This window comes from Bos indicus, chromosome 10 (genome assembly GCF_029378745.1).
Source record: "Bos indicus isolate NIAB-ARS_2022 breed Sahiwal x Tharparkar chromosome 10, NIAB-ARS_B.indTharparkar_mat_pri_1.0, whole genome shotgun sequence".
Lineage (NCBI taxonomy): Eukaryota > Metazoa > Chordata > Mammalia > Artiodactyla > Bovidae > Bos > Bos indicus.
Genome location: NC_091769.1, coordinates 16,933,053 through 17,002,648, shown reverse-complemented (window position 1 = coordinate 17,002,648; position 69,596 = coordinate 16,933,053). Strand labels below are relative to the sequence as shown.

The window sequence follows — 69,596 nt, the reverse complement described above, 5'->3', positions numbered from 1 at the left end:
AAAAAAAAAAAACAAATCTAAAAACTAAAGAGGAGGTTGCTCCGAGAAGACTTCACTAAGATCTGGGCTGAGTCCTGAAAGATAACAGGTGACAGAAAGCCAGTGCCTTTCCATGGCTCCCAGCTGCCTTATGTCTTAATTTTCACTAAAGTATAATAATTGATTGACTGTGGAACCCAGACTGCAAGCAAGATGTGTAAATAGAAGGGCAGAGGGTATCTGAGGGCAGTGTGGAGGCCCTGGAAGCAGAAAGGAAGAATGATGTAGAGAAGGAGAAGGTTTAGAAAGGCCGAGGGGCCTTGCAGAGGTTAGGATGTGAGTTGTAACTTTTAAGGGCTTTGCTAAAACCAGAAAGGCAGGCTTGGGGGCTCTGGGAGAAGCTCTCATTGGTGAGAAGGAAGCCCTCTGAGCCCTTCCAGAGACAGCCGGCAGTTCGAGGCTATCAAGGGAGAAAAATGGAAATGATCTGTCCCTGGGAAGCTGGGTTCAGGAAGAAGACACCATTCCTAAGGAGAGCGGGGTTGTGGGGAGGCGGAGGGGGTGCAGGCTATAATGCAGGTCCTTCCCTTCTCACAGTTGTCCTGACTTGGCTGGTCCCGTGCGCCCCTCCACATCCTTCAAATGTCCCTGCTATGCACCCCACACTCTAGTCGGGAAGCAGAGAGGGCCTCTTCTGGGGAGTCCCATTTGCACTGAGACCTGAGGTATGAAAGGGGAGGGGAGCTTGTTTCTGGCAAAAGGAGCAGTACGTGTAGTATGTGCTAGAAATTTAATTATTGGCTAATAATAGTAATAGTAATAATAATAACTGGAGGGGGCTGTTGACTGGCGGTGTTTGCTGATTTTCATGATGTACACGTTCTTCTCACAGCAAGACGTGGATGATCACAAGCCAGGGGGAGCTAGCTGCAGCCCCTGACTGGTGTGTGTGGTCTCAGGCAGGTGGGCAGGTACTTGGTTGGTTGAAAGAAGGGGCGCCCAACTGGGGAACCCAAGCAGGTTGCTGGCCTCGGAGGGGGTGTGGGTGTTGGCCAGCAAGTAGTTTGTATACACTGTGACTGCAGGTCTCTGCATCATATTCCTGTCCCCCTCGGAGCTGTGCCTGGGCCTGGAGTTCCTGGAGTTAAGTAGCAAAAAGAGAGGTAATTCATTAGCTCCTCACAGGACCTCTTCATCAGGTAAGAGGAGCCAGCACTCTTTTAGCCATGGGTGGGATGCCCCTGGAAGTACCTGTCCCCTCCCGTCGCTGACAAGACCCAAATGGTGGGTTCAACATCCCTTCTGCCTGAGGAGGTCCAGCCAGACAGCTACGCTTGAAGGTGGGCGGCACACCAGGTGGAGAGGTGAGATGCCATTTGTGCCTCTCCAAAGGCCTAGTCCCAGGAGCTCTGAGATTACGGAGCATCTCTCCATTCCCATTTTATTTTTTCCCAAAGAATAATTATTTATTTATTTGGCTGTGCCACATTTTAGTTATGCTGTGCAAACTCTTACTTGCAGCATGTGGGATCTAGTTCCCTAACTAGGGATCAAACCTGGGCCCCCTGCATTGACAGCACCAAGTCTTAGCCACTGGACCCCCTAGGAAGTCCTTCCACTCCCTTTTTAAAGGCTAGAGCAGAGCAGAGAAGGACCAAGTGACAATGGTAGGTAGAGAGCTGCCCAGGCTTCAGGCACCCAGGGGAATCAACCACTCATAGGAAGGAGGAGGGGGAGGCTTGAAAAGGGCAGGACTAGGTGACGGGGCCTTGAGGTCGGGGGACCTTCACTTCCCACCCAACCCATCACCCCGGACAAGGCGCCTGCACCTAAACCGTCTAATTTTCCCAGTTCAAACCTGCCCTAAAAATCATCGGTACTCCACCTAGTCAAACCGCCTCGTCCTTGGCAATCACTGAGCTTGCCACTGTCTCCTTTTTCGCCTTTTCCTAGAACGTCATATAGTTGGAAACATATAGTATGTAGCCTCTTCAGATTGGCCTCTGTTGCTCAGTGATCAGCTGTAAGTTTCCTCTATGTCTTTTCTTGGCTTGATAGCTCATTTCTTTTTAGTGCCGAAAAATATCTCATTGTCTGAACGTATGGGAGTTTCTTTATCCTCTCACTTACTGAAGGCCATCTTGGCTGCTTCCAAGTTTCGGCAATTGTGAATAAGACTGCTACAAACATCCACATGAAGGTGTTCGTATGGGCATACATTTTCATCTCGTTCGAGTAAACAACGTGGAGTGCAACTGCTGGGTTGTATGGTAAGAATATGTTTGGTTTTCCAAACTAAAGTGTTTTCTATAGTGGCTATGTCATTTTACATTCCCACCAGCAATGAATGAGAATTCGTGTTCCTCCTTATTCTCGCCAGCATTTGGTGTCATCAGCATTTACAATTTGGCCATTCTTAATAGGTAGACAGTGTTCTTATTGTTGTTTTAATTTGCATTTCCCTATGATGTGGAGTCGGAGAAGGCAATGGCACCCCACTCCAGTACTCTTGCCTGGAAAATCCCATGGACGGAGGAACCTGGTGGGCTGCAGTCCATGGGGTCACTAGGAGTCGGACACGACTGAGCGATTCACTTTCACTTTTCACTTTCATGCATTGGAGAAGGAAATGGCAACCCACTCCAGTGTTCTTGCCTGGAGAATCTCAGGGACGGGGGAGCCTGGCGGGCTGCCGTCTATGGGGTCGCACAGAGTCGGACACGACTGAAGCAACTTAGCAGCAGCAGCAGCAGCATGATGTGGAGTATCTTTTTATATGCTTACTTGCAATTTGAACATCTTCTTTAGTGAACTGTCTGTTCAAACCCCTTGTCCATTTTTTAATTTGGCTGTTAATTGTCTTATTGTTGACTTTTAAGAATTCTTTGTATATTTTGGATACCATTCGTTTATCAGATTGTCTTTAGCAAATATGTTCTCCCACTCTGTGGCTTGTCTTCTTGTTTTGTTGATGAGTTAATTTTTTCATTATTAAAATAATTACTGTATATGCAGCAAATTGATAATGAAAATCAAGAGAAAAAATATTCTTCATTCCACTCCTCTAAGGATATTATTAATAATGATGATATTGATAAGTGTTCTCATCTTTGGAACACTCCCAGTGTTCCAGGTGCTGACAATCATCTCACGTGATCCCACCCCAGACCTTGCAGAGCCGATATTATTATGCCCATTTTACAGATGCTAAAGAGGAGACTCAGAGAAATGCAGTGGCTAGATCCACATTGCACACTACTAAGAAGTGGAACCAGTATTCAAACCTAGCACTGTCTGTGTCAAAGAGTCCTTGTTCCAAACTGGGCAATTATAGATGGTACTGTTTTCATCTTGAACCTCCCTTAGAGGCTTAAGTACAGTTCATGTCTCTCCTACCCCAGATCCTCTTAATTTTTATCACTTATTTTTAACGTTAGGATCTCCCTGAGAGATAGACATCCTTACCGAAGAACACATTGAAACTGAGAGGTTAAGTGGCTTGCTCCAAGTCACACAGCCAGCCAGTGTGTGAACTTGGACAAGCCACTTTCCAAGGATTCACACCGTGTGCTGTCAGACTCCATAGTCCAACTCTTCCCTCTTCTTGGAGTGACCCCAGAAAAATCACCCTGGGGCCAGCTTGCTGCTATAACTGTTAGCTTGCTTTCCCCTTCCCCCCAGCCATCCTTCTGTGACTTCTAGAGGGATCATCCTGCTTTCTGCCTCTGCAGCCTCACCCATGACCTTCACACCTGACCTCCCCTGAGCCAGATCACCTGCATCTACTCCTTCTCGAGCCTCCAGGACTTGGTCCACACTACTCTTCTGCCTGGGGCACCTTCCCTCCTCTACCACCAACTCCACCTGAGCCTGGAAGAGGCAGAGATGACAGTGGAGGGTGTCCTTGGCAGGTGGCACCATCATGATTCCCCAAGGGAGCTGTTCACGGGAAAGATTTGGGGGTAGAAGCCCTTTCCCCAGGCCCTGTCTTCAGGGGCAGCTGAGCAAGCAGCCCACAGGAGGTGGGAGATTCCAGGTCTGCCTCTTTCCCAGGTAGGCTGGTGATGCTGGGGCCTCCCCATTAGTGGAAAGCACCCTCATGTCCCCCTCCCCTGGCCTGTATGGGCCCCAGTCCCAGTTCCTCTTGTTGTTACCGTCGGTGGCACATTGATGGTAGCTTCCTACTGCACGCCCGGAGGCTGACCTCCGGATCACCCAGCCCCAGCATTCCAGTTAAAGAGGAAGGGGGCAGAACGGGAAGTGGGACTTCTGCCCTAGCAACCCCACAGTCTACTGGGAGCCGGCAGGCGTGGGGGTGGGGAGAGACAGCAGAGGAAGGTGTTTCTCTCAGCGTTATTGAAAGCCATTAGACATCTCCAAATGACTCCCTCCTTGATATTTTTGTAAAATCTCTGCCTTGCTGCATTTCATTCAGCATTTAATGAGCTCCTACTATGTGCCTACCCATGGAATAGGTGTCATTAGCATCTAAGATCATAAGTCCAGCCTTTAACGGAAATGGCACTGGCATGCGACCAAGATGATCTGGGTAGCTGACTTCTGTTCCGTAATTAGCCAGCAGTCACAGGCACACCAGGAAACCTTCCAGGCCCCTACTGCATCATCTTTAGAATGGGGACTGTGATATCTAACCAAGGGAGCTGCAAGGGAGCAGGAATGTGAAAATGACCTTATATACTGGACATCACTGTACAAAGGTCAGGTGATGCTCACAGCCCAGGAGGGATAGAGACCCACACGCTCAGCTAACCGCAAGGCAGGGCATCCTGAGTTTCGGACATAAGACACGACCTAAGGATGCTTTGGAGCCCCAGAGGAGTGATTCATTCTGACCAAGGGGGAGGAGGCCTTAAAGAATGATGGAATTCCATGAGCTCAAACACAGAAGAAAGGGCATTTAGGCAGAGGGAACACATGGGCAGAGGCTAGAGGTGTGATCTACACCAGTGGTCCCCAACCCTTTTGGCACCAGGGGCCGGTTTCATGGAAGATAATTTTTCCACGGATGGAAGTGAGGGGATGGTTTCGGGATGATTCAAGCGCATTACATTTATTGTGTACTTTATTTCTATTATTATTACATCAGCTCCAACTCAGATCAGCAGGTCTTAGATCCCAGAGGTTGGGGACCCCTGATCTACACTGCCTATGGTTATGGGGAGCCATGCGAGGGTTTTGAGCAGGGGAAGGACAGACCAGATTTGTCTTTTAATTTTTATTGGAGGATAATTAAATATTGTGATTTTTTTTTTTTTGGCCATATATCAGTATGAATCAGCCATAGGCATACTTATGTCCCCTCCATCCAGATACCTCCCCCACCTCCCTCCCCACCCCACCCCTCCAGGTTGTCACAGAGCGCCAGCTTCTGTGCTCTGCATCATATATCAAACTCGCACTGGCTATCTGTCTTAGAGGTCACACCAGCTCCTAGAGAGGGACAGAGTGAAGTCACTGTGGTTCAGTTGAGCGAGTCAGAGGCTTGAGCCAGCCACAATCTCCAGAGGAGAGGGGAAGCCGCCGAGGCTCCCCCGCCAGATGGAAGCGGGAAGCCTGGGCCGGGCGGAGCCAGCTGCCTGGCCTCAGCCCCTCCCCCAAGTCCGCCCCCACCCCCTGGGAGCCTAGAGACCTGTTTGTTTTCCTTGTAAAAAGGGGAGCCCTGCCCTTTGTGAGATTTCTGCTTAGGAAGGAGCAAGCTGTCTACTTGCGCTGCTGCCTGGATTTCCAGCTATTGACACAGACTCTGACAATGAAAGCAAAGGCCAAGAGAGGCAGAGACCAGGGTGGCTGATTAAAATGTTCTTCCCGGGTTGTTCAGCTCTGCCCTGGGAAGGCTCGCTGGAAAACCCGGGGAGGAACCATCTCCTCCAGAGCTGCGGGCCCAGTGAGTGGTGGGGCTTCAAAAATGACCCAGGAGTTTCTGCCCCGCCACCCCAACCCACTCCAGTGGCTCCAGCTCCCAAGCCTACTGCTTATGTGGTTTCACCCTCAGGTAATAACTGGGGTCACATATGTGACTGTAATTCTTTTCAGGCTCAGTTTTGTTTCTAAATTGGGGCAATGAGAGTACCGCTTCACAGGCTTTGTTACAGGTCAGATTCACCCAAGGACGGACTCAGGTGGAGCAGGTTGTCAAATAAATACAGGATGCTCAGTAAAATTTGATTTTTGGATAAATGAAGGATTTTGTTTAGTATAAGTATATGCTGTGCAACACTGTGGATATACTTAGACTAAAAAGAAATTATTTGTTTAGCCAAAATTCAAATTTCAGTGAGTATCCTGTGTTTTTACTCATGACCTCCCACAGCTGTAAAGTGGAGAATGTTCGAGGGGTTTACTGAAGGGTGATACCTAAGCAAGGGGAGGAAGAAGGGGCAGAGAGAGAAGCCTTAGCGCTGGGACAACATCACACAGCGGTCTCAGTCGACCTGCAGGGACGCTTGGGAGCTGGAGCTGCGTGGCCTTCAGAGTTGTCCAAGCTGAGACTAGGGCACTGGGTTTTATACTCCTATAGCCCACCCGCATTGGATTCTGGCTTTCCCTGGCAGGGTGGGGCCTGATGGGGTGTGAGCTTGGGCAAGGGGGTTGTCCTCTGCTGAAGGCAGTTCTGGGAGCTCCCCAAACTCCCCACAGCTAAGGCATGGGGCTTTGGTCCCAGGGGAGTCTGGGCCCGGCCCACCCTGCAACCATGACCCAGTGGTTACACAGTTTGACGAGATGATTATGAAAACAGCTTAGCACAGACCTGACACCTAGTAGTCAATGATTTTAGCATCTCCCAAATAAAGGCCAGGTCACGTGGCCTGGCCGTCAAGGCTATCAATTATCCAGTTGCAAGTTACATGCTCTTCCAGTTCCCCTCAGCTCCTTTCTGAGAACCCTTTCCAAAGTCAGTCCTGTTGATTGAGGGAGAGGGAGACTCTGTTCACAGTGTCCCCTCTGTGTTGATAACCAGATCCGCTCTAACCTTCGATTCTGGAGATCTCAACCAATAGCGTAACATTGGTCTCAAGAGTCTGTCTCCTGCCTAGTCTCCTGGTCATAGTCATGGGGGCTTCGGTCTTCCTCCGTTTGGCTCTAGCCGCATTCTCATCTTGGTTAGGAGGAGTTATGATGTATGTGCTCAGTTGCTCAGTTATGTCCGATTCTCTGTGGCCCTCTGGAACGTAGCCTGCCAGGCTCCTCTGTCTACGGGGATTCTCCAGGCAACTCCAGGCAAGAATCCTGGAGTGGGTTGCCAGGCTCTCCTCCAAGGGATCTTCCTGACCCAGGGATTGAACCCACTTCTCTTTCATCTCTTGCATCGGCAGGCAGGTTCTTTACCACTAGCACCACCTGGAAAGCCCTAGGAGTTATGAGCCTGCCGTTAATTGGCCTGGGATGGTAATACTCCTCATTGGCTAAAGGGGATCCCTGAATTGTAATTGTGGGGAACACTTGGCTCTAGTTCCTGGATTTGGTCTTTGTAGGGTAGGAGGCTGCAGGCAGGAGGGCAGGGACTGCATCCATGTCTGGCTCTTGCTAGCTCTGGGTGAGCAAGTCCCCAACCCCATCTCACCTACCCACTCGCACACATCCATTACCCACCAAAAACCCACCACCATTGCATTTTCCCTTTGCAAGGACTCCCAGGGCCCTCTGATTAAGACTGCCCTCTAGCATCTGGGCTTCTGAGCCCCCAGCTTCCCCTCTTTCCAGGTCTCCCACTAATGTGAGATATATTTAGGTTCTGGGAGCGGAGAATCTAGCTCTAGTAGAAAAGCATCTAAGTTTGGATTTAGATAAAGAGGCTAAGGGGTCTGAACATATTGAGACAAAGCAGTTGACATGCCCTCATTCATTCAGAATCACTAACAGTCACCGAAAGCTTGCTGCCAGCCAACGTTATCCCACTTAATTCTCACAGCCCCCTGTCAGGAAGGCACCATTACTATCCCTGTTCTACAGATGAGGAAACTGAGGCTTAGCAAAACAAGTGTCTTGCCCAAGGTTCCACAGCAAAAAAAGAAAAGCAGCAGCAGAAGAGTCAGAATTCCAACCCACACCTGTCTGCCAATAGCACCTGGGCTCTGAATAGGAGAACGTACCCTCTGATAGGTTGCACAGATTCATCTGTTTCTGTTCAGGCTCAGTGGCCCTGAGTCATTGTTATTTTCAATATCATTATTCTTGTGAACAGGTAAACAGCAAAAAAAGATGAAACAGCCCCAAAGCCCAGGTCAGGCTGTGACTGGCACGTCAGGAGGCTGGCAGAAAGAAGCAGTAGGGTACCCGCCAGCAGTCAGGTGCAGGGAATAGAAGCCCCTACAGCACCCAGTGGGAGGAGCTGGTATCTGACACACCACTGAAGGGCTAGAGCGGAGGGCTGGGACTGGCCCTCTGGGAAGCGCACCTCCAGCTCCACAGAACGTGTCTGCCAGGCGGCTATCTCTTTCAGCTGTCGTAAAAACCACATGAGATTTACCATCTTAATCATTTTTAAGTGTGCAGTTTGAGAGTGTTAACTAAATGCACATGGTTGTGCAACAGATCTCTAGAATTATTTTCGTCTTGCAAAACTGAAACTCAGTACCCGCTCCCCTCCCCCCACCTCCTGGCAACCACCATTCTACTTTCTGTTTCTATGAAATTGACTAGTTTACATACGTCAGTTTAGTGGGATCATACAATATGTGTCTTTACGTGACTGGCTTACTCTGCTTGGCATTAATGTCAAGTTTTATCCATATTGTAGCACGTGACAGGATTTCCTTCTTTCTTATAAGTGAGTAATATTCCATTGTGCATATATATCACATTCTGTTTATCCATTCATCCGTAGACAGTCGGGTTGCTTCCACCTCTTGGCTATTGTGAATAATGCTGCAATAAACATAGGTGTGCAAATGTCTTTTCAAGATACTGCTTTCAATGGTTTTTAGATATATACCCAGAAGTGGAATTAAACTCCAGTACTTTGGCCACCTCATGTGAAGAGTTGACTCATTGGAAAAGACTCTGATGCTGGGAGGGATTGGGGGCAAGAGGAGAAGGGGACGACAGAGGATGAGATGGCTGGATGGCATCACTGACTCGATGGACGTGAGTCTGAGTGGACTCCGGGAGTTGGTGATGGACAGGGAGGCCTGGCGTGCTGCGATTCAGGGGGTCGCAAAGAGTCAGACACGACTGAGCGACTGATCTGATCTGATCTGATGGCAATTCTATTTTTAATTTTTTGAAGAGCCTCCACACTATTTCCAATAGTGGCTATACCATTTAACACTCCCAATAGTGTACAAGTGTTCAACTTTTACCACATCATCACTAACATTTGTTGTTGTCGTTGTTTTTTAACACAATGGTCATCTTAATGAGGTTGAGATATACTGTTGTGGTTTCGGTTTGCATTTCTCTAAAGACTAATGATGTCGAATATCTTTTCCTGTGCTTGTTGGCCTTCTGTATATCTTCTTTGGAGAAATGCCTATTATGTTCTTTGCCCATTTTTAAATTCAGTTATTTGTTTTGTTGTTGTTGTTTAGTTGTGCAAGTTCCTGGAAAATCTTAATATTATCCCCTCTTCAGATAAATGATTTGCAGATATTTTCTGTCACTCCATAGGCTGCCTTTTCACTGTGTTGGTTGTTTCCTTTGACACACAGAAGTTTTAAGTTTTATATAGTTCCATTTGTCTATTTTTGTGTTTATTGCCTGTTCTTTTGGTGTCATCTCCAATAAATCATTGCTAAATCCAATGTTATGAAGGTTTTTCCCCCATGATTTCCTCTAGGAGTCTCGTGGGGAGAGCTGCTTGGCACAGTCAGGAAGATGGGGAAATAGACATCCACCTCTAGTATCTTTGACTTGGTGAATACCTGCTGTTACCAAGAGTCAGAGCTCAGAAATCTGTACCCCCACCCGCACCCCACCAACTTACTCTTGACATTTATGAAGCTAGTGATTAGACACTGGAACATGAGTGCAGAAAAAACCACCATCTCCACAAACACATCCCCAGTCAGAGATGACTGGGGTAGCCAGCGATGGGACTCTGCCTTACTGCTGCTTTCCAGTCTTGCTCAAGAGCATCTAATTGTGAAACTGTATTTTTGTTCACGGCCCTTGCAGTGAAGGAGTCTAGAAGTGTGATGTTTAGCTGTCAGTCTCTGCAGTATAGAAAGGTGGCCAGTAAGTAAGTTGGAATGAATGATGAGCACTGGGCAGGGTGGAGTGGGGGTGGGGGGACCAAGGTAATACAGTAGATGATATATTAGTTCCAGACCCCAGCTTAGCCAACAGTGGAGCATTAGTTCACTGTGACTTTCCAAGAACAGAAGAATGGTGGGTTGATGAAGCAGGGTGGTCCTGGGTGGAGGAGTTCAGTGCTCATGGATGCTAACTCTGCAGCTGGACAGGGCTGGTGTGCAACCCCAGGTCTTCCATGACTGAGCTGAGTGACTTAAGCAGATCACGGGTCTCTCTGGGTTTCCCTTCCATTCTTTGTAAAAGGGCAGATGTGGGTGGTGGGGAAGGAGGTGGCCCAGAATTTCAGCCTCAGAATTTGAGCCATTCAATCTGCTCTGAGGGTGTGAGTGTGGCCCTTAGCCTCCCAGAGTCTCCATGTCCTCTTAGGCCATTTTCCAAGAGCAAATGGGAGACCAAATTAGCACTAAGGGCTCCCTAGGTGCCTTCTGCTGTGAGGCATTGGCAATGCCCCTCCCAGGCTTCCAGAGCCCTTCCCACTGAGCTGGAAAAAATTCTGTAGTCACAGCTGAGAATGTCTGGAAAGATATCATGTAGTTTAGCGATTCTAAAACTTATTTTTTAGCCCCAGAACCTCTTCTTTATTTCCTCAAAGTATTTTGTAGAACCTAATGTATTAAACAGATAAAAATTGGAGCTCTTCCAATGGAAGTGGGGAAGGGGATCCCTGTCACCACCCTCTCCACTTCCCCATCTTCTTCCCACCCTGGGACTTACACATATCCCAGGACCACCCTAGAGCACAGTTGAAAACCCTGACTGGTTTATTCCAATGCCAGAAGGCCTAATTCTGAGCAAACTCACATTTATCAACTTGTATGGTAGCGGGCAAGCCACTTTCTCTCTTTGATCCTCAGTTTTCTCATCTGCCAAATGGGGCTATTTCCCTGCTCTACAAGTTGTATCTCGCCTACAGGTCCATATATATGACAGTACTGTAAGCTGAAAACACAGCTTGGGTTTTGTTTGTACCTTACCTCTTCCTACAGATGTTTTGTAGGGGTTCAGGAGTCAAACAGTGTTGGTCCTTCAGACTTTCAAAATGAGTTTTTTTACAGTTCTACTCCAACCTCAAAATCTGAAATGGTCTTTCTGCCTTATTTCCTTCTTTCTTACCTCAGGAGCCCCCTCCCTTTTCTCCTGCCCCCATCTCCATGTTTCCAGAATTCTGGGTCTACCAGCAGTCTGGACCGTCAGAGTCTCCAGCTCTCTTTCCTCTATACCCTTAGTTTTGCCCCAGCCCACCCTTTTTAAGTTGCTCCAGGCTCCCTCCTGCAGGACCTTCATTCCGGGAAGGGAACCTCCAAAGCCAAAGAATACATACATACATCATTACTGGCCCACCCCTCCCTCGTTGAACTCCACACAATCTCATCCTATTTAGCCTTTCACTTGGATTTCTTTCAGAGCTGAGCCAACATCTACTTTCCTGACTACTTCCCAGTGTAACACAGTTGGCCAGAGGGGCCAGGCTTAATGTCCCCACTTGGAGGAGCTACCAGGAAATCCCAGGACCTTGTTGAGAGCCAGCCCTTCATAGAGAGACTTTATTAGAACTACTACATGATTACTGATTTGTAGGGCAACCTTTAAAATGGCTTAAACTCTACACAAGGGAGGATGCCAGAGCTAGTTGGTTCTAATTACTTTCTGGTAGAGACAGCACTAAGAATAGAGAAAAGAGTAGAAAGGGGGTCTAAAGACCTTGATCCAGTGTTTGAAGATAGAGGGTCTGAGTTCAACAACTGCTTCTTCATGTCCTACACACGTGATACCTTTGTGTATCTCTGTTTGCTCATCTGCCAAAGAGGAGCAGAGAGCGCTCCTTTGCTCGTTAAAGTTAGATCAGACAGGTTTGCAGGGCTCCTCGACCTCAGTGTGATGGGCATCTGGGACTCAGTCATTCTTTGCTGTGGGGGCTGCTCTGTGCACTGCAGGATGTTTAGAGTCATCCTTGGCCTGTACTCAGTAGATGTCAGTAGCATGACTACCCTCAATTTTGACGACCAAAAGTGTCCCCAGATATTGCCAACATCCTCTTAGGAGCAAAATCCCTCCTGGTTGAGGACCACTGATATACATGAATACACTGTATAAACAAACTCTTCACTGTTATGGCCTGTATGTGACAAGCCCACTTTTATCAATTCATTTACTAAAAGGATAGAAAGCTGAGACCAGATTTGGAAGTGAACATCAAAGCTCTGAGGCAAATACAGACCTCCTCACATCTGCACCCACCATCACAGACCAGGTGGCGACAGTCCCCTCTCTCAACCCTTCAGCCTGACCCAGAGCACTCCCCACTGCTGGCTCTGCTGGCCCGTATAATTCTTGCGGCATGAGCCTCACCCTTGTGAAGTTGGATGCATAATACCAGCAAAATATTTCTTAATCTCCTAAGCCTCCACTTTGAATCCTTAAAAAGGAAAGAAAGAAATGGCACAAATCTCTTAATTAGGACGCCCAATCACTTCGATAAATATTTACCCAGTTCCGGCATGAGGCACAGAAACCCTGCCCCCTTAGTCAATGGAGGTCAGCAAAGTGCGCCTTGGGAACAGCAGGATGCGGGGGAATTCGGCTTTGGATGGAATGCTGGGAGAATGTTTCCAGTCTTACACTTCTCCTAAAGAGAGGTAAACAAACACATTCCATGCCTCCTCTGTACAGAGTCCCAGGTGGACACCAGGGGCTCATTAAATTATTGCCTGGCTTCCTTAGATTTCTGGAGAGATGTGGTGGCCTCCTCTGCCAGTTGCACCATCAAGCAAAGCAAACCATTCCCAGCATTCTCTAGAATGTCTTGGCTGACCACCTTTGTCCCTGTCTGGAACTCTTCCCCTTCCTCTGCACTTAGCCACACTAAGCACCACCCTCTACACGCAGCTTCCCTGATTTTACTTCTATCTATCCCTTCTACCCAAAACTGCTCCCCTGCATAGACCCTATTTAGTTCTTAGGGCCCACATACAGCCTGGAATTAGAGGCTGTCTGTGCTTGTGTATGTTCCAAAGGTTTCCCTTAGACTTTGGTACCTCCAAAAAGGTCTTAGAGTAGACTTTCTGTAAACTCCTGCCAGGTAAGCAATTAAGGGTCACTATTCCCATTCTACAGATCTGGAAACTGAGACCCTAGGAGTTTCCGGGTCTTCCCCAGAATCTGGCAGCTCCTCAGGCCTCTTGATTCAGGCTGGGGCTGCCAGGCAGTACTGAGTGGATTCCTCTCTTCTGACCTTAGGAGACTTTAGAGACATTTCACTGGAGCCCGAACTACAAGTGGGGATGATGGCAGGGGCCTTAGGGAAGGGAGCCAAAGGCCTCTTTCAGGTGGCAAAACACAGAAAGGATTCAGGGAAGCAGAAAGCACCCAGGCGCAGGCTAAAGGGGACGGGTCCCTGTCAGCAGCATTTGCTCATCCTGGTCCCCTTTACCCACTGGAACTTCTGTCCATCCTTCTGGGCTAAGCTCAAGCTCCACTCTCCCAGGCAGCCCTCCCAGGAGCCCCTTTCACAACTCCTGTTCTCCCTCAGAGCCGGACTACTTTATCCTCACATACTTCATTGTTGTGGCTGGCCTTCTCAGAAATGCTACGGACTCCACTGCTGTTTATCAAATTTCTCTGCCTCCAGAATTCCCCACCCACCAACCCCCCAAAGCTTAGCTTTGAATTGCCTTTGGCCCTCCCCCTCCCACACATATCTCAAGGGTCCTTGGGCAGTAGGGATATCCAAGGACATCATAGGACCATGATAAAGAACGGGAATTCCAGAGAGTGAGGGGAAGGCCTGATGACCTCTGTGGGGGATGAGGCGTGGGGCCAGGGTGGGGTGGGGGGCGGGTGAGCTTCAGTGAGCTCAATGTTCCCACGTGGGCTTGGCTACTGCCTGAATTATTCCCCTCAAGGGTTGGGGCATTAGACCTCCCTCATCTCTGCAGGCACTCAGGAAATGTGTAAGGAGTTGAAGAATGTGTAAGGATGGTTCTGCATCATCATCATGGCCAACATGGCTATTATTGATCACTTAATGAGCCAGGCTCTGCACTAAGTACATTGCATGCATTATCTCCATCCATCCTTGGAACAACTCTCTGAGGTGGACAGGACTGTTATCTCCACTTTACAGATGAGGAAATGGAGGCTTAGCAAGATCAAGTACATCCCTCCAGGTCACATAGCTGGGACCAGCCAGAGAATTGGAAGTGGGGATAAGGAGACCCTGGGAAGTTCCCCGCCCTCCTAGAGCTCAGTTCCTGTCCCTGAAATAAGGTGGTTGCAGAATGAGCTCTACAGGGGCTCTGTCTGGGACTTCCTAGGGGCCTTCCTGTTTCCTGTGGTCTGTCCTGTGGCCCTAATCTGCATTCCCAGGAAAGTCAAGCTTTTGGAGACAGTGGAGTGTGGGGGTGAAGACTCTGGAGCCATACTGCCTGGGTTCAAGTCCATCAGCCACTGAAGTGACTTTGGGCAAGTCATTGTACATAGCATGTCAATTGCCCCCCACCCCCAACCCCCTGTATAACAGGGGTGATACTGATAGTACCCACTTCATTCACTGTGAGAGGATTAAGTGTGTTAATATTTGTCAAGTGCTTAGAACAGTGTCTGGGACAGAGTTAAGCACTATGTAAGAGTTTGTTAGATAAATAAAAATTCCCTTTCCTTTTACTTTGTGGTGAGGTGCTCACTTGTGGAGGAAGGCTGGGGATGACTGGTGGATAGGGGTGGTGATGGTGAGGGGACAGAACTGCCCTAGCAATGGAGTCAAGGGCCAACCATCAGAGGAGACTTACAGAATCAACCAAATGGGAGAGGACAGAGAAAGATTTCTCTTCCCTTTGTGCAGTCCCAATGACAGACCTTGAGAAAATCAAAGCCAGTGGAGGCTGTGGGGGAAGGGATAACACGGAGTGATCTGAAACCCACCCAAGGTACTGAAAGTACAAGTGTAGTCACTCAGTGGTGTCTGACTCTTTGCGACCCCACGGACTGTAGCCCGCCAGGCTCCTCTGTCCATACGATTTCCCAGCGAGAATACTGGAGTGGGTTACCATTTCCTTCTCCAGGGGATCTTCCTGACTCAGGGATGGATCCCTAGTCTCCTGAATTGCAGGCAGATTCTTTACCATCTAAGCTGCAAGGTACTGAGTTCTTCCTCAAATTGGAGGCCACAGCCCTGTGGCTGACCTGAGTCAAGCCCTTTGATTCCTGGGAAAAGGAGAAACCATTTATTAACACTCTATCTAACGTGCTTGACAGTTAATTTTTAAAAGCCAGAAAAGCAGCTCTTGGAGCTGGTGAACAACTGCCCACCAACCACCTCTCACCCCCCAATGAAGGGCTGGGGAACCTCCACTCTGCAAATCCAGGCCAGGCTTTCTGTCTCACCGGGTGACTTTTGTATGTGTGTGTGTGTGTGTGTGTGTGTGTATGTGTGTGTGCCAGGTATTCCTCTCCCACGTGGGGTGGACTCCGAGGTACTCAATTAAGCAGCCAATGAAAAGTCAGCTCTCCAGTAGCAAATGACCCTGACACTTCTTGTAACATAAACAGTTGAAACGTTTCCAATTAGAACTGGAGACAGAGACGTTTGAACTCTCTCTCCACTCCCCTCCTTCTTGAAAAATAATTGTCAAGCACTTTGGGCGGGGTGTCCTATACATGTTTTTTTCTTTTCTACCTCGAGCATAAAGAATTATTTTTCTCCCTGTTTTTCCTAATTTGTGGTGTGGCAAGGTGGGGGGTAAAGCAGTGGCCATCTGAAAGGAGAGCTGGGCTAGTTGCTTTTACCTCTCTGCTCCTCTACATGCTGGAGGCCAGACACCCAGCAGACCTGGGAATGATGCTCTGTGAGGAGCCAGTGGAAGCCCAGCGCTGGGGAGCTGGGCCTGTGACCTCATCGCCAGACCCTCAGTATGAATGAATGAATGAAGATGAATGAGTGAATGCCTTTCCTTTAGCACATATTCGCAGGGGTCCAGCTCCTGCTATCAAAGAGGACGCTGAAGTTGGCTGTTGAACCGGTTGCCCTGGACTCGAATCCTGACACCTATGCCCAGCTTGGGGTAAATTACTGGACTTTCTAGGTCTTCTCTTTTACTCTATAAAACAAGGCTACCAGTCAGGCCGCTTCCTTCGGGAGTGCCTGGGTAGCAGTGTCCTGCCTTGTACACAGAAAGGGCTTTGGCGCCGCTATTATTTCAGACTAGGTGGTGGGGTCCTCCAGTGGAATCCTGCCGAGAAGGCGACTCTCTGCACGAGGGCTCCAAGGTTCCAGGGCTGGCGCTGAGGCTCACAGGTGAACTCGACGTGAGTCTACCAGGCAGGAGGGCACTGGCTCAACGACCCGGAGAGTGGTCGTCCGGCTAGGAGCGACACCAAACCCCAGACCGCTCTTCTGGCCCCGATCCAAGTGGACCCGACCTAGGGGCTAGGTTTGTTGGCCAACTGCGGGCGGACGCCAATGGAGCCAGTCTTAAGTGAGAACGGAGAGAGGGAAGGCCGGACCAGGCGCCGCATCCCGGGCATCTTGAAGGCATTGTGTTTAATAAATCCCGGCGAGACGCACACCCACTCTCTCCCCCGACCCCTCACTCCCTCTCAGCTCCCAAATCGAGACCTGCTGCGGGATCCCGAGTTTATGGGGTTTTAAAACCCCCCTCCACTTTGATTAGCAGCTTCAAAGAGCTCCCTTTAAAGTTTGCCCCCTTCCTCGCCCCCACCTCCCCTTTTACGGGCCACCCCTCCCCCATCACTCCTCCTAGACCTCTGGACGACAACAGAACACACAATGCAAGTTTGAAAGAGGTGAGGATGGGTGTACTCTTTAGGCTTCCTCCTGAACGTGGGCCGTAGAAATTACCTGTTTAAGGCTTGCACAGGAGTCGGAGAACCGTAGAGTTTGGTTTTTTCCCCTTCTTTCTTTCTGCCCAGCCCCCCCTTCTTTTTTTCTTTTTTTGGTTTGTGTGTGTGTTTTTACCTTTTATTATTTAAATTGATACGTTTCATTACTAGGGAGAAAAATAAAATATTCCTTTGATACACAAAATCAAATTGATATTTAGCCTCTGCTTACTTTTTTATGCATGGCTCCTTTATACCACATGGTAGTGACAGATTGTTTGAGCTGGAAGGAAAAGCCATTCAAAGCTAATTAAGCAGCCATTCCAAGCACTATTTGCAAGCGGGAGGCTCAGAAGCCTCGGCATTTGTCAGCGCTCCCCCACCCCGCGTGGTTTTGACTGACAGCCTTGGTCGCCGACTGACAGGGCTCGGCAATTTAACCAATCAGTAACTGAGACTCTCATCAACCGTCTCTGATTGGTCTTCTGAGCCTCGCTAGGGGGCGGGGTCTGCGGCCCCCACGTGGGGGCAGGGGCGAGAAAGGGGCGGGGCGGGTGGGAAGCGGGTGCGCCCACCCGTGACGTAAGGGGGAGGGCAGAGAAGGGGGAGGGGGGAAGGAAGCTCCAAAGAGGAGCCATTTTGTGTCTAATGAATGCTGCGGCCAGATGCTCGCATCTGTCGAGCCGGGCTTCTCCCCACCCCCCTCTTCAGTGCGTGGCGCACACGATTTATGTTTTTATTTAGGAAAATAAATAAATGAAGAGAGGAGCGCGGTTCGGGACTGGCGGCCGGAGGGGACGCGGGGAGGCTCAACTCCGAGGCGGGCGCTCACGTGTAACTCCCAGCGCACCGGCCTCCGAGCGCCCGCTCGCTCTCAGCTCCTCATTAAAATGCAAAAGCGAACTCCAGCTCCTAATGAGGGGAAAATATAGATCCCGGGCCCGTCGCCGGCCCCCGGGTGCGTGCGGGTTCGCGGAGATGTTGGGGAGGGGGGCCCAAGTGGGCCCCCCGCCCGTAGGTGCCCCTGCGGCCCAGGGCGCGGCCCCCAGCCCCCCGACGCTCGAGGGCCGCGTCCCCCCGGCCCGTCTGCCCTGACGTAACCCCGAGCTCAGTAGATATAGGCTATGGGTTTGCGGGCAAACTGGCCCCCGGAGTCGAGTGGCCTGTGCGACCGCGCGGGGAGTCCCGGAGGCGCGGAGGTGGGGGTGGGAGAGGAGCGAACGGGGGCGGGTGAGCGTCTGCGCCTCCCGGGGCGTCGAGGCTGGCGGCCGAGACGCCCACAGGCTCGCACGCGCGCCCCTCTGCAGGCTTCCGCCGACGCCGTGACACTGCCGGGGGCAGGCTGAGAAAACCGGGTCGGAACTCGAAGCACCCGGGCTGGTGGGGTAAGGCCGCCACCGCATTCCCGACTCCGCTTCCCTGGCCTCGGCGCTCACTGGGTAGCTGCGGCGAAGGCGTAGCGGTCTACACCGAGAAAGAGTCCCCGAGTGGGGACAGCGCGAACTGTGCAGGGTGTCCGCGGACAGACGGGCCCTTCTATCTGCGCAGCCCGCCAAGCAAGAGTTCCTCCGACATGTCCTCGCGGGCAGCCGCCGCACATCAAAGACGCTGTTTATTTGGCTTTCCGTAAAGGACAAATGAACAAAGAAGAAAAGCTGGGGGCCGCGGGGGCGGGGGTGGGGGTGGGTGAGCAGAAGAAGGGGCAAAGAAAGGGACACTCTCAGTTCCCAGCAAAATTAAGGTGGGAGGCAACTTTGGGAGCCACCATTTTATCGGTCCTAAATCTTGTGAAGTGAAAACATTAAAGTGACAAAGTGATTCTGTTTGTTTTATAGTATCTAATTGGGCTGCTTTGCAGACCTAATGAGATTAGAGGGAGGAATCGTTCGCCGCCACTGCAGAATAAACTGATACATTGCTACCAGCCACAGGTTTTGAGGACTGTACAGCTTGTCTTTTTTTCTTTTGTTGTTATTCTGTCTTTCCTCTTTTCCCCTCCCGCCAAATGATTATTTACTAGTATATCGTGGGAAAAAAAAAAAAAAGAAGAAGAGGGGGGGAAAAAAACCCCAGCAGCCCTGGACTATAATATATATCTATTTATTATATGTCTTTCGGTTAATTCCTGATCTGAGGAGCGCTGTTTTTCACTCCCATGCGAAAGTCACCAGCGGGTAGGGCCTGATTGCTACTTTTCATGCATAGTTTTAGACACAAGAGGGCATTGTGACGTTGCGCCCGGCGGCGCCCAGTCGCAGGCCGAGTCCGGCTGCCCCACGTGGGGGCCCCGAGCTCCCATTGGCCAGCGCTGGGCGAAGCTGCCACATTATTTTGTTACTTTTCAGTCCCTATTTGGAACTGCTCTCGCGGCAGTTCAGACCTCGTGCTCGTCCCACTCGCCTGTCTGTGTGTGGTATCCGCAGGTTCGGGGTACTTTTTTGGTGTGTGTGTGTGTGTGTGTGTGTGTGTGTGTGTGTGTGTGTGTGTGTGCGTGCGCGCGCGCGTTGGGTGTGTGTTGGGGGTGGGGGGGAGTGTCGGGGCGCGGAGAGGAGAGCCGGGCCGAGGCGAAGGAAGGAAGCCGCAGAGCTCCCGGGTCTCGAGCTGCGTCTCCCCTCCAGCGCTCTTCTGCCTGCGCGCTCCGAGGCGGCGGTGGCGGCACCGAGCGCTCCTCGCTGGGGACTCGGCGCTCGAACTGGGAGCAGCGAGGACACCCTTGCGGCGGCTTCTAGTGCCTACTGGAGTTAGAATGCCAGGGCGGTTGATTCCCACCCACTGAACCCGGAGTTTCCTCCTCGGCCCTGGGAAGGGCTTGCAGTGGCGGCGGCGGCGGCGGCGGCGGCAGTAGCAGACGGAACAGCAGGCTTTCCTCTCCGAGGGGGGGCGTCGAAGCGCCAGCGCCGGGCTCCCGCCCTCACCCTCCGGCGCTCCTGCGGCCCCAAGCCGCCACCTCGGTGCCTGCCTCCTTCCTCTTCTCGCCGAGAGCCGCCCCTGGGATCGGACCCGTGCGCCCCGGATGCTGGGGCTGCCCTGGCGCGCCCCCACTCCCGGCGCGACGCGCTGAGTGAACCGGAGGGCGCCCGCGCTTGCCCCAAGAGGGGCCCCCAGAGTCGGGACCCCGCGCCGGACCCGCCGGGGAGACGACGATGTCCGCGCAGTCCCCGGCTCTGACGCGCTCCACGCAGCGGGGGGAAGGCGGCCGGCCGCAGCTCGCGGAGCCCTAGGTGCACAAAGCCCGCGCCCGCCGACGACTTTGCCGCCTGCTCCTCGGCTCTTTGTCTCCGCTTGGTGCGGGCGCCGGACTCTGGGATTTCGGTGCGAGATCGGGCTGGGGGGGCCGGGGGCGAGCTCTCGGTTTCCCGGCCGCCCCCCGCTCGGGTTTGGCTCCCCCCTCCCCCGCACCTCCCCGGCCCGGGCTCTCTGCGCTTCCACGCTCTCGGAATCACGACCCCTCCCTGCCATGTATCCGCAAGGCAGACATCCGGTGAGTAATTGCAACTCGGTTTATTTAAGCATCTATCGTGGCAGGGTAAACGAGGCAGTTTATCTGGCACCTCCATTTTGCTTGTTGCTACCTTTATGGTATGTGTGTGTGTGTGCGTGCGTGTGTGTGTGTGTGTGTGTGTGTGCGCGCGCGCGCGCGCGCTCACACAAAGGATGGGGATGGGGGGGCGCCGTAGAGAGAGGAGGTTAATTCCGCCCTAATGGCGTGAGGGGCTCCCAGTGTTCCTGGGGAACTGTTTGTTTTCATGCTGTCTCCCGCCCCCTCACCTAAGTCTCCCAACTCATTCGTTGTGTCTCCTCTGTCCCCGTCTTACTTGGGAATAGGAGCCCCTTCGTAAAAGGGATAGGAGCCCCGCGGCCGAGAGGGAGAGATTAGGGCGCCCCCCTCCCCGTCAGGGACCGGAGAAACTTGTTGGGAAGGTTCTGGGCTTTGTGGGAGGCCCCTTTGGCAGAGGTGGGGGCGGGGGGAGACCGGGGAAAGCCGCTGAGGGGCCTGGGCAGCTTGGAGCCGGGTCTGACGCCCCCGCCCCTCCCCTGTCTTGTCCTGGCCGGCTTCAGGCTCCCCATCAACCAGGGCAGCCAGGATTTAAATTCACGGTGGCTGAGTCTTGTGACAGGATCAAAGACGAATTCCAGTTCCTTCAAGCTCAATATCACAGGTAAGGCCTGTGGGGGCCGCCCCGGGGCTGGCAGGGCGGGGGCGTCCCCGCCGCGGCTCCTGCCACCACCCCTCGGGGACTGAGCGGGCTCTCGACCCCGGGGCGGCGGGGCAGCCCGGGCCTCCTCCTTTTGTTTCCCCTTTCCGAGCGCGGCGCCTTAACCCTTTGCTGCCGGCAGCCTCTCGGCTCCCCGTGCCGCTCCGGGGGTGAGGGAAGTTGAGGGATCCGGGCGCGAGCCGGCTCGCTCCGGGTTCTGGGGGTCTCGAGGGGTCGCGAGCCACCGTCAGGGTCCCGGCCCCCACCCCACCCCGAGCCCGGGATAAGTTCATTCGTTTGGCCGCGGGAAGTTTCAAGTTGTTACACTCCCCCTCCCTGTGTCGGGGACCCACGTCCCCCTCCGCCCGAGGCTGCGGGATGAGGGGAGTACCCCCGGGGGTGGGTGTCAGGAAAGTGGCCAAGTGGCTCTGAGACGCCCTAGGGGTTGGGGTCCCAGAGGAGGCTGTGCAGGCCCCAGGCCTGAGCCGGTTCCTCCTGCCCTCGTAGCCTCAAAGTGGAGTACGACAAGCTGGCGAACGAGAAGACGGAGATGCAGCGCCATTATGTGATGGTGAGAGGCGGCTGGGACTCGGCCAGGGTTGCGGGGGCCTGGGGAGCCCTGCCCAGCCTCCGCGGGGCGGCCCCCGCAGCGGGTGTAGTCCGGGTGTGCCATCCGACCCTTTTTCACCAGCCTCTGTCAGCCCGGGCCACTTGGAGGAGGGTGGGTGAGAGGAGAGGCAGAAAGAGAAACCCAACCCCTCTCCCTGTACACTACCTTTGTGCGCCTTTGATTTGTGTTCTGAAGGTTTCCCTGAGGGCTGGTTGTCCTGTCTCGGGGTTGGATAAAAGTCGTTCTTAGAGACCTCCTGGGAGTGTGTAGAAACTTCTCTGCTCTGCAGCCCTGGGATTTAGCCAGAGTGGGACATAAGACCTCTCCCCTTCCCTCTCTCTCCCCAGGGGTTCCTGAGAGTGGAGGAGCCTTTTGCCTCCACGCTCACTCAGGGATCACCCCACTGAGAATCTCATGGACCCTGGGGCAGTGTGTAGACGTGTCCTCCCTTTTCCCAGTGTCTCTTCCAGCAAGTTTTAATCTTCTGATGGTGAGGAGGGCACTGGAGGTCCATATGTGGGACTCCCTGCACTGCTGTCCACATAAGAGACCTTGGACACATTGCTAAAGAACTCTGATAGGGCAAGCGGCCCCAGTGTTCACAGGATTGATTCCCTGTTGAACCCGAACGTTGTATAAACAGGATATATGGCACAGGCAGGGCTGGTGGGAGGGAGGGCCCAACTCTTCTTACACATAGGGTATTATTGCACATAGGGTATTCTGTAAGATGAGAACAACACTCCTGAGTCCTTCATCTCTTCAGCCCCTTTGTTAGCTGGCTTTGGGGTTTGACTTAAACTTCTTTAGCAAATGTATCCTAAAAGTACCATTTGGCCAAAGCCGATTCTGGAACACAGATTTTGGTGTTGTGAGTTAACGGCAGTTCTTTTTACTTTTAGTACTACGAGATGTCCTACGGTTTGAACATTGAGATGCACAAACAGGTAAGTGCTTTAGGATATATATCTAATTACAGATCCAGCTCTTGACAGGCAGGGTCTGAGGCTTGGTTGAGTTCTCAGACATGTTGAGCTTTTAGCAATCCGAGCTTATGAAGTTTGTCCTGGTCTTGGATCTTGGTGGAGGGGTAAGGAGCAAAAGGCAAGTTGCCCGTTCAGCATCCGCTTTACAAACTCCTGTAACCCAGAGGTGGCTGGATGCTTTAATCTGTTTTAATGTAAAATTTACAAAAGGAAGGGCAGGAGGGTGTATGTGTGTGTGTGTTTGTATGTGCATGCGTGTGTGTGTGTGCGCATGTGCAAAAATGTGATGTTCTACCTTGATAAGATTAAACTTCAAGAGTCTTAAAAGCCAGGCTGAGCTGTCAAAATTTAAGGGAACAGGCTACCTACTGCTTAAAAATATAAATCCAGGATGAGTTACAGCCCCGTACCTTACGTATATGAGGCAACTTTCTCATCTCCATCGTAATGTAAAGGCTGCCTCGGTCATTCCCATTTTCCAGGGGGAAGCTGAGAGGTGAAGTAACAAGCCCAGGGGCAGCCTAGCTAGGACTTCTGAGATGGCTGGGGGTTGAGCTCAGCTTTGAAATCCTGAAGTCAAACCAGTTTAGCTGGTGTGTGATGGATATGTAAACTACTCTGTATCGTCACTCTTCTAATAACAGTATACCTCAAACTGGGCAAATACAAACACCTTTATCTCAGTGCATATCAGTAACTCTGTCCTGGGCACTGGGCAGGGCTGTGGGAGAGGCCTGTTTGTATATTTGTATTCCGAGGAGAGGCCGCCTATAGTTTGGCTTGGCCAGCGATTAGCGTTGACTTGGCATGGAGAAATGGCGCGGGCCGATGGTTCTTTTTAACAATTGGTGTTCTTGAAATCTCAGAAGGCTGTTGACTCATTCTAGCCTTTGGTGACCGTGACTTGAATGGATTTTCTGCTCTAAATGAACAGTGGTTTACAAGGTTTAAATTTTGCTCTTTAAGAGGGCAGGACCCAGGGCAGGTGAGAAGGGCAGGTGACCTCTGGAATGCTTGTAGATTCCTGCCTGCCCGCTCCAGTGGTTTCACAGAGAGCCTTTGGAATCCAGGTTCCTTCCCCTTTCTGGAGGGAACCCCAGTGTTGGGTGAAGGGCAGCCAGAAAGGGGCCTGATTTTGTTGAGGAATGTGGGGAGGCAGTCAGGGATTAGCTTTTTAGGGAGACACAGGAAAAGGCTACCAGGCTTTTACTTCTTGACCCACAAGAATCATAAACAGACACCAGTTTGTAAGTAAAGATGTTTGCTCCCGGGAGTATGGGCTAGAGACTGCCTAACTTGAAGTGGAACTGGCTGGATCCGACTGGTCCATTAAGAATGTGTGAAGTGAAACGGGGGTCCCAGGTGTTCGAGGACTTTGGGCTGTTATGCAAGATGCCACCGCCTCCCATTCTCCACCCCTCTTTTTTTGTCCTCAGTGCTTGGTATCTTGGGTGTGTTTAGAGAGGGTAATTGCACCCAGGTTTAAAATTTATAGCAGCCGTTCTTCTAAAAGCTTCGTAATTAAGGTGTAATATGTCGTTGCATGTTGAGGTCTGCATGGGTGGTGTTCCCTGTGTCTGTAAGTGGATGGTTCTTTGGCACAAAGAATCCACCTTGGCTGTTGGAGCGAAGCTGCTCCTGGAGTCCTGGGCCACTCTGAACCCAGGAAGAGTTATTCACCTTCCTAGTGCATTCAGTGGTGGGGTTTACATAAGAAGCAGCTGTGTGCATCTGGGGCTTCTGGCCCGTCCCCAGACCCTGGGTTCTTAGGAGGAGAATGCCTGAGGTTTGGCGACATGATCTCATTTAATCCTCTGAGCTGCCAGAGGGAGATAGATGTCTTCTTTGCCCCCTTTTTATAGGCGAGGATACCGAGGCTTTAGGGAAGCCAGGAGGGCAGAGGTGGGACTTAAACGTGGGCCTCTGGCTTCCAGACCGAGCACTTTACCTTGTTTGCCACTCACCTTTGCCTTGGAGCCTCAGCTCCCACTTGCTTCCCAGCAGGACTGTCTGTGCTCTGAGCACAGTGCCTTTGCTGGATTTACAGCAACCTCTGAGTTGGGTGAAATCGCCCTGTGGCTGTGTAGGAACAAAGAGGCAAGGAGGTGAAGAAACCCTGCACTAAGAAATGCAGTCCTGACCTCCTGAGGCTGGCCACCTCCCTAGGCTTGCTAGGGTTCTGCAGAAGAAAACCGGCCACTAATTGTAGTGTGGGTCTTGGGTGCATTTGGCGGATGGTGGTTAGGCCTGAGCAAACAAGTTTATCAGCTGACCTGTTTAGCGGTTGACTGGTGTTTTATCTGCACACACAATCAAGTGACTGGAGTGCTTGAATTATTCATGCAGTGTCCTGCCCTCTAGACTTGACTGTTCGTGTGATTACATCTGCCTGGAACAAACAGGCTGGATTCTTCATCTTGAAGCTCAGGGGTGGGGGTGGGGACTGTCTGTACTTTTATATAATAGATGATCTCCAGAGCTAGCACCTTGGGAAGTGTGGCAGCCCTCAGCCAGCTCACACACACATGCACACATACACACATGCGTGCACACACGCACCCCTCTTACCAACACCACCACATATTTTTTTTCAAAAGCCCTTCTTTGCTGGCTCAATGGGAAATGCCTGTTAGTTCGGAACCTCAGGTTCTGCCAGACGGGCCTGAGTATTGACAGAGGGCAGCTGATGAGGTACATGCAGCCAGTCTTTATTTTACTGAGAGGTTACACTTACTGTGGCTGGTTCCTTTCCTGGCCCTTTCTCTGTCTCCCTCTGTGTTCTTTCTCCAAGCTGTCGAATGAATCCCAGAGAACATAGTCGATGGTTTCTCCTCCCCTTCTCGGTTTCCCTCCCTAATTGTGGCAAAGCAGAGATTACAGAATCATGGGCCTGGCCTGAGATTTCAAGAGGTCACCCACCTCCTCCAAGCCTCTGCTTCTAGGCAGGATGTCAAGGGTGATTCAGCAAGGCCAGGGAGGTGATGATGGCTGGCCAGCTCATCAGTTCCCATCTTGTTCCCACAGAGGCTGACACTCTCCAGTGTCAGCCACAAATCACAAAGCCAGCGTAGAAACAGGCATTCCAGAGCGATTGTAGTGCATAGGGTTTGAGGCACTGATGCTCTGAAAAGCTGGGTCAGGCTGCCTCTTCACCCCTTGCTGGTGATCACTGAGGTTTTGGAAGAACACTGGAGGCCTATTGATTTGGGGAATGTGTCATGCCCCCACTTTCCCATCACCAAGCAGCCCTTCCTCTGACCTTCTGTTCTAACTGGGAGAGCCCTTTGGCCTCTACTGCACACCTTTCACGGTCCAGATGAAGGAACTAAGGCCCAGGCAGGGGGAGCTGAGGTTTCCAGATCCATCCAGTCCAGTAAGTTACCAGAGGAGCTGCTGTTGCCGCTTTTCCTCCCGACCCAGCTCTCTTAGCAAAACTCAAGAAATGGAGAGTGCTCGTGTATTAACTAATAGCACTCTGTGTCTTTAATTACCATTGCTGCTTTCTGCATTATTATCTCAGGAGGTTAAGGCTACAGACCTGGTGACACCGAAGTCCAAAGTCCCCCATTTCGGGTTGTATAACCATATCAGCTGAATCTCTCTGCCTGCCCAGGGTCCTCTTCTGAACCGCCAGCTATTTGCACAACTAATGATTCATTGCGCCTGGTAATAAACACAGTGTATAACTAGCAATCCCGGAGATAAGGTTCACAGGTAGGGAAAGGTGACAGAACCTGTGAGTCTTTCACCTGAGGATGGGCATGGCCATGGGGGTGGCCATGGACGTGGCTGAAAAGGAAGATGGAACATTTTCATTTATTACTTCCCCTCTCTGGGCCCTCACACCCACATAAAAAGGGGCTTGGGCTGGAAGATCTTCAGGTATAACATCTTGAAGTTCTGTGGCCACTGTAAAGGTGTGAGGAGCGAGAGGGGACCAGCAAGTGATGAAGTTACCAAAACCCTGCCCAGGAGTCGAGTCAGTCTGGGTAGGGAGAAGCTGGGACCCTCAAATTGAAGGGGATGTATTTCTTCATACTAGGGCAGTCCCTGTTTTTGTGGCATCTGAATTGAGCTAAGAAAAAATACCTTTGAGTATCATTTATTTTGGTCAGAATACCGGGATCCGGGAACCCCTCTAAAGCCTCAGTTTCCTTCTGGTGTTTTTGCCTTGTTGCTCTTCTCCAGAGCTGTCTCTGCTCTCATTCTCTTCGGCAGTGGAGGAGGGTATCTGCCTCACTCCACTTTGGGGTCCACCAAGTTGAAAGCTCCCTTCACCTTGTCCTGACCACCTAGGAAGAATCTGCCCCCTGGACCCTCAAGGCTGCCGTCCATTCCAGCCTTCTCTGGAGCCCATTGCTTCTTGTTTATGGAGCTGTCAGAGTGAGGGTCTGTGTGCTTTCTGGCTCTTTTCCTTCTTATCCACGCTATTATTGAAATGATCTGGGAGATGGGCACGTGGTCCCTACCGATCATGGGTACTGGTCCTGGGTGGGGACCTTATTGAAGACTCTTCATGAATCCTGCCGGACCAGGAGCTCCTGGAGGGGCACAGAGCTCCTCTTTCTGTCTGTGGCTTCCTCCTCCCCCTCGTACAGGAAGGCCTAGTCTGTGTCAGAGGTCCTTTTTTTCCTTTTTGTTGTTGAAGTCAGTCAAGGGAGGGATTCCCTTTTTCTTCCTGTGTGGGCAAGATGTTTTTCATCTTGTTTGTACAAAATCCTGGGATACCAGGGAAAGGTAGCCCAGGCCAGACCTCAGTGGGGTGTCCCACTGATCCGCATGCAGAAAGTCTCAGTGTCTGTGGGGAGCCCCTCTTTTGAGGTCTCCTGTGTGTGCTTTGCACATAATAGGTGCTCAATAAACACATTGCTTTTTCTTTGCTCAGGATTACTGTCAGAGGGTGGAATTCCCATTCCCCCAGCCTTGTGAGTAGGAGAGGGGGAGTTGCTCTTGCGGGGCTTCCTGCTACTTCCTCCTCTGGCTCAGCATCCAGTTTCTTCATCAGTCAAATGAGGGGGTTGGACTGATTCCCAAAACGGGTATTAGGGGCTTGGGATGTGCTGGGTGTGGGCTGGGGCTGGTTTCACAGACACCCTTCCCTCCTCAGGGGGAGTTGGGCATCTAAATGAGTCATTGCAATGCAGTGAGGTAAGTGCTAACAGGGCCAGTGTCACGGGAGGAGCACCCTGGGACAGAGCTGCTCATTCTTCCTGGGAAAGGGGAGTCAGGTCAGAGAAGACTACACCAGCGAAGACTACACCGAAGGGCTGTTACCTGAGCCGAGTCTTAAAGCGAGGGTTCATTAGGCAGGCACCCCCGGAGGCTCCTCTGGGGTGGCAGCAGCCCTTGGAAACACGGGGCTATGTGTCCCGGAAGCCACAAGTCCACAAGTCTTGGGAACTGGCAGTGGGGGGGGAGGGGAGGAGGGACTCCACTTGGGGTGGGAGGCGAGGTGGTGACATGTTGCAGCGAAGTGATCTCCAAGGCCTCTCGGCGCTCACACTCGCTGCTCTGTGGCTCCTCCGTCCCCAGATGGCTCTCTAAGGCTGGCCCGCGTCCATCTGCCGGGCTGGGGGGTGGGGTGGGGGCTGCTCTCTGCAGTCTGTCTCCCTCCCCTGCTGGCTACCCCACCATCATCTGCTGGTTTGAACTTTATCCCCCAAAGTGGCATTGTCTTCTCGCTCATATTGGTAATTCTGTAATGACTGGTTATGACCCACCCCCTCCCCCATATTTAATTCTCATCAGCCCAGCTCTCCACTTTGCTATTAATGATAGCAAGCCAGCAAAATAGCTTTCAACATGCCATTGACAGTCTGGTTTAAGAGAGCACTTGAAGTAGTGCTAGACAGCTGAAAGCACCCATAATTGTGTACCAGAGTGAGAACTGCGCGCTCAAGGGCCTTGTTTTTATATGCTTAAAGGGACAATATCTTGTTTTCAACAAATGCTCTCTGAGACTCACAGCCAAGATGTGCTCTCTCCCCTTCTCTCTTTGCTTTTTTCCCTTGGCTTTTGTTTTTTTCCTCTTGCCTTTCAAAAGAAATGTTCCCTCTCAAGTTGAGGCTAAGGAGAAACTTAGGGAAGGGGGGATTTCCTGCTGCCACAGAAGTAAGGTCTGGGTACCATCCACTGCAGGCAGCCTGTGGGGTATGCGGTGGGGGTGGGGTGCCTCCCCTGAGGGTCTTCTGGAGGAGGTTACCGGGGGAGTTGCTGTTTTCCCCAGCAGTGATGTAGAGTTCTTCCGTGGGTAAGGATGTTGCCTGGTGAGCGTGAGGGTAGAGGGGGGCAGGCTTCCAAGATGTTACCTTGTCACCGTGGATGAGCAGGCAGAGACCACCTGAGGGAGAAAGGGGTCAGCCTTTGGGGAGTCAGATTACAACCCTCTAAGCCCTTGAAAGCAGATTTTAGGAGGCCCTTCTGTACAGAGGTTCCTCTGAAAATCATGAGGATGAGTAGGGCAGGGACCTGCCTTCTGCAGGGGACGTTCATCCCAGCTTCGGGGATTAACAGGGGGACCCACTGACTCAGCTTTGAAGATTCTGCCCAAGAACAAATACCTCCCTCCACTTCACCCCACGACATCATGACTTTAATGGTGCAATATCTTTTTGAGAAGGGGTTCCCTTCACTGCTGTAGCCAAAACCTTCCCTGACCCATTGCAGGGTGAAGGAAGAACAAAGTTCCTAGCAGTGGGGCTGAGATGACCGGGGAGCCCTGTTGGGGTTGAGTCTGGCCTTGGCTCCTTAGAGGGGCCCCATTTTGTTCACCTGCCATGCGAGGGACACAGGTGGGATCCTGGGGCAGCTGCCGCCACCTCTAGACACTGCCAAGAGAAAGCCTTTATGAAGACAGAGTGAAAATTCTGATCTATAGTTAGAGACTATAATAATACAGGCGTTCACATTTGTGGAGCACTTGTTTGCAAAGCGGATAAGACATTTTTGTCTTAGAAACCTAAACTCACAGCCATGTGGGTCCAGGACAAACACACCAGGAGGAAAGCGTCAGAGCGTGTCAGGAAAGGCCTGGGGTGTGAAGATGACCTGTATGCTCAGGGTGCCACCAGGCTGTGTTCCTAAACTGGGGCTGGGGTGGGAGGGGAGCGTGTGGAGCAGCAGTGAGCTGTGAGCGCCGCGAGGGACAAGACCACTTTGTATCACAGAGGCTCCTGAGCCCGTCGTGGGTGCACAGTGTGCATTTTGTGGGGGACTCGGACTGTTGGGCTTCCATGGCGGCTCAGGCCAGGAAAAGAATCCGCCTGCAACACAGGAGACCCTGGTTCGATCCCTGGGTTAGAAAGGTCCCCTGGAGGAGGAAATGGCAACCCACTCCAGTATTCTTGTCTGGGAAATCCTGTGGCTAGAGAACGGGCCTGGTGGGCTATAGGGCTTCCCTGGTAGCTCAGTTGGTAAAGAATCCGCCTGCAGTGCAGGAGACCCTGGTTCGATTCCTGGGTACGGAGTATCCCCTGGAGAAGGGAATGGCTACCCACTCTCACATTCTGGTCTGGGGAATTCCATAGACTGTGTAGTCCATGGGGTCGCAAAGTTGGACACGACAGCAACTTTCACTTGACGGGTTGCAGTCCATGGGGTCGCAAAGAGTCAGGCATGACTTAGCGACTGAGCACGCACAAGCATGCACAGACCAGGACTGTTACATTCCAGTTTTTTTTTGGAGGGGCTCGCTGACCCTGTGTAACATCGTTCTGGGAATGTTGCAGGCTTTCTCAGGTTACTGAGAGAGGCCTGTGGCTGCGAAAGTCGTGATTGTAGAAAGAAATATGTCATAAACCTGTATTTTAACGTGTCTTTAATAGGCTTAAGCGCTTCCCCCCCCTCCTTTCACATGACAGGACAGTGTGAGGGGAAGAAAGGAGAGGGGTGAAGAACCAGATACTTGGGAAGGATGATAAAGCAGAGGTATGAGGGGATAAGGAATGGGGAAGAGCCAGGAAAGCATGCTGCATTTAGATTATAGGAGGACCTGAGCAGCAGGAAGCAAGGGTTAATGGCTTGGAGGTAACTTAGTCAATGATGCTTGTCATGCCTTAGCTATCTATATGGGCCTGGAGTTCCAAGTGCCAGGGCCTTATCTCATTGCCCTTTTAAATCCTTGATAACCATTGTTCACAGCTCTTCAACTTTTTTTTTTCTTTTAATTCCAAATGAGAGCTTCTTAGTTTGCACTGGAAGGCTGCGTCTTCCATCAAACGCAGAGAGTTCTTTCCAACTCTTTGCAACAAGGGGCAGGGGAGGTGATTCTTCCTGCCTGGTCAGCTGGGGAGGCTTTCTTTGGTTTTAAACGCCTTCACCACCCACCCAGGTGAGGACGGTGTGATGAAGGGTTGGAGGAGGGGCCCCTACCCAGTCTCCAGGGCTTCTTAAAGGAGAGCAGTTAACAGATCTGTTCTCCTCCTGGTTTGAAACTGAACATCCTGGCAGATGCTTTGGGAATCAGTGGTGATATCTGCTGGGGAGGAGCAAGGCAGTTTAGCGTGGACTGGGGAACCAGGACAGGAGTCCGTCCTCCAGCTGGGGTGGGGCCGGGTACAGGCTCTGTCAGACTTCCTGCCCAGGAAGACGTTGGGCAGACTCACGGGCCTGGGAGAAGCTGTGTGCATCTGCTAAAGTCACTTCAGTCATGTCCAACTCTGTGTGGCCCTGTGGAGAAGCTGCAGGTGATACCACATGGTCTAGAGTGAGGGGCTGAATGGTCTGGTGGGAAGACAAACAGATGAGATGCGGCAGATGGAGGCGGTGAGCTGGCCAGGGCCTGATCGGTCAGTGGGTGCTTTAGCATCTCCTTAAACCCTTCCTCTGAGAAGAGACAGGGACTCTTCCTCAGAGCTCCGTCACCCATGGAGAGTCTTGCTTGGCCTAAAAGCAGGAGTCCGAGGGCATGACTCTGGAGGGACTGAGGTCCAGGGACCCTGTCTCCCAGGGCCTCACACTTCATCCCAGGGAAACAGCTCTCCACGAAGCCAGCCAGAAATGAGGAGCATTAGAGCCCCAGAGAGGCACCTGCCCTTGCCAGGGTCCTCCCCCTGTCGGCTTGCCTCTGGCCGTGTCACTTAGGAAGTGTGTGTGGCACCATGGAGCTCAGTCTGCAGGAATTCCTTAAGGTGGTGGCATGTGTGTGTGTGTGTGTGATCGTCTCTCTTAGCCTTTTTTTTTTTTTTTTTTTAATTTATTTATTTGTGCTGGGACCTAGTTGTGGCCTGCGGGATCTAGGTCCCTCACCAGAGATGGAACTGAGGCTCCCTGCATTGGAGCTTGGAGTCTTAGCCACTGGACTACCAGGGAAATCCCTCTGTTAGCCATTTTTTGGTTTCTCATCTCTTACCTGATTCCTACCCACCCTTCTCAAAGGACCACCTTTCCCTGGCTCTCCCTCTCTGTCCCTCGGACCACATCCCTTTCTCAGTCCTCTGGTTTTGCAGGAATATTGGGCATTTCCCAGGCCTCCAGGTGATGCGTCATTGATAAACCCTTTTTCACAAAGGTGCCAGTGGAATCAGAATTTCTTCATTAGAAGTCAGTTGGTTCTCAAAGGGGGGATCCTGGGAAGTTAGGGGCAAAGGACCAGGATCTGGGAGCTGGCCTGACCTGGTGGCTGAGAGACAGGCTTTGGAGTGAGACAAACTTAGGTTTGAGTCCTCAATCAGGGTCTACTGGCTGTGCAACTTGGCGGCCCGTTTGTCCTCTGTGAACTTGAATTTGTAACAGAGGTGATGAGGATGCCTGCCTCCCTTTAGAGCAATGTTGTCTGATAGAACTTTCTGCAGTCATGGAAATGCCTGTATGGTGGCCACCAGCCCCATGGGGCTCTTGAGCCTTGGAATGTGTCTGTTGTGACCGAGGAACTGAGTGTCAAGTTGAACTTTAGTGAACATTCACTAGCCATGTGTGGCCGGAGGCATCATATATGGGCCTGTGCATTTATAGAGTGTTTTGAGGATGATGTGAGATGATGTATATTGACTCCTCTGTGTGTGGGGAGATCTCACAAGGGCTTCTCAAAACAGGACAGTCCCCAAAGCTGCCAAGGCCTCAGAGAGCGAGGACCAGCTCCTTGGTGTTGCTGATGTTGTAAGACTTCCCAGAGCCCTTTCTCATTTGTGACTGGTTGGCTCCATCATGCCAGCCCTACCGTGTAGACACCTTAAGCCCCACCTCACAGTAGGAACACGGATGTTTCAAGAGTTTAAGTGGCTGGATTGCGGTCTCACGGTCGACTAGGGGTGGGTTCAGAAGTGAGAACTAGGCTTGTTTCATTTGGACCAATGATCTTTATCCAGAGGCCACATCAAGGTGTGGTCTTTTGTGGTCTGCCCACTGGCCCACCTCCAGACCCACCTGTGCGTCAGGGCTTCAGTTCCAGTGCTGGGAAGTCCTCAGAGATTTTAAGAATTCAGTGAAATGTAAGTGTCAGTGATGCATAGACCAGGGTTTCCCACCCTGGCCGTGTTGGCATTTGGGGGCCGGATAATTCTTCGTGGTGGGGTTGCCCTGGGGTGTTTAGCAGCATTGCTCTACCTCCTAATTCCAGTGGCACCACTTCAGTTGTGACACCCCAAAATGTCCCCGGGGGAGCCAAAGCTGCTGTGCTTGAGAACCCATGATGGAGGAGGAGGAAGTCTGGCTCTAGGGCCACTGCCTTGCTGTGTGACCTTGGGCAGCCAGGCCCTCTCTGGGCTTTGTTTTCTTCATCTGTGAAATGAGACGGTGAATGTGCTGGTGGTTTGGGAGGAGGCCAGCCTGAGAGCGAGCCGATGATATAAACAAGTTCTTAAATACCTGATCTTGATTTTTAAGGCCTATGAAATGCCACCACTTCTGCCATCTTTGTCTGGGGAAGCGAGGCCCCTCTGACACTTTTAAACTAGGAAAAGGACGTGCTCTTGGGTTTTGAACTTGGTGGTGAGGGTAAAATGGGGCTGTTTCTGCCCACGGTCAGTCTGTTAAGGAATACTGTGACATCCTGCTTTCCCCTTCCTGCCCCCCAGGTTTCCCAGAGAGGCCCATCCTTAAAATTCATAGCCAATAGCCAATGCTTCATTTGTAGCACTGACCTTACAGGGAGACCCCCAAAATTTAACGAGCTGCCTCTGCAAGGGTAATGTGACTTTTACAGCCTGTTGAGGGGCAAAGGGAGATTTGCATAATGTTCCAAGGGGGATTAGGTGGCTGGGGGTTGCCATGGCAACCCCACAGGGATGAATTGAGAATTTTTCCTCCTGGCAGGAGTTGGCCAATGGAGTCTGGGAAGGTGGGGGAGGGAGGCTGGGGGTTATCTGAGGGGAGGGAGGGAGAGATGGGGAGGGGAGGGAGAGATGGGGAGGGGGTTGGTGGGTTGGTCGGTTGGTTGTGCCTGGGATGAATGGACAGTGTTGGGAGAAGCTGTAATTTGAAAAGACTTTCCCTGTTCATCTACACAAGCAGGCTCTTTGAGGACCATTCCCTGGAGTGGGGGTGGGAGGCAGGCAGAGTTTAATGTGTTTTAGAAACCAAGAAATTAAAGTGAACAAATATTTAAAGATTATTGGATCTTGTTAACAGGAAGCCCGGTGGATGGAAACTGAGAGTCTGAGAAATGAAAGCCTTAGAGGCAGAGAGGGACTTGGCTGTCAGATTTCCAGGTCCCTCCCATGGAGTGGTGTCCACCCCCGTGTGTCTGTAGGGTTGGAGTTGAATGCTGTCCAGGACGGGGTACTCACTTGCATACAGCACTGAATTTGGTTTTGAGAGCACTGACTATTATCCTGAACCTAAATCTGCCTCATTTATGCAATGGAAGCTGAGGTCCTAGCACAGGACACACCTGGGGCAGGCATGCAGGTCTCTGGACATTGCATCGCCAGCTCTTTCCAGGGTTAGTGGCCTAGACACTAACTCTGTCCCTTCCACCCCCGCCACCCACCACCCCGCACCACTCCCTCACTTCCTCACTTAGCATCACCATTCCCAATTCCCTTCCTCCCTGGACTCTTGGCAGAAAATGTCTAAGGTTTCTGGTGAGCACAGAAAAGGAAGGTGAGACTCCTTTCAGCGGAGCACGTGGCAGGGTCACGTCACGCCTAGGCCCCCAGACTCCCTCGCCTTTCATCTGCCCTTGCCAGATGAGGGCTGCCATCCTTTCTCTGTGTGAAGGGCGTGGGGGCCAGTGTCAGAGGCCAGCCCCCGGCAGCGTCCCTGCCCTCCCCCAGGAGACAGATCCTCAGGGTCATGCCAGGGCTGGGCCTTTTCTTGTTCCAAGCCCTCCCGGCATAAAGAATTCAGCAGGCTTCCTCGGAAGCATAAATATTTAATGGCGTTGTAGTTATATATAATTTGATCAATATGTCAGTGCTAAAAGGGCCTTTAAGGAGGCTCACCTATCATTGAGTGATCTGTGATGTAAACCTCCCCGGCCCCTCCAGGAGCAGGGGTCATTATCTCCCTGGCTGCTAAGTGGGGCATTTATTCACCCCCTTCTTAAAGATACCGTGGAACTGTTCTCTTGTTGAGCCTGTACATGGTAGGGATGGAGTGGGGCCTGGGAGCCCCGCCCCAGCTTTTGCTGGAGGCCTCATCCCTCCCTGGACTTCCTTTTCTCTGGTGATAAAACACCCACTTATTTTATTTCCGTGCTCTCTGAGTTTGGTTCGAGGAGAAACTGCCTGGCAAGGAATTTCATCTTGTAGTCCAATAATCGAGGGCCTATCAATTTAGAATTGCCTAGGAAATGCAGTGGGATATTTTAAGGTAAAATTGCTCGGATGCATTGTTCTGGAATCTTCTAATATTTGATTGCTGGGTGACTGTGGCACCTGGCCGCTGGCGCTTCCAAGGCCTTCTGCGCAGCCTCCAACCTCTCCCTCTGCCCTTGTGATGTTACTTCAAGGTGAGATAGACTAACTTTAAACACTCCAGGACATATGTCAGAGAGCTAGGTAAAACCCGATTCAAATTCAAGAACCTCAGAGCAGACTGAAGTGGCCACCTCAAACGTACATGCTTCAAGAGGCCCAGCCACCAGGGTGTGACTTTTCAGAGGTCACATGGCTTGTCAGACAGGGAGCTGGTGAGAAAGCCAGCATTCCACATGGCTTGGAATATAACTCAGGGTCTCACGTAGGTATCTTTTCCTCAGCTCATCTTTCTCACACACATCCACAAACGCATCTCCAGAATCACACAGCTCTTTCCAAGAGCCTGCATGGTTGTCCGGTGAAGAAGTCCTTGTTTTAGAAGCGAAAGCAGGGACCTAGGAGCCGCCCCTTGGCTGCCTCACAGGGAGGCAGTGGTTTCTTCCTGCTGAATGAAACACCTTGAGCCCTTTCCTGGCTGGCTGCAGCTCCTTGTGAATCATGCAAAGAACCCAGACAGGAGCAGCTGGACACTCACAGATAGGATAGGACATCCCTGCTTTTGCCCGCTCTGTGACTGTTGTGGGCAGTTTGGCTGATGGACACACTCGAATGGTTCGCGTGCCATGAAGACTGGTCCTGAGGACCAAGCCCCAGCCAGCCCCAGTCTCGCCCACACCACTCAGCATCCATCCACATTTCGAGGTCCATCCACATTTCAAGGTGGCTTGCCTCTTTGCTCGTCCTTTAAACTCATGCTCGGCTCTACTTTTCTGAGCTTTCTGGAGGAATCCCTGTGTCACAGAGCAACTTGGGAGCATTTAGTATTCTCAAACTCTAAACGATGGCTCTTGGATCTTATTATCGTCCCCCTGTTTTGCAGACAATAAAATTGAAGCCCAGATGAGGAAAGGGATTTGCCCAAAGCCATGCAGGTCATTTCTGTGTGGCTCAGGGTTCAGAACTCTAAAGCAGTCAGGTTCCTCTCTCTCCTTGTTTGTATTTGGCTGAGGTTAGAATGAAGTCTGCATTTTCTAGACCTGATCAGTACCTGGCAGTTTAAGTACCAGAGAGAGAGTCTCAGGGAAGTGGCTGTCAGCTGTTTCTTGAGCAGGCATTTAAATTAAAAGAAAAGCCAAAGACTGGCTAAAGGCTGCAGGCCAGGAGCAAGAGGCTGCTGAGGGTGTGGGGCAAGAGTAGGTTCCATCTCCCTTAAGTGTCCTGGGTCAAAGGTCAGAAGGATGGGAACTGCAGCAATTGTGAGTGGCCGGCTGTGACTGGAGCAGTGTACTTTGAGAAAGCCCTCTCTTTATAGCAGGATGCTCCGAGATCCTGCTACAGTGAGGAGATGATTGCGTGAATGGGAGTTCCTAAGGCACACTGAGCAGGCAGCTCTTGGGGAAATTACACTCGCCCCCTACTATCCTGTGTTCCGACATTTATTTGCTTAACAGTCTCGATGGAGACGTGGGACAGATGTTCCTCCTGCAGCCAGAGCCAGTTGGGAGCGCAGACTCCGGATTTCGCAGGATCTCTGTGCACGCCTCTCTGTGTTGAGTAGATTAGTTCCTTCTGAGGAATGATGTTTTTCCACCAGCAAAGCTGCCTTCTTTGAACCACACTTGAAAAGAAACCTTGAAAGGCAGTACCAGGCTCCCCAAACACCTATTTCCAAAGGAAGCCATCCTCCAGCTGCCTGGCACTCGCCTCCTCCCAGGTTCCCCTCCAAGGCTCTGACTCGAAGGCAGAGGCTTTGCTGAGGCCGAGATGGAGGGGAGGGTGGAGGTCTACCCCGCGAGCCCCAGCTGCCATATTGATAACGGGATGCCCGGCATGCCACAAATAGGCTCTAGATCCAATTTGTGATTTGTGACCTGTCCTGATTGTTAAAGCCACACGTCTTGATTCTTTTTTTCTTTCCTTTCTTGGAAGTGAATGTTTAGAGCTTGTTTGAATTGGATCAAATGCTGTTTTAACAGCTGTTCTAATCGGAAATGCTGTCAATTATTAACCCTGACAGTAGTTTTTCTTTCAAAAATGCTTCTCTGAGCTCTCTCAAAATGTCGAAATTTGGCTTCTTGGTAGGAAGTCGTTTAGTGAAGTTGCTTAATTACCAGGCGTCAGTTTCTCCATCTGAAAACTGGAGATTTATAGGAAGTGCCTTTCCTATAGGGTTCTTGTGAGCTCACCCATGTTAAAATGCTCAGAACAGCTGGATCTGGGGATGTTAGCCATTATTATTGTTGTTAAGAGTGGTTCTGTTAGGCCAACTTTGTATTTGCAGAGCTTCCCGTCCTCAGTTACCACCCTCAAAAAAATAAACATTAAAGAATTAAAGTCATTTAGGGAACAATTTTCCTGTTCATTCTCTGGCCCTCTGCTGTATGCTGAACTCAGGTTTGGATTGGCCTGTGTGCTTAGTTGCCCTGTCGTGTCTGACTCTTTGCAACCCCGTGGATTGTAGCTGCCAGGCTCCTCTGTCCATGGGATTTCCCAGGCAAGAAGACTGGAGTGGGTTGCCATTTCCTTCTCCTGGGGATCTTCCCAACCAAGGAATGGAACCCACTTCTCCCTTGTCTCCTGCATTGCAGGAGGATTCTTTACCACCGAGCCACGGGTTTAGAGATGACCAAGGCTCAATTCCTGCTTCCATGTGGTGGGGAGACCAGGAGGGCGGTGCTGCCCATGGCAGGGGACAGTCCCAGCTGGGAGGGATGGGGTTTGCATACTTTCTCCACCCCCACTTCCCCCCAGAAAGAAGTCCCCAGACCCAAGAACAGGGACCAAGGGTGACACCGCCCCCTCCCCACCCCTCAGCCCTATGGATCCTGACCCATGATGGGCCAGAGGCCTCACGGCCCCTCAGCTCTATGGATCCTGACCCATGATGGGCCAGAGGCCTCACGGCCCCTCAGCCCTATGGATCCTGACCCATGATGGGCCAGAGGCCTCACGGCCCCTCAGCCCTATGGATCCTGACCCATGATGGGCCAGAGGCCTCACGGCCCCTCAGCCCTATGAGCCCTGACCCATGATGGGCCAGAGGCCTCACGGCCCCTCAGCCCTATGGATCCTGACCCATGATGGGCCAGAGGCCTCACGGCCCCTCAGCCCTATGGATCCTGACCCATGATGGGCCAGAGGCCTCACGGCCCCTCAGCCCTATGAGCCCTGACCCATGATGGGCCAGAGGCCTCACGGCCCCTCAGCCCTATGGATCCTGACCCATGGTGGGCCAGAGGCCTTACGGCCCCTCAGCCCTATGAGCCCTGACCCATGATGGGCCAGAGGCCTCACGGCCCCTCAGCCCTATGGATCCTGACCCATGGTGGGCCAGAGGCCTTACGGCCCCTCAGCCCTATGAGCCCTGACCCATGATGGGCCAGAGGCCTCACGGCCCCTCAGCCCTATGGATCCTGACCCATGGTGGGCCAGAGGCCTTACGGCCCCTCAGCCCTATGAGCCCTGACCCATGATGGGCCAGAGGCCTCACGGCCCCTCAGCCCTATGAGCCCTGACCCATGATGGGCCAGAGGCCTCACGGCCCCTCAGCCCTATGGATCCTGACCCATGATGGGCCAGAGGCCTCACGGCCCCTCAGCCCTATGGATCCTGACCCATGATGGGCCAGAGGCCTCACGGCCCCTCAGCCCTATGAGCCCTGACCCATGATGGGCCAGAGGCCTCACGGCCCCTCAGCCCTATGGGTCCTGACCCATGATGGGCCAGAGGCCTCACGGCCCCTCAGCCCTATGGGTCCTGACCCGTGATGGGCCAGAGGCCTTATGGCCCCTCAGCCCTATGAGCCCCGACCCATGATGGGCCAGAGGCCTTACGGCCCCTCAGCCCTATGGATCCTGACCCATGATGGGCCAGAGGCCTCACGGCCTCTCAGAGAAGCTGGTCTTCACTGAGTCTGGGCCCCAGGGGAGAGCCTGAAGGTTGATATCCCAAGCCTCTGGAATATTCTGTATCTTGTTCTGCTGACTCTTGGTTGACTTGTGGGGTTGGGAGGCAAGAACTGTTCCCCGTGGTGGAAAGGAGAGATGAGAGGGGACTTGCTCTGAGCGACCCAGCTGTGGTCATCTTGTAGCCTGGATGCCAAGCCTGGAACCAGTTGGAGCTCCATGAATCCCAGTAGGTTGTTCCTCATAACCAGAGGATGCTGGGCTCTGGACCAGGCCCTGCAGGGGAAGATTCCACCTGGAGGCAGCCTATGGCCACACGTTTGCTAAAAGATGCGGGGAAGGGCAAGGCTGGCTGGCTACTTCTTATTTTGTCCCTTCACCTAACAAAATCTTGACACTTGACCTGTTTGCTAGAGGAAGTAAGCAAAAGCTAGGACTCCTTTATGGGCTTCCAAGGTGGCGATAGTGTAAAGCACCTGCCTGCTGATGCAGGAGATGGAGGAGACCTAGGTTCAATCCCTGGGTCGGGGAAGATCCCCTGGGGGGAAGGCATGGCAACCCACTCCAGTATTCTTGCCTGGAGAATCCAATGGACAGAGAGGAGCCTGGTGGGCTTCAATCCAAAGTGTCAAAAAGAGCCAGGCACGACTAAAGTGACTTAGCATGCACACACAGGACTCCTTGATAACCACCCACCTTAAAGATGGTAAGACCTATAGTTACTGAGTGGGCCAAAGTGACAGGGAAGGTTCAGAGCCTGCCGCCTGCCTTCCTGGCTGAGAAGCGGGCAATAGCTAGGGACCTGCTTAACTGGACTGGTCTGGCTTAACCACTACTTGAGGGGCTGCCTGCTCCATCTCCCTGTTGTAGGTCAGCACTTTGTCCACCACTGTCCCTCTCCCTAATGCTGCCCACACTGAGGCAGGCCCACATCCCCAGCCAGGGGACACTGTAATATGAAGTCTTGAAACACACATGCAGGGAAACCAGTGAGATTCTTTTGTCTCTAGATTTTACTGGGCATCTATCATGTACTAGTCTCTGCTATGCCAGTCATTTGAGGTAAGAGACATTGGACCAGTGAGCTCCCTAAGCTCATTGGTAAGGATGATTTATTTTATTTCTCTTTGCTTTGTGTTTTAAATAAAACTTTCTAGTCTTATTTGGCGCATAAACATGTGACAGGTGAGTGATTATGTTGTTCTATACAGGTTTGGACTGAGCTGATTGTTTCCAGAATTCCTGACGTATACAATTCTGACTCTTATAATTTCATCTCCCTTTCCCACTATCAATCAATGTGGGAGAAGAAAAAGTGAAAAGAAATGAGAAGGGGCCCTGTTTTGGACTAGAACTCTTTCCACTTACCTAGATTAATAATTTATACAATAGTTAGTAATAGTCCCAGGAGCCTTATAAGTATTAATGATGGACATCTAGTGGGCAGAGGCCAGGGCTGCTGCTAAAAACTCTACAGTGCCCGGAGCAGCCCCACCCAACAGAGTTTTCTCTGGCCCCAAATGTGTGTAGCGTGGCGTCTCAGGCGGCTCAGTGGTGAAGAATCCACCTGCAATGCAGGAGACTCAGGCTCGATCCCTGGGTCGGGAAGATCCCCTGGAGGAGGAAATGGCAACCCAGTCCAGTATTCTTGCCTGGGAAATCTTGTGAACAAGAGGAGCCTGGCAGGCTGTTGTCCATGGGGTCACGAAGAGCCAGACACGACTGAGCACATATGTGGCTAGCACGGATGCTGTGACAAACCCTCCTGTACAGTGTCCTTGCTGAAGTAAACCCCAAAAGTACAGATATGGCTGTGGTCCCTCCCTTGGAACTCAGCCAAGGATGCGTTTGGAAATGGGACCATTATTGGCACTGGTTGGTCCAGGATATGAGGGACAGTCTTTCGCACCAAAGACTTGCTTTACCCCCAGTGCCCAATCTAGAGTGTTCCGGGAGAGAGCTGTGATCTGTGATCCCCACCCAGGAGCCCCTGCTGCTCTGGACAAGGAGGGGTCTGTGTTGGAACCTGCACTGCAGCCAGCAGCCCCGGGATGTGGGCCCACAAAAGCCCACAGATTCCTAGCCTGAGACCCATCTCTTCACCAACCAGAGGCATCTTCATCATGGCTGGGGACGGGTTGTGGTGGGGGGTTGGGGTAGTAGGAGTGCTGGCCCCACGAATTCTCCTTAGGGCCCGGGTCTGCTTGTAAGCCTTCAGACAGCATTGCTTTTACTTTAAATGCACAAGCATTTCTCATCCGGAGTCATTTGACATGCAGATGATCACAGATTTTTAAAGGCTGTTGTCATGGTTTTGTCTCTCAAAGATTGCTATGTGCTGATGAGAGCTCTGAAGCCAGCTCTGGGACCTCAGTCCCGGCAGCCTTGGGATTCAGAATGGGATAAGAGAGGCGATTCTGAGACTTGTCTGTCAGTGGTCCTCAGCCTTCCTGCCTGGACTGTTAACCATTTAGCCCCACTCTTTTTTCTTTTTTTTAAACCATTCTTCATTTGAGATGGCTCACATAGATGGATGGCAAAAACAGTTGATTTTTTCTTTCTTCTTTTTAATTTTTTTAATATTTATTTGGCTGTGATTTATTTGGGTGTTAATTGCAACATGCAGGATCCTCAGTCTTCATTGCGGCATGTGGGATCTAGTTCCCTGACCAGAGACTGAACTCAGGCCCCTTGTATTTTGAGCGCAGTCTTAGCCACTGGACCACAAGGGAAGCCCCCAGCTGATGTTTTTCTGAGTGTGATCTTTTCTGGGGTGTTAGGGGTGGGGCAGAGAATTGATCTGCCTTTCTGTGATCAGCTTAGATGAAGGGCTAGGGTTCTGATAGTTACGTTCTGAGCAGCATCTTAGAGAAGGCAAGGCTTGCCCTCTCCAGAAGGAAGCATCAATGGTGGGATTTCCGGCTGGACAGCACTAGAAGGGCGAGGGATTGGTCTGCAGGGGGAGAGGCAGCAGTGGGAAGTGGGAGTGAGGGAAACCCTCTCAACTGCACATCAGTGGGCATGAGGCTAGCACCAGGGAAAACTTGGCACATGCATCCGGGGGTCTTCCACCACCTCCTGATGTGTCTGGGCGTCTGAGAGTCTGAATTGCAGTTGCCCGTGGGGCCACCGGGCAAAGCAGTTCCTTCTCACCGCGCTGCGTCCGCTCTTATGAAAGGTTTCACCGCAGTGGGTGGTATGGGGGTTGTTCTTGTTTAGCTTTGCATTGTTTTGGTTAGGGCTTCCATTCCAGAGGAGGTGAACTGTATGCTCTGAACCAAACACGGAGACCACCTCTGATAGGAAATTGGAGCTCCTGGAAATTGGGTTGGTTGGAGGGAGTGGGAAGGAATTGCTTCACGCTGTGGATTCAGCGAGGCCTCCTGGCAGGAGGTCCATAGAGGGTGGAAGGACGGAGCCTGTCGAGGGCCTGTGGTTTGGCGGGGGGTTGCCCTTCCACAGTCTGACATTTTGGCGACTTGATTTATTTGCCTTAGCCTCACGCAGTCTCTTTCCCTTTGCAGACAGAGATTGCGAAGAGGCTGAACACGATTTTAGCACAGATCATGCCTTTCCTGTCACAAGAGGTAAGACCTTCTTTCGCTTTGTCTTCTGTGCCTTGCCAGAGCGGCCCCTGTCCATCCGTTCACGTGGACAGAAGTTGACAGCCTGGGGCTTTACAACCTTCTCTGGCAAATCAGAGGGGCCGTTTGCTCCTTCTTCCGGTGGAAGCTGTTCCCTGCTTCTGCTGAGCCCCAAGAGGAGGGTCCCGGCCTGTGACGGAGCCACAATGGGCAGTGGGTATCTCTGCCTCTTCCCGTTTCCACCCTTCAGCCTGTCCAAGCCAGCATTCCCAGCCTCAGCTTCCCCATGCCCCAGCATCCACGCCTGGAGACATCTAAGAGCAAGGAAGCCTGCCCAGTCAGTGCCAGGAGCCAGACCCTCTGCGGAGAACCACTTACCCAAAGGTTCTGACTCATCAGGGACAACTGAGTCAGTCACGTCATCTTTAAGCACTTTTTCCAGGAGACTCCCCCCTGGCCCCTACCTGAGACAGGGCTGGACTGGAGGGCAGTAGGAGAAAACCCTCTCCAAGGAGGCCCCTTGGTGCAGGGCAGACGGGTGGGCTGCCCGAGAGGGGCCCGTAGAGCTTACTGCAGCTCGGACAGGCCTGCCCTCCAGGCCCCCTCCACCTGCACTCCCTCCTAGGTGCTAGGTGTCTTGAGCGAGAGTACTGACCCTTACCTGATTGAATTCCTGTAAAAGCAGGATGTAAGTGATGCCCTCGGGTCTTGCAGCCAGTCAACCCCAAGGCTGAAGGGAATGAATGCTCTAAAAAAGATTAAAAAAAAAAAAAAAGACTTAATTTTTTAGAGTGCTTTGAGGTTCATAGCAAAGCTGAATGGACAGTACAGAGCTGTCCCCTAGCCTCCCCACCATCAGCACCCCACCCTGGAGTAACGGATGAACCTGCCTCACACGCCATCAGCATCCCAGCATCTCAGCGTCAGCACCCGAGTCCATAGCTTAGATCAGGGTTCATTGTGCCACGTTTGCCCACGTTTATAGACACATGCTTTTTTGGTTTGTTTTCTGTTTACATAGATACAGGTTGAGTATAGATACATGTACTTTTCTTCTGAACCCTTCGAATGTAGTTGCAAACATCCTGAAAACTCACAGCATTCTCCGTACTCAGGCTGCCTCTCCTAAAAACAGGACACCTTCCTGTTTTATGGACAACAACACTGTCACTGCATTTAGAAGGGGAATAATCATGCAGCAGCATCGTCTGATGTTGGCTCTTTCTCAGAGGCCTCAAATAAAGATTTTTTTTCCTGTGGTAGAGGGCAACAGTTGACAAATAGCCATCTTTTGGCTTAAAATTATGGGACGTTTTCATTACAAAAGTAATACATGCTCATTGAAAAGGGTTTAAAGGGTTCCCCGTCCCCCAAGTCCTGTTTGGGTTCGTGGCCCTGGTCTGCCTCCTGTTAGGACGGTGACCCTGCCCGTCCCGCGTGGTCCCCGCACCCCATGCCTCCTCGGGCAGGGAAGCCGCCACCTCTGACCCGGACCTCGTTCCTCCAGCACCAGCAGCAGGTGGCGCAGGCGGTGGAGCGAGCCAAGCAGGTCACCATGACAGAGCTGAACGCCATCATCGGGGTACGTGGACTCCCCAGTCTGCCTCTCACCGTGTGTATAGCCCTTTTATTCCTCCCATTTACCGTAACCAGAGACAGACCCTGACCTCAGCTGGCCTCAAAGAGTGCGGCCCCAGGGCTCCAGTGCCCCCAGCATCTCACGGGCTTGGACCCACCTAGATATCTTCCCCAGTGGCTCCCCAGTTGCCTCCCAGTCCCCAGATTAAAGGGGTATCTGACCCAACCCTAATCCACCTCTAAATTCATCAGCCCCATCCTACCCTGGCTTTTGGCATCTCCAACAGAGAAGGGGTGGGCTCTGGGATCACCTTGGAGGCCAGCCTGATTTCTCCCACCTCCCTGGGGGCCTGTCCCTTCCCTGGCAAAGATCCGCCCTTCTTTGGCCTCCTGAGGTCAGAACTGTCTCTGTTGTTCTGTGCTGTGAAGCGTGCTGTGGCATTCGGGTCTGGGCCTTGCTGTCCCGTGCGCTGAGCTGCCTGGCTGAGCATCCATCATGGACCTGTGTGAAGTCCAGCCAGGACCCCTGGCCACGTCTTCCTGAGTGTGGGTCCCCAAAGGGACTTCTGAACAATATACATTCCAGGGCACCCCCCTCAGAATTCTTTTCCATCAGTCTGGGATGGGACTGGGCCTCTGTGTTTTTGTGTTTTTCCAGATCATTCTGAACCGTAGTCTGGCTTGGGAAGCAGTAGACGGGTTGGCCAGGGTCTCTCCAGCCCTTTGATTGGTCTTCACTCTTCTCCTTGTCCTTAAGTGCAGTCATTATTTCCAGGTGGAATTAAAGGTGCAGAATGTTCTGGCTTGGTGGGGTGAATGATGTCACTGGGCTCTTGATTCTGGGGAGAAACCTGGGGCCCTCTGTTCTAGTTCCACTTTTTCCCCGTGTGACCTCAGGCAGATCCCGTCTTTTCCTCACACCCTAGTGTCTGCATCTGTTACAGAAGAGGGGTGGACCAGCTCATCTCTTTGGGCCAGGACTGCTGGGAGGGCAGGGTTGGAGTGACAGAGTGATGCTGGTGGATCCTCACCCTTCATCATGTCAGTGGCACCTGTGATGGTTATGGGCTTCTGTCCTTCTGGTCTGAGTTGCCTGCGGGGGGCTGGGCAGGGGAGTGTTAGCCTGGTCTGAATCCTGGGAGTGGTGAGGAAAGGGGAGACCCTCACCTGCTGTGCAGGAGGAGTGGAGAGGAGGCCGGGAAGGAGAACATGAGTGGGTGGTAACTGCTTCTAGCCAGTGATCTGGGAGGCAGAGCCCCCCGCAGGGAAACCATATTGTACAGTTTGAGGTCTCCTCAGAGACCACCCAGCCCAGGGTCGTGCAGCCTCTAGGCTCATGAACTTTGAGGCCGGGTGCTTTGTGAGGATGCACGGGAGGGTGTTCAGCAGCAGCCCTGGTCCCCACCCACTGGATGCCGGTGACCTCCACACACAGTTGTGACACCCCACAATGTCTCCAGACATTGCAAAATGTCCTGGTGAGGGGCCGGGGGCAGTGCATGAAAGCGCCCGAGGTGGAGAGCGACTGATTCAACTGACCCTTGCTTTATAGAGGCTGGGAGTGACAGCCAGTCACACAGCGTTCAGGAGCAAAGTCAGGCCAGACGCCCCAGGCTGGCTTTCAGCTCAGGGCTCCTCCCCTGCCACCTCCTGCCCGGTCCGGCCCTGGTGTGGGGCCAGTGTCCTCCTCCTCAGTGGCAGTTCACAGCTGGATGGCCGTGCTGAGAGTGGTAGGCAAGGGCTCAAGGTGGGAAGTGCCTTCTCTGAAGTTTCTCCTCTCCCAGCCCCTCGCCCCCATCCATACTATAGGCCCAGCCCTCCCACCCCTGCCATGGCCACAGTGGGGTCCCCTCTTCCCCCGACCGCCTCCCCCTTTGGAATTAAAATCCTCTTATGAAAATAGTTTTTGAAAAAAAAAGTTCTAAGAAAGAGTGGAATTGAGGAGAAGAAGCACTGCTTGGATTAGCTCTGCTTCCTTCAAGGAGTATTTAGGAAGCTACGCGTTAGGTCAAGGCAGCTCGAGGCAGATATTGGAATTCAATTAAAGCCAACGAGTGGGGCCTGTGACCCCCATTTTCGAGGTAATTGCTTCTCCAGCTCTGAGTGAACGCAGCCATCGCCCTGTCATTAAGCAGGCAGCCGTCTAATCGCTGCGCCTGCCAGAGCCTCACAAGGCAGGAATTACGGACAGGCTCTCGAGCTGGGGCATCCCGCGAAGGAGGGAGAGGGAGAACGGGCTTGTGGCCGGCTGACTCAGGAGAGTGATGGGAGGAAGGTGGTGAGGGGCCTGGAGTCCTGCCCCAGCAGTAAAGGGCAGGGAAGGGAGGGCCCACGAGGCCGCAACAGCAGCTGGTACCTGCCCCATGGCACAGCTGGATTTGCCCCTCTGCGGGGAGGAGTGGCCTGGCCTCCTGGTCTGGGAGCTGAGGGGCCTTGGGCAAGTCACCTAGTTCCTCCAGGCCTGTTTCTTCATCTGTGGAAAAGTGAAGGGCTGGGCAAGTGTCGAATGATGTGCCCACTTCAGTCAGTCATCTGGGGCTCTCTTGGGCATGGGGTGGAAGGATTCTGCCTTCGTGCCTTGGCTTATGTCAGAGAGAGGTGAGAGATCGGGTATCTGGCAAGCCTGGTCACTGGCGTGCCTGCAGTGAGGGGCATGTTTATCACACGAGTTAGAGGATTTCTAGGGTCTCCCCTCCAGGTGATAGGGGATGGAGGAACTGACGGAGGCCCAGGCTTGCTGGTCTGCGGGGAACTTATGTCCATCTGGGGAAAGCAGGCCTGAAGGCGTGTGTGTGCTCGTGGAGGGCCTACAAAACCCGGTTACTGCAGACCTGATCCACACCCTCTCTTCTTGGATCCAGGTTATTAAGGGAACCTTAGACAGTCAAAAGGTTCCTGAGCATGGGGGCGGGGGCAGAGTATTGTCCCTTGGTCAGCAACTTGCAAAAGGTTTCTCTAGGCAGAGTAGACACAGTGAGCTGATGGTACCCACCACTTCCAGAGCTCACGTTTCAGTTTGCTCCACGCTGGCTCCAGGTCACTGAACCTGGCAGGTGGAGGGGTTCTCACCCCACTTGCTGCTGCTGTTCAGTTGCTCAGTCACGTCCGACTCTTTGAGAACCCATGGATTGCAGCACACCGGGCTTCCCTGTGCTTCACTATCTCCTGGAGTTTGCTCAGACTCATGTCCATTGACTCAGTGATGTTACCTATATATCTCATCCTCTGCCACCCCCTTATCTTGCCCTCAATCTTTCTCAGCATCAGGGTCTTTTCCAATGAGTCGGCTCTTCGTGTCAAGTGGCCAACTCACCCCACTTGTCCACTGACAATTTGGGCTGTGTCCCCTTGAAAATTGTTAGTGGAAGAGATTTAAAGTGTTGGTAGCTTTTTTTCTGGAGTGTAGTTGTACTGGAGTATAGTTGATTTACAGTGTTATGTTAGTTTCGAGTGTATAGCAGTGATTCGGTTATACATACACGTGTATTTCTTCTTGTTCAAATTCTTTTCCCGTTTAGGTTATTATAGAATATTGAGCAGCGATCCCTGTGCTACACAATGGGTCCTTGGTGGTGGTTACTTATTTTTTTTTCAGGTTAGGTAGGGGTGGGGTGAGGAAGAGGGAGAGGGAGGTTGTAGCTTGTCACAAATTGCACAGGGTGTGCTGAAGCCAGTCCTGAGGTTCTCGCATTCCCTCCACAGTGCTGATGAGCTGGGTTCGGTTGACAGGGGGATGGATGGTGCAGAAAGGGAGCCTTAGAATGAACGCATCCTTTTCTCTCAGCCGGGGGCCATGGTAGAGAAAAGTCACGCTGGGCTTGCGTTCTGGCTCTGGTCTCTTTGGCTTAGCAGAGTCATCTCACTGCCCCTGAGCCTGTCCCTGTCTCTGAAATGGAGTAATAGCATTGTTGTGAGCCCTCCAAGCTGCAGTAGAGCACAGATGCACAATTCACCTGGAGCTGGGGGGCCTCTTTTGTGGGCAAGAAGTAGAAAGACCAGGCAGAGGTCGGGGCTGCTCTCCCCTCCCCCGGGAGGTGAGAAGTCTCCATCTCATACAACTGGGACGTCCTCAGTGGGTCTCAGCCCTGGAAAGGCTTAGACCACTTCACTAGGTTTAACCCATATCATGAACCGGAGAAGCGAAGCATTAAATCAGGTAGCAGAGGCGTGAAGCATGATGTGCATCATCCAGTCACACAGACTTGGCCAGCAAGGGCCTCCCGTCAGTGTCCCCTGTGAATGAGTGGCCCTGTGTTCTGAGCCCAGGACCTGGCACTTGGCCCCATGAGGAAGGCAGGGACACACGCCTGTCCCCAGGATGTCTTCTCTGACAGGCTGCTGTTCTGGCATGAAATGTGAAAGGCAAGAGGAGGGGGCGCTCGCGAGGGGCCTTGCCCCCTGGTTGGGGGTTTGAGGGGGTTTGTTGACTTCCTTTCACTTCATGGACAGAGAGATCCTGGTCTTAGAGGGGACAGTGGAAGCTGGAGACAGGCTGCTGCAGAATTGAGCCCAGTGCCTCCTTGGATGGGGGCCTCGATCCCATTTCTCCCCGGTTGAAAACCCCATCACCCTCCCACTTGGATGTCTCTGTGTTTCCTCCCCTCGTCCTCTGAAGTCAGAGATGTGTCATGGGGACAGGAAAGCAGCCTGAGGATGGCTGTGCCCTGCCTGTGACACTGGGATGGAGAGACAGGTGGAACACTGCCAGCCGCCCCGCTGCGGAGATTTTTTTCTCACTCTCTGTCACAACCAGGATGCTTGTCAGCAGACCCTTGACCTGACGAGCCCTGGCATCTGTCCTCGCCCTGAGACAGAAGCCTTGGAGGTCGGCTGGCTGTCCTTGCCTCCTTGAGCCTGCTGGACTGCTCCTGACCCTGCCTTCCATCCATCCAGAGCAGACCTCGGGGGAATTTCTGGCTGTGCAGGGGGTCCTGCTCTTTTGTGCTTGAAGATGAGAAGTACGCGGAAGCTGCCTTTCCTCTGTTGCAAAAAAGACATACCTGCTTCATGGGCCACTCCAGAAAACCACCATCTCCCTCTTGGAGGCTAAACAGCTTTGAAAGCCAGTGTCTTCCATACAGACACTGCAACTGCAGATATAGACTCTGTTGCAAGACTCTGGTGCTGGTTCACTGGTTCACCTTTCAGGAAGCAGGCTGCCCCACTGACACTCCTCGTCCCAACTAACCATTCGAGCTGCACCTCCATGGGCCTTGCCTCTGGGGGGTGGATGGCTTTAGGATAGACACCTCCACTTTGTGTCTGCTCTGGCGTCTCAGGGCAGACAACCCGGACCAGTGGCCACCAGCAGCTTCCATAAACTTCCCTCCAAGAGACGTCCCAGGTCTTGAGCGATGGCTGTAATCCCAGCCTTTTCCCCCTATGCTGAAAAATGAGCCCTGCAGGGCTAGGAGTGTAGTACCTCAGTTTCCTCATTTGCAAAGTGGGGATCATGAATTTGGGGGTGCATGAGGTTGGCAGTTTGTGGTTTAGTTGAGGAAGAGCAGGTCTCTTAATGTGTGCTCTGTGCTCAGACACTCAGTCGTGTCCAACTCTCTGCAATCCCATGAGCTCTAGCCCACCAGGCTTCTCTGTCCAGGGGGCTCTCCTGGTGAGAATACTGGAGCGGGGTACCATTTCCTCCACCAGGGGATCTTCCTAACCCAGGGACTAAACCTAAGTCTCCTGCATCTCTGGCATTGCAGGCAGTTTCTTTACTTGGTAAGCCGTTTGGGAAGCTTTTAATCCCTGATCTCAGATACACTTACTGCCTCTTGGAGCCGCATGTGCATCCAGAGCTGTGGGCCTTCTCTGTATTTTGTCGTCTGTCAGCAGTGGCCAGAGAGCCACGGTTCACATTGACAGGTGAGCTTGTCAGGCTTTGGCTCTCTGTCACCCCCATAAACTCTTCTTGCTCTGGGGCAGGGGGTCTCCTTCGGAACATTCTTTGGATGATGTTGGTAGTTGACCGTATTCCAGCCCCTGAGTACCAGTTTGCCGTCTTTAAAGTGGGCACAACCCTTCTGCCAGGTAGTTGAAAGGGTCAGAGATAAGCTTTGGAAAGGGCCCAGGCATTCATTCAGGCATTCAGTAAATTTCCATTCCCTCCCCTCGTGCTTGTTGAAAGGAAAGATGTATGTATAACCCGAGGCCCCAGTCATTCCCAATAAATGTTTCAATCTCTATGAAATATTTGGTCATGGTGTAGTCAGCGGCACAGTGCCCATGGTTCTTGACACAATCTTAAGATTGATAAAGGGTGTTTTGTCTCGGCTGCTGGGGGAGAACAAGGGGACGAGGGGAAGAGAAGACCCTGAGACCAGTGCTAGGTTGAGGTGTTCGAGACATCCACAGAGCAGAATCCTTGACTAGGGATTGTTGTCCTTGCTGTTGATGGTCGTCGTTGTCATGCATGCTCAGTCCTGTCCAACTCTGGGACCCCGTGGACTGTAGCCCTCCAGGCTCCTCAGTCCATGGGATTTTCCAGGCAAGAATACTGGCGTGGGTTGCCATTTCCTTCTCCATCTATTGATGATAATAACTGCATTAATACCTGTCTAGATTTGGGGAAAGTAGGGGAGAAGGGGGGCCATGAAAAGCCCTCTGGTAAATGTTAGCTATTGTTAAGAGATCACTTAGTGACCCACCTGAGGTCACCCAGCTAGTAAGTGCCAGGGCTGGGATTTGGATCCAGATCTGTCTTAATTCCAAAGCCCCCCTTTTCACCCTGTTCTCCACTCTCCTGTTCAGTGACATTGGTTCTCATTCCTCTGGCCCCAAACTCTTCTTGATCCCAGGACTCTTCTGCTGTGTGCTGCTCTTGCTCTGTAAGACAGGCGTGGAGTTCTTCAGAATTAGGGAGTCTTCCCCAGGGTTGGGGTTAAGGGTGGGAGACGCTGGCTGCTGACGTTGGCAGGCATGTAAGCATGAGCAAAACTGTGACCGCTGGGAGCTTAAAAGTGGATCGCCCTCCACAGAGAGGGAGCCCTGATGACTGTGGTTTTTAAATGCATGCTTTATTTATCTTGGGCTGGGAATCATACATTGAGAAATTCTGTCCTGGTTGGGGAGGAGGTGGTGTTTGCCATCATAAATCTTGTGTCTAAATTGCAGTCCATTAACAGACTTCCTCCAGCATGACAGCATGTGGCCTGAGCTGGGGATGAAGCTTTGGGGGGTGCGCGTTCCCCTGCTGCCTCCTGGAGGAGCGAGAGGGCGGCCCAGGCCTCTGCCGCCCTGCTGGCTCGGCCGTGCTCACCACCCACTTCATTGCAGCAACAGCAGCTCCAGGCGCAGCACCTCTCCCATGCCACACACGGCCCCCCGGTCCAGCTGCCACCCCACCCGTCAGGCCTCCAGCCTCCAGGGATCCCCCCAGTGACGGGGAGCAGCTCAGGGCTGCTGGCGCTTGGTGCACTGGGCAGCCAGGCCCACCTGTCAGTGAAGGACGAGAAGAACCACCATGAGCTGGACCACAGAGGTGCGACCCGGGGCCGGGGCAGGGGCAAGGGCGGGGGTGGGGTGTGGGCAGAGGCTCTAGGGGCCCTGCTGTGAGTGGACACCGCGGACGCTGCCACCCGAGGACCAGGAGTTAGCAAGCCTTGGAGCTGTCCATCAGTGAAGCTCCTGGTGCCTGGAGACCAGGCCCACCCCCAGACCCATCCCCAGGCCCTGAGTGTACCCACTCTGCTCTGCCCTAAGTGTACCCACTCTGCTCTGCCCTGGAAGACATCTGGTCCTTTCATCCTAGAGTACCCTCCCATCTTCCTAGCTACACCCTGCCCACTCTCCAAGGGTCAGCCCCAGTCCCATTCCTTCAGGCGGGCCTCCTGGCCAAGCTGAGGGTTTTTCCAAATTCCCAGGGGAGTTTAAGAGTCGGGGTCCCAAGACCTCTGTTGCCATCATCTTCTATCCTTCCCTGGAAAACGTTTCATCCTCACAGAGATCATTAGCCCTCTGAGAACAGAGGCCAAGTTCCCAGGTGTTTAACCCATCAAGGATCCTTGGAAAAGGTACCCAGTTGACTTTCAAGTAAAGACGTGTTAGGGGGCTGTACGCTACATAGAGACAGTGCTGGTGCCGCTACAGGGAGAGGACTGGGAAGATGGGGAATGAGAATGCCCCCCATCCTTTACTCAGCCCTTCCCGCAAGGAAGCTGGAGGGCATCAGGAGGGCTTCGTTTTATCGGGATGGGAAAGGGCCTGGCTTCCTAGCAGACCCTTTGCAAACAGGACCACTTTGTGTGGTCTGCCCTCAGATGTTTTTTTCTAGCTTTGATACGTAATTGACACATAACATCACATTCAAGGTGTACCATGTGGTGGTTTGATTTATGCTTAGATTTCACTGGGGCACATGCCAATGCCTTATGGGCATGAGGGCCTTGGAGCGTCACCATCCTGCCCAGGCCGGGGCTGGGGAGTGGTAGCAGGTCCTGGGAACTGAGACTAAGATTTTTGTCTCTGCCTTAGGATGATCCTCCCGACAGAGGAAGAGGGCCTCTCTGCAGCAGACAGGAGGACCAGGGAGCTAGTGCTTGACTAGGCAGATAATCAGAGGCCTCTGCTTCCAGGGGCTCTTGGCAAAGAAACAGAAGGGTGATAAAAACACCACCATACCAAAAAACCACTCCTATAATTAATTAAAAAGAAATAACAGTAATGTTCTCAACTCTCAGATCCTATGGATATTTTACATAGCACGATCCTTCCCAGGCTCGTGGCTTTAAAAACTGCTGACCAGTAATCTTGGCACCCTTCTCAGCATGGCAGGGAGAGCTAGGCCACAGAGCCCCCTGCAGCCCCACCCAGGCCTGGTGGCCCGGCGAAGCGATGGAATTGGGGCGGTTAATTTCCAAACTGAGAGACGTCACCTAATGGCTCTGCCTTGGCTGACCCGGGGTGACTCAGAGAGCGAGGCCACTGCCCATTTTAAAACCCGTGAACTAGCAAAGCATAAAAGCCAGATGGACGAGACTGACCTTGCTTTCTTTTTGTTTTTCTGTGTTGTGGGACCTGACCCTCCTCCTTTCCTGGCCTTCTGTCCCTGAAGAGAGAGAATCCAGTGCGGTAAGTGCTGGCACTCTGGGGCCTGTGGGGTGCGTTCGGGGTGCAGGGTACTTGGGGTACCCTGTGTGGGCTCCTGGGGGTGGCCGGGTATTGTCATGAAATAAGAGCTGTTATCACCTGTTGATTGACCTTCACTTGGGCAAGCTTTTACCTCTCCAGGCTTTAGGGCCATCGTTTGTCAAATGAAGATTTGGGCTAAGTGAGCTGTAACTAACCCCCTTTTTATATAAGAGGTGATTACTGGAGAGGTCAGCCGGCCAGCCCTGGGTCGTACAAGGGGGGTTGTGGAGTCACGGGGCTGACCCCAGAGCTCGGGACCCTGGTGTCCCTCCCTCATTTGGGGCCGGAGTTCCCTCCCTGTCCCCTAGGTTGGCTGTCTCCTATATGATCCTGTATCGTCTTTATTTCCTCCCAACACCTGAGGTTTCTCCCTGTTGCAGGCTTTAACTTGGTTTAAGAAGTGCTCACAAGCGAGCATTAAGGCCAGGCTGCCTGCGTGTCTGCCAGCTCTGAGATTTGCCGTAAATCTTTCTGATCACACTGAGGCTCAGAGGTTCTGTTTCAAGTGAATAAGCCTTCTGAATGAGCGCAGTGGAGTCTGGATAAAAAAATCCTCCAGCGATTAGCAAAGCTATTTTATTCCTCATCACTGTCCTTATATCTGGGGCCATCTAATCTGTTAGGATGGCTTTGGTTATTACCTCGTGTTAAGTAGGACTTGGAAGGTCAGGCAGTTAACTAACCATCTAAACAGCAGCTTCCTCGGGTGGCTTCTCCATCTCGACCCATGTCCCCTCCCCAGTCCTCCACTGGGCTGATTCTGAACCTCGCATCAGCAGCAGTGCTCACATCCGTCCCCGAGGCTCTCGCCTGTGTGCTCAGAAATCCAGGTCATTTGGGCCCAGGAATGGCTAGGTGCATAAGAAAGGAACAGCTGAAGCTGCAAATCCATTTTGATTGCTTTCGTGTTGATCCCAGGAGGTGACATTTTTGGAGAGGTAGTTTACCTAGACAGGAAGAGGGCTGGGCTAGACACCTCAAGGCTCAGCCTGGTCCCAGCTTCATGGGGCATTGGGTAGCCCTCTTGGCCTCTCCCAGCCTCAGTTTCTCCATCTGTAATATGGGAATATTCCTGCTCAGCCAGCCTCTCTCCTTAGTTAGGAAGACCCCACTTAGCACAGGACCCAGGACCCAGCTTACCTGCTTACCACGGACTTGCCACAGAGAGCAGTGGCTGCTCAATCCCTTCACTGCCTTCACACGTCCTCATCCTCATCTCTCTTGGCCTTGGCTTTGCGCCCTCTCTGTGAATGCTTTCTGCTAAAGAATCCCACGAGGAGCCCCCAAGATCGGGGCTCTTTACAGTGCTCGCCGATGTTGAGACAGGGCAGAGGGGCCCCTGGAGAGTTCAATGGAAATGAATGGGGTCACCGTCCTTGCCCCAGAGGGCTGTGGGCCGGCCCTGGGGGTAGGCGGTAGGGGCTCACATGTGTGCACGTAGCCATGGTGTCGCGGGAAGTGGAAACGAACGTAATCAGCCCTTTGGAAACCAGGCTGTCAACAGATGAGGCCCCGGCAGGAAAGACAGGGCCGTGTCGGAGTGGGAGGGGGGCCGACTGGCCGGGCTGGAAGCTGTCCCGGAGGGGTTAGTCTGGAGTCCAATTAGAGGTAGCTTCATTCATATTTCCTTGCCTAGCCGAAGCAATAAAAAATACTTAGTTTTTTGGCCGCCTGCCAGCCAGAGGCGGGCTGGATCGATGCCGCTAAACGCCTGACATGACTCTCCTCCGGTAGCAGCGAGGCTTTGCAGCTGACTGCAAAAGAAAGAGCCCGCTGTTCTCGGAGCCGCGGCCTGGGTCGCGGGGAGAAACAGGAGCGGCCGCACGCCCCCCTCTCCTTGCTACCCGCGCAAGAGCAGAGGGGCTGGGAGTGTTTCTGCTTAGCACGGGGTGGTCGCCGTCGGAGGAAATGAAATGAAATGACAGTGATTTTTCTGCCGGCGCTCGCCGCGGCTAATTGAATTGCGGCTATGCGCGCATCGCTGCCGCGCCTGCCCAGCTGCGGGGAAGGTTGAAGCTGCACTTCCATTATAACCTCCATATTTTCTTCAAGGCTTGATAACTCTGCCATTTTAATTTGCTTCAGGCAGAAGCTTGGCAGGGAAGGGCTGCCCAGAAACCGGCTTAGGGGAGGAAATGAGGTTCTGTGGCTCCTTCCCGCACAGCTCCCCGCAGAACGCCAGACCCTGCCTCTGGGGGAAGTGGGGAGACTTTCCATCTGCCTCTGGAAGGCCTCCGCCTTTGAGGAGACATCTCTGCAGGTCCCCACGTAGGCTTGTCACACACCCCTGGGCACGGGGACGAGGATGGACTGGACTTTGCTCCCCGCCCTGCCCCAGCTGGGCGGTCAGCTGCTGGAGGGCAGGGACTGCATCTTGTTCATTCCTCCACACCTGCATCTAGCCTCAAGCCTGATCCAAGGCAGGTGCACAGAAGAAGGTGCCGAGGGCTGCAGGGGAAGGTGCAGTGCGGTCTCTTGTCGTGTTATTGTTTGGTCATTCAGTCGTGTCCCACTCTTCTGCGACCCCACGGACTGTAGCTGCCTGGCTCCTCCCCTTCATGGGATTCTACAGGCAAGAATACTGGAATAGGTTGCCATTCCCTTCTCCAGGGGATCTTTCTGACCCAGGGGATGAACCTGTGTCTCCTGCATTGGCAGGTGGATTCTTTACCACTGAGCCACCAGTGTAGTCTCTTAGGAAGGAACAAACCTCAGTGGTCCCCTAGAGGGGGTTGTGGTATCTTTCCCTTGGCACAGAGGTTTGCTGGCAGGTACCCCTGCCCATCGCACCTCCCTGTCTGCTCCCAGCCTGGTGTTGGAGGCCACGTGACGCCTGTTGTTCCCTACTCACCCATCGCACCACCAGCTGGAGTCCTTCTCTGAGAGAAGCTCTCAACTTCCAAGACTGCTCCATCCTCAGACCCACTGTCATTGTTTCTCCTGCCTCACCTTGTTAGCCCACCTTCCCTCTTCCCAGGCCTTACATTCCAAACTCTTCTCATCCTCACTTGCTTTGTAGTTGAAGGGAGAACTCATTAGTTCTTTCCAGGCATAAAAGCCTCGGGTTTTCTTCAAGTGGCCTCCTGCTGGGGGACCTTGGGCACGTTTCCCGTCGTCTCGGGACCTGGATTTGGCCATCATCACAGAGTGGAGGGGAATTCCACCTGCCCTCTATGCCTTTTCCCATCTTCAGAGGGAGAGGCTTCATGACATTGTGTTTTCTGCATCATTGCAACCCTGGTGTTTCTCTCTAAAATTGCGGGAGGCCAAGCCGTCATGGAGGGGCATTCACACAAAATGCCCCGTTGCGTACTTACACTGGGAGACCTGTTGGCACCTGGCAGCTCCCCTGCCTGTCAGTCCCTCTTCCTGTCAGGTTTAGCAGATGAGGTATTGTGCATAGCCCCAGTTTGTCGGCTCAGATCCGTCTTCAAGACTCTGTACAAATTCAGTTTATCCATTCTTTGAGCACAGAGGGGTGGAAAAGGAGATAGGTGCGACCCCCGCCTTCATGAAGCGCACAGGCTAATAGGCCAGAGGCCAGTGGCTCGTGCAAGGTTAATTATCTAACAGCAGCGACATTGCTACAAAAGAGAATTGTCATGCTCTCAGGGCCTCTCCCAGAGGAACCAAATCTGGGGAGTTGGGAGGGCGTCCCTCCCTGGTGAGGCTCTGATGGAGCCAAGACCTACAGGGCACACACGACACCTCAACTGACCTTCTGGGTCACCCCACTGAGCTATATCGATGCACGAATGAAATGTTCACACTGAGTCTCCTCCTTGCTTCCAGAATAACTCAGTGTCGCCCTCGGAAAGCCTGCGAGCTAGTGAGAAGCACCGGGGATCTGCAGACTACAGCATGGAAGCCAAGAAGCGGAAAGCAGAAGAGAAGGACAGTTTGAGCCGATACGTACGTCTGGGGGCTCTGCTGGGGTTTGTGTTGGGTCGGCTGGGCTGAAGGAGGAGCCCTCCCCCGCCCCAGGGCCTGGTCGTGGAAGAGTCAGGTACAGGTTGGGGAGGAGAGGTGGCCTGCTGAGGAGGGCAGGTGGCCTGGGCATGGGAAGCCTGCATAGATCAGTGCGCTGTGAGCATATGGGCCACAGCCAGGAGGGAGTGAGCAGAGAGGTCCCCCTGGGCCCTGTGGAGTCTGGGGAGAGTTAGGGGCCCCCCCAGATGGACCCACAACCCCGTGCTACCATCACCGCCCCCTCAGAATCTGTGGTCTGCTCCAGGTGCCATCCCTGGTGCCCTCATACTTTGACCCTACAGGTGGTCATGGTTTCTGCTCTGTGCCAGGCTGGGCAGGGCTGAGAGCTGGGGCAGAGGGCAGGGGGCAATGCGGTGTGGGAGCCAGTGCCCTTGGGCCCAGCCCTCCCTGTCCAGCTCCTTGGCTGCTCTGGGGCTTTGGGCGTATCGCGCAGCCAAAGCCTCAGCTGCGTTTCTGGGAGATGAGGCTAATCACCCTTCCCACACTGTGATGGAAATGATGGAACGAGACCAGTGTATGTACAAGTGATGGCGGATGTCAGGCCAACTGGAGAGAGGTGTTTGGCTCCAGAGGGACAAGTTAAAGGAAGCTTAGAAATATAATGGGGGCAGTTGTGGGTGACGCTGCCGGTGGCTGTGGGAGCCGAAAGACCCTGGGTCCGGGAGGCTGCACTAGTAAGCAGCAAAGAGGAGGCCGCCGCTGGTGGGGCTGAGTGGGGACAGTGTGCACTTTGGGGTTTGGCTGAGGTTCAGCTCCTGGCTGGTGGAAATGGGATGGTTTGGGCTCAGTCTGGGGTGGGTGTGGCCTCTCATTGGCTTCTCTCTCCATGCAGGATAGTGACGGGGACAAGAGTGATGATCTAGTGGTGGACGTTTCCAATGAGGTGAGGGCAGTTCCCGGTCGCAGGGTGGCTTTCTGCGTGGGGAGTTGGAGATGGTTCCTGTCCCAGGTGGGAGCTGTTGGGTCTCGGCTATTGCACCCTTACCGGCAGCCCCAGCTGGGTTTGAGGCCTTTGGGTTGGGGGCATCAGGCTGGTCAGGAGGAGGAAGACAGGACTTGGCTGCTTAGTGGCTGGGGAGTCATTCAGCATGCTGGCTTCCTAGGATGGGTCTCCAGAGAGAGAGACCCCTGAAGATCCCAGTGGGGGGCCGGCTCCCCTGGTCCTCTAGGTCAGCTCTATTCTCCGCACCATCCCTAGGGTTTTAGGGTGGTGAGCCCCGTGGGTCAGCCTCAGCTGGGAATGAGGAGCTAGAAGGGATCTACACGAAGTCAAGAGGGCCAGCTCCCCAGCATGGAGGCCTGAACTCATGTTTGATCTTGAGCAGATCCCGTCCACCCACCCGCTCTGTCCTCAGTCTCCCCGTCTCTGGGATGAGGAAGGGTCAGACTAGGTTGTTAAGAGCTGGTGGCCTCCCCTTGGGACCAGAGAAGACTCAGGCTCATCGTAGCTCTTAGCACATCTCTGCCTCACTTGTGTCCTTAGGACCCTGCGACACCCCGGGTCAGCCCGGCACACTCCCCTCCTGAAAATGGGCTGGACAAGGCCCGTGGCCTGAAGAAGGATGCCCCCACCAGCCCCGCCTCGGTGGCCTCCTCCAGCAGCACGCCCTCCTCCAAGACCAAAGACCTTGGTCATGTATGTGGGGGTCTGCTCCTGGCACCGCAGAGACTAGGAGAGGGCTAGGGAGGGTTGGGGCAGAGAGAAAAAGTTTCTGGAAAAGGGGCTGCACCTGGAGTGCTGCTGATTAGAAGGTGGAGGGGTGGAGCAGAAAGCACATGGATTGGGGCTTGGCCTGGGTTCACATCCTGGCTTTACCACGTACAGGCTGAACCCTGTGCTTAGTTACTCTTTCTGAGCCTCGGTTGCTGCATCTGTAAAATGGGAACAATGAACACAGTCCCTGCCAAACAAGATTGGGCAAGAATGAAGGGGTTGTGTGGCAGAAGATTGAGAACTAGGCCTCATGTGGTGTCTAGCTCTTGGAGAAAGGAATCTTCATAGCCTCCTTTGGTGTCTGCGTTTCCCCCTTGCAGAATGACAAATCCTCCACCCCTGGACTCAAGTCCAACACACCAACCCCGCGGAATGATGCCCCAACTCCTGGCACCAGCACGACCCCGGGGCTCCGGTCGATGCCAGGCAAACCTCCAGGCATGGACCCGCTAGGTATAATGGGTAGGCACAATGGGGCTGAGCTGACTGTGCTTGAGGGGAGGGTCTGCCCCGGGCCAGGGCTGGAGCCTCACAGATGGGCCAGAGCACCAGGCAGGGAGTCGGAGTGAGGGCCTGTCTCTGCGGGACTTGGTCAGGTTTGACACCGAGGTGAACGCCTGCTGCTTCAGCACTCATGTCAGGGCTTACTGAGGCCACTGTTGAGCTCAGCGTGTGGACGGAGCTTTAGACAGCTCGGGACACCATCAGTGTCTGTCTGCCTTTGTTGTTAGTTCTGTGAGATTCTGAAAAATGCTCTTCTCTGGGCCTCTGAATCTTGTTCTATAAAAAAAAGGTGGGCACATCTCTCACCTCAAACCTTCTTGGGCTGTGAACATGGGGATCTCTGGTAGGTGAGCTCAGCCCAGGAGGACTGCCTGGAGTGGATAGCTTGAGAAGACAGGAAAGATTGCTTCTGGGCCAGAGGCAGCCTGGTGGCCTGCGCTTTTCCTGGATGGAGGGGGTGGGACCCTCTCCCCTTGGCGGTGCGTCCGGGCTTACCTCCGCCTCCTTGCAGCCTCGGCCCTGCGCACGCCCATCTCCATCACCAGCTCCTACGCCGCGCCCTTTGCCATGATGAGCCACCACGAGATGAATGGCTCCCTCACCAGCCCCAGCGCCTACGCAGGCCTCCACAACATCCCGCCCCAGATGAGCGCGGCTGCAGCCGCCGCTGCTGCCGCCTACGGCCGATCGCCAATGGTGAGCTTTGGAGCTGTACGTAGACCTTTTGGCTCCTTTTTGGGGGGCTGGGCAAGGAGTGGGAGGGGAGTGGAGGGGGTTAGAGAGACCCGTCCTGCATGCAGGGGGCGCCTCTGGGTCCAGTGACAGGCAGCTCCTTGGGGGAGAGTGTTCATGAGGAAGCAGAAGGGAACACTCTTGGGGTCACAGGCCTGGTTCCCACCCCTGCCCTTTGGTCACCACGTGACCTCCACCAGCAGCCGCCCTGGGCTGCCCTTCCATCTGGGAAGCGGGGCTGGCACCCGTCTCTCTGGGCGCTCTGGGGTGGGACTCCCATGGTGAGTCAGGAGATTTCACGAGGCAGGGCCTCGGCCCGTGGGGCTGCCCACGTGTTATACCAAGGCGTGTCTGCTGTTACTGAGAGGGCCCCGGCCTGTGTTGTCGCTGGAACAGGGGCTTTGCTCTGCTCAGCCATCTTGGGCTCTGAAGAGGCAGCGTGGTGCTGGTGGGACAGGACGTGGTGGAGGAGGAAGCTGGGGTGGCGGCGTTGTATAGTAGGGGGACGGAGGGCGGCACCCCTCACTAAGGGCTGGCCTTGTCTTGCCTTACAGGTTGGCTTTGACCCTCACCCTCCCATGCGGGCCACAGGCCTGCCCTCAAGCCTCGCCTCCATTCCTGGTGGAAAACCGTAAGCCTTGACTACTTATTTTCTGCTTGTTGGGGAGGGCAGAGAGCACACCACCCACTCACCCATCCCCTGCCCTGATGGGCCTCTCCTGGGGAAAGGTGTCTGCCTCTCTAGGGGTGCCCCTGGGGCAGGTTGCAATCCCACTGATGGCTGCCTGGCTGCACTCCTGATCGCCCCCAGGCTCCCTCTGAAAGGGGAAGAAGGTTTGGGGTTGAGGTTGTGATCCCTGGACTTGAGAGGGGAGGAACATTTCACATGTTGGGCTTCCCAACCAGATGCCACGGATCTTCCCTGCCCTGGGGGTTCCTGTGGGTTCTAGCCGCAGCTGGCACTCCTATGACCTGAACCAGCGGGCAGACTACACTGGCTCACCCCTGGCTCTGATGTGTACTCTGTGATTCATTCAGGGATGGGGGGCAAGCAGATTTTCTTCCCTAATACTACTGGCTCCTAGAGGAGGGGTGGCATTCAAGCTGGGCCCTTTCCAGGGTCAGAGTGCTAGAGATTGTATAGATGGCGGGAGAGGGTGTTCCAAGGCAACGAGGGGTCAGTGACGTGGTTCGGAGCGAGGATCTATAAGCAGGGGCAGAAGTCAAGGCAGGACTATGAAGCTGTCTCCGTCCTGGTGGAACCAGGTCAAGGAGGTTAGGGTTACCAGGTTTCCTAAGATGAGGGCAGGGGACACCTTGGAGGCAGGCAGGCCAGGCAGGGGTTAGGGCCAGTTAGGAGAAACTGTTAGAGGACTGGAGATGGCAGAAACGTGGTTCTCCCCCTTTCAGAGCCTACTCTTTCCATGTGAGCGCTGATGGGCAGATGCAGCCCGTGCCCTTCCCCCACGACGCCCTGGCAGGCCCTGGCATCCCCAGGCACGCCCGGCAGATCAACACTCTCAGCCACGGGGAGGTGGTGTGTGCGGTGACCATCAGCAACCCCACGCGCCACGTCTACACAGGAGGCAAGGGCTGCGTGAAGATCTGGGACATCAGCCAGCCGGGGAGCAAGAGCCCCATCTCCCAGCTGGACTGCCTGGTGAGGATCCTAGGGCTGCGGGCATCCCTTCTAGCTGTTACAGGAGAGCTGGGGCCTGGGGCAGTGCCCCACTGACCTGGCCAGGCGCAGCCCTGTATCGACTGAGCGACTCTGGGCAACCTGGCAAACTTCTCTGAACCCTGCTTTCGTTGTCTGGGGAGATGATGCTGGTCTCCAGGGGTCTGTGAAGAAGTGAAAGTTTAAAAAGTCACGAGTGAGCAGTGGGGTCAGCCTGGCAGCCGCGATTAAGGGCAGGAAGAGAGCAGATGTGGCAAGGGTGCTCAGTGTTGCTGGATGTGACTCTCCCGGTCCCCGGGAGGAGAGGTGGGTGGCGCTGAGCATTGTCCCCTCCCCCTTCAGAACAGGGACAACTACATCCGCTCCTGCAAGCTGCTCCCTGATGGGCGCACGCTCATCGTGGGCGGCGAGGCCAGCACGCTCACCATCTGGGACCTGGCCTCGCCCACGCCCCGCATCAAGGCTGAGTTGACGTCCTCGGCTCCGGCCTGCTACGCCCTGGCCATCAGCCCTGACGCCAAAGTCTGCTTCTCCTGCTGCAGTGATGGGAACATTGCCGTGTGGGACCTGCACAACCAGACGCTGGTCAGGTGAGGCACGGGGGGGAGCGGGGGTGTCCTCGCCCTGGGGAGGCCGTGCTGGCATCATGGCTGCAACCAGCTGGTCTGAGGTGTTGTGGGGTGGCCGGGGTGGCACAGGTGAGGGCACCCAGGTGAAAGGACGGCTTGTACCAGGTGCCCACAGAGGCGGGAGGGCTCTGTGGACCAGGAGCTTGCACCAGGCTCCAGGGAGAGGGGGCCTAGGGCAGACCTGGCAGGGCAGAACTCAGATAAGTTGAGACACGCAGAGATGTGGGGAGAAGAGGCGGCGTTGAGACCGGTTTGGAGGAGCTTAAGCTGCTGGGTCTGAGTCCTCCCTCCCTGTGACCTCATGCAAGTACTGGCCCTGGCCGAGACGCTCGAGTGGGAGAGGAGCCCTGAGGGACCATGGCCCTCGAGCTTCCCGTTGTGCTGGGGCAGAGTTGGCGTCTTCCTGGGACAGCTGTCAACATAGCAGTCAGTGCTTCCCTGGGGCTCACCCTCACCCCTGCCTGGCCTTCCTAGGCAGTTCCAGGGCCACACGGACGGGGCCAGCTGCATAGACATCTCCCACGACGGCACCAAGCTGTGGACGGGGGGCCTGGACAACACCGTGCGCTCCTGGGACCTGCGGGAGGGCCGGCAGCTGCAGCAGCACGACTTCACCTCCCAGGTGTGCGCCTGGGACCCTCCCCGTCCACTGGGGCAGCATGGGGCCTTCCCTCCCTGGGTCTCAGGGGCTGGTTCAGGGGACCAAGGGGTCCTCACACGCAGTCATTACAAATGGACCTGAGACCAAGCTGAGTCATCTAGGAAGGCTTCCTGGAGGAAGTGGCCGTGAAGCAGAATCCACAAGGCTTTGGAGTTGGTCGCACTTGCCCCTTGATTCCCAGCTCCTCTGCCATTGAGCATTTGGCCTCAGTTTTCTCATTCATGGGATGGGAATAGTCATAGCTACTTCATGGGTCTGATGTGAGTACCTGCAATGGTCCCTCTGAAAGCCTTGGCTGTAAGCCTGGCTATAGAAAGCATTCCATAAATGCTAAGTATTATTACTTTTTGTTATTGTATTATTTGTGTTAATATTTTAATCTTGCACGTTTAATACATTAGTGTTTTATTTACTCATATTTTTCTTAAGGAAAGGTGAAAGTCACTGAGACAGAGAATAACTTTGAAAGTGAAATGTCTGTGTCACCTCTGAGTTTGAATCCTGGCTCTCCTGCTTTACTTTTTAGAGTCAGCAACCTCTCTGAGCCTCAGCTTCCTCACCTGGGAAGTTGATTGGGGATAAAACATGAGATCCTATTCCCTTGAGGGGGAGAGAGGGGGACTTTACATTGCACATGGCAGGTGGGGAGGTGCTAGGGGAGGGAGTCGGTAAGACTGAGCCCACAGGGTTCCTGAGCAGGGCGGTGGAGGAGCGCCCCTCTTCTCCCTCCTCCTGTCCCCGCCGCACTGCCCCCGGCACCCCGCTGCCGTGGTTTTGGAGGATGCTGATCTCTGTCCTCCCCTCCCCTGCAGATCTTCTCGCTGGGTTACTGCCCCACCGGGGAGTGGCTGGCCGTGGGCATGGAGAGCAGCAACGTGGAGGTGCTGCACCACACCAAGCCCGACAAGTACCAGCTGCACCTGCACGAGAGCTGCGTGCTGTCCCTCAAGTTCGCTTACTGCGGTGAGCCTGGGGGAGCGGGAACCTGGCCAGCCCTCTGTGCAGGGATGCCGCTCGGAGCTTGGAGAAGGGCCAGAGCCCCCCTAAGTGAGCATGGTCTCAGAACTAGCCTCCTGACCCAGACCAGTACCCCCATCCCGCCCCGCATCTGAGGATGCAGGTACTGCCACAGGGTACCAAGCACCTGTGACACCAGGCCAGAGCCAGACCTTGCTGGCCTGGGGCAGGAGCAGAGCACCTGCCTACAGGTGATTTGGACCATGGGCTTTGGTGGCCACAGCTCTGGACTGGAGTATGTGCCGGCCCACTGACTAGCCATGCAGCTTAGGACAGTCCCAGCCTCTCTGAACCCCAACAGGTCTTTATGGACCAGGAATAGCAGGCACCCCCCCAGGGCTTTGGGAACCCTGGAGCTTTAACGCAGGCAAAGCTCTGGTGGCGTGCCTGCAGAGACCCACCACCTTTGGCTGGATCTCTAGCTGCTTGGAGCTTCGCCATCCCCAGTACTTCCTGCCATCTTTCAATAGTAGAATCGAGATGGGTCAGTTGAGCTTAGTGGCTTTAAAAAGAATCTTCTGGCGAAGTGTAATCCCTGTGATTAACTGCAGATCCTGCCTCTCTCTGTACCAGCCTGTCCACCCCTCCCCTTGATTGCAGAGAAAGGCAGTATCTGAGTGTCCGTGTGTGTCCGTGTGTGTGTGGTATGTCTTGATTACAAAACACTTCTCACAAGGGAAGAGTCAGCCCAGCACTAGTTAGCGGGTCACACCGCGTTTCCATGGTAGCTGGCCATGTGGGGCGGGTCTTGCTTTAGAGGGCAGCAGCCCACAACCTGATGTTTCCTTTGCCTGCAGGCAAGTGGTTTGTGAGCACTGGGAAAGATAACCTTCTCAACGCCTGGAGGACTCCGTATGGAGCCAGCATATTCCAGGTACTACCTGCCCTCCAAGTGCCCCTCTTGATTCTGCTGAGAGTCTGGGCCTGGCCACGGTGATGGGGCAGGGATGGGGGAGGCAGAGCAGGACTTGCCCTGACCCCTACCTACTGGGAGTCCAAGACGGCTTCTCCAGCGGCGAGGGTTTGGACTTGGGCACATCAGTGGGACCCATACTCTGCTGCTAGTGGCATCTGACCAATTGGGGCGAGGGCTTTTAGCAGGGGCTCTTGTAGGATTTCTAGAGCAAGGAGGAATGAAAACATGCTCTTGGCTCTGGCCTGCACACTGAGCCCTCACAGGAGGCGCACCGGGCGTATGAGCAAACTGGGCAGCTTTTTTTTTCTGAGCAGTGTTGTCTGGTATTAAAGTAAGTTCATTTTCCATCTCAACACTTCAATATAAGGAGAGAGGTATGGGGCCAGAGAAGGATCCAGAAAGAGGTATGAGAGAGGGAAGAGGCTTTTTTTGTGTGTGGGTTTTCAAAGCCTGGGGCCTGACGCTGCACTCTCCCTCGCTCACTCATATACACTCACACAGAGAGAGAGACACACACACAGTCTTGCACACTTACACAGTCACACACAGTCTCTTTCAGAGCCAGTAAGACATTCTCTTGATGCAGTTTGGAAGTCTGGCATCTGGTGCATCACACATGTAACTTTCAAGAGTCTCTAGTTACACTGGATACACCTGCTCTCAGCTCAGAAACGCTTCTTCCTATTTGTAAACTCAGGATGCAAAGCTCACACTCAAGTGTTGTGTTTTGCTGCTCGGAGCTGACTGTAAAGATCACATCTGGCCCAGTTAATGAGCTTTTCCTTATGCGGAAGCAGGCAGAAGGGGCCCCACTGATGGGAAGGGCTGTGTTTGAAGGCCTCACAGCATGCTCTCCAGGGTGGGCAGAGGGCGGGTGAATCCCACGAGTACCAAGAAAGCGCTGAGTACCCCCAGAGAGTGAATTTCTGTCCTTTCTCTCCTCCTCCAGTCTAAGGAATCCTCGTCAGTCTTGAGCTGTGACATTTCGGCGGATGACAAATATATCGTAACAGGCTCTGGTGACAAGAAGGCCACGGTTTATGAGGTCATCTACTAAGCAAGGACTGTGACGGGGCTGTCAAGCTCTGGGAGACCCCGACTCGGCTGTGCCAGGGAGACCCCGCAGACACGGAGGACGGGCAGCGAGCGGCCCAGCACCGTGCTCCGGCGGGCTGAGAGGACACGCCCGTCACGTCGGGACTCCTGTGTCTCACGGACTCCCATGGATTTCTCCCCTCCTCCTCCCATAACGATGCTGGCAGAGGCTGCACGTAGATTTGGAGGCTCATGGCTCCGGCTCTCCACATACACCCTCATGAATCTCTTTCCTTCCCCTTTCTTTTGATGTGTCCTCCTTCCCCAGCCCGGGGACACTGGAGTGTGGACCACACGTTTGTACCAGGGAGTGGGGGAGGGTTTCACGTCCCCGATTGTGCAGCGCACAAGGTTTGTGAAAAGTGTAAATAACAGACTCCTATCTCGGACTGGTCAGCGGGGGAGGAGGCCCCTTCCCACCGGCAATGCCAGCCGTGTATTTCGCCTGCTGTATTCGTAATCCACTCGTGGTGGTGGCTTTTTTTTTTTTTTAAACAGAAGTTCCCATCTGGGAAGGGGAGGCAGGGAGGGGGGCAGAATGGAGAGGGGAGTGGGAGAGGAAGAAGACTCCTGGGTGGAGGAGGGGCAGTATGGCTGGCGGCCAGGTCAGCCATCAGGTACCCCTGGGTGAGTGTGTCTCCATGTGGACCTGGAAATCGTCTTAAGGCATGTCAGGACCCAGCTCCAGACAGACTGACGGACAGGCAGAGCTCGAGACGGGTGCCCACCCAGGCTGACGGCAGCAGAAACACAGTGAATTTTTCTGTGGCCTCCTGAGTTCCACCTGCCTCTTAGCCCTTTGGCTCCCCTCTCGGGTGTCTGAAGCTGTCTGTCTGTCTGTCTCCCCCACCCCACCCCCGCCTCCATCTCTCTTTGGTGCACACTTGGTTGTCGTGATGAGAAATGGAAGTTCAAAGGCACTCTGTCTCCAGCCCTACTTAATCTTCGGACACAACCTGAAAAGGACACAAAGGTAGAAGAACGCATAGCAACTCAGCTCAGGGAGCTACCAGAGGAAAATAGCAACTGATGTGGGTGCTTTTTTTTTTAATTCGAATAAAAGGAATTAGAAGTGATGTCCTTTCATAAAATGCCTTCTCCCCACTTTCCTGCCTCTGACCCCTTACTCTCTCCTTAGAGGGAAAATGTGTATTTAGCCTGCAGGACGGAGTCTAAGGTTGATCTCCCTGCCCCCCCACCCCAGGCAGGGCAGCAGGGAGAGGGGACTTGGGGTTGGGCTGGGGGTGCACCGCGCTGACTTCTCCTGGCTTCCTGTCTCTCTTAGGAGCCCAAACAGCTTACAGGTAGAATATCAGCTCCTGCGGGTGCCACTTTTTGGTACCAAAATGTTCTGAGGTATTAGAATTTTGTTTTTTGTTTTGGTTTTCCTTTGGTCTTTTTTTTTTTTTTTTCTTAAGGAAAAGCTAAAGGCCGTTATGAGTCCTGGTGGTGGGCTCTCCGTGGATGTAGCATATGGAAGATAATTTTTATACTGCATTTTTATGGGTTATTTTCTAATGTGTGATCCTGTCTGGTTAGAAGGAAGGGGGGTTCCCAGTGAACCCCTCTCCAATGTTCTTGCTCCCAGGTGAGCCCCTCCACATACCTGGCTCTGGAGGCGGAAGAGAAGGGCAAGGTGGGTGCCCTAACCTTTCTGAGGCTGGGGAGGGGTGTCCAGAGTCTGTCTGTGTCTCTCTTCCTCTCTCAGTCTCTCTCTCTCTGGGTCTCGGATGCTTAGCCACCACCTGTTGTTAAGGCTCTTGCCACAAGGGAAGGCGAGGGTAGAAGACAAATTGATTCCTGAAGAAAAAAAGAAAATGAAAAGTCATTGTAATGACCTGTTTTTATATTTTTAAAAGTTACTATTTAAAGGTTTGATTGTTGCGTTTTAATTCTTCCTCCTCCCCCTGCCCCACCCCAGTAGTTTATCTCCATTCTCCCTCCCCTCACGCTCCCAAGAAGAGGGGTGGGGTGCTGTCTACCCCACGTCCTGGGTGATCTCCTTTGTCATCCATAAATGTGAGCGCTTCTTTTTTTAAAGCGTTCCCATACTGCCCCCACACCCCTAGAAAGTGATCATGTGGAACAGTTAAAAAGGGAGTGTTTTCATGACCCCAGCCCTGTACTGTCTCCCCAGTTTAAGGCAGGGTGGGGTGGGGGGGTCTCCTCAGGGCAGTTCCCAGAGGGGAAGTCCACAGTTAACACCCATGTCCTGTGTAGCTGCCACTGCCCAACTCTTTGCGGAAAAAGATGAAATGGGATGAACTTGCAGAGAAATTGCAAAGTGTCTATGACCATCAGGACCCTGAAAACCTCTACCCTCTTTTTTTTAAGCTTAACTTCAGATGCTGTGGGGCAACCCCACTTAGGAGGGGTTTACAGAGAGGAAATGGGGGCAGTGCCCTTGAGGGTGCAGGACTGGCCTGGGGTGGTGGTTCCCAGGTTCCTGGGCATCACGCAGCCATGAGCTAAATTTCCAGAATGTGGGGCTAATGTGGTTTCCAAGTCCTGCCAAAGTCACTGCAAATGAGCACATAAAAATGATTGCCTGCTGTTATTTCATTCAAGAAAGAGGATTGAACATTTGAAAAAAGGAGTGACCATCCAGATAGAGCAGCCTTTATTCTAAGCCTCGAAAGGACAGCTGGACTGCACGTACCAGGGTCACTTAGCTGGAGCTGGGCTTCCTGTCAGACTTGCAGAAGAGAAGCTTCCAGCATGTAGGAA

General features: G+C 53.2%; 1 protein-coding gene across 12 annotated transcripts; it reads left to right on the top strand.

Annotated features, from left to right (window-relative positions):
* Positions 1 to 19,420: 19,420 nt before the first annotated feature.
* On the top strand, positions 19,421 to 68,744 carry TLE3 (TLE family member 3, transcriptional corepressor). 12 transcript variants are annotated; one of them, XM_070796994.1, is made up of 21 exons: positions 19,421 to 19,511; positions 19,707 to 20,569; positions 21,148 to 21,248; positions 21,792 to 21,855; positions 22,797 to 22,841; positions 43,167 to 43,229; positions 44,734 to 44,838; positions 52,080 to 52,284; positions 53,857 to 53,873; positions 57,726 to 57,845; positions 58,756 to 58,806; positions 59,407 to 59,559; positions 59,958 to 60,099; positions 60,653 to 60,852; positions 61,428 to 61,504; positions 62,284 to 62,533; positions 62,894 to 63,141; positions 63,655 to 63,802; positions 64,654 to 64,804; positions 65,656 to 65,732; positions 66,724 to 68,744. In XM_070796994.1, the coding sequence occupies exons 2-21, from the start codon at positions 20,546 to 20,548 to the stop codon at positions 66,829 to 66,831; spliced, it is 2,349 nt and encodes a 782-aa protein (XP_070653095.1). In that variant the 5' UTR covers positions 19,421 to 19,511; positions 19,707 to 20,545; the 3' UTR covers positions 66,832 to 68,744. The 12 variants fall into 12 exon arrangements, with proteins under 12 accessions (XP_070653095.1, XP_070653103.1, XP_070653105.1 ...); XM_070796996.1 differs by having other exon boundaries at positions 19,433 to 20,569; positions 60,653 to 60,837; XM_070796993.1 differs by having other exon boundaries at positions 19,433 to 20,569.
* The last annotated feature ends 852 nt before the right edge of the window (positions 68,745 to 69,596 follow it).

What these genes read in the sequence shown, in the direction of transcription:
- TLE3 (XM_070796994.1), top strand. Translation starts at nt 20,546, where the DNA reads ATGTATCCGCAAGGCAGACATCCG. An exon ending in GGACCCGCTAGGTATAATGG is followed by an intron (nt 60,100 to 60,652) that starts GTAGGCACAATG and finishes GCCTCCTTGCAG; the next exon opens with CCTCGGCCCTGCGCACGCCC. An exon ending in ATGGAGCCAGCATATTCCAG is followed by an intron (nt 65,733 to 66,723) that starts GTACTACCTGCC and finishes CTCCTCCTCCAG; the next exon opens with TCTAAGGAATCCTCGTCAGT.